General features: G+C 37.4%; 3 protein-coding genes and 1 long non-coding RNA gene across 6 annotated transcripts; 2 read left to right on the plus strand and 2 right to left on the minus strand.

The window, feature by feature from the left end:
• Positions 1-27,115: 27,115 nt before the first annotated feature.
• LOC111607118 (transmembrane 9 superfamily member 2-like) lies at positions 27,116-36,209 on the minus strand. Of its 2 annotated transcripts, XM_023329025.1 has the most exons (18): positions 35,903-36,209; positions 35,445-35,512; positions 35,265-35,358; positions 35,010-35,134; positions 34,740-34,869; positions 33,988-34,115; positions 33,251-33,365; positions 33,062-33,141; positions 32,849-32,954; positions 30,913-30,963; positions 30,456-30,588; positions 29,845-29,964; positions 29,565-29,622; positions 29,272-29,431; positions 29,022-29,173; positions 28,809-28,920; positions 28,549-28,720; positions 27,116-27,456 (listed from the first exon to the last, which is right to left on the minus strand). In XM_023329025.1, the coding sequence occupies exons 1-18, from the start codon at positions 36,026-36,028 to the stop codon at positions 27,245-27,247; spliced, it is 2,142 nt and encodes a 713-aa protein (XP_023184793.1). In that variant the 5' UTR covers positions 36,029-36,209; the 3' UTR covers positions 27,116-27,244. The 2 variants fall into 2 exon arrangements, with proteins under 2 accessions (XP_023184793.1, XP_023184794.1); XM_023329026.1 differs by lacking the exon at positions 30,913-30,963.
• Positions 36,210-40,530: 4,321 nt separating this feature from the next.
• Positions 40,531-41,754, plus strand: LOC111607045. Its single transcript, XR_002752291.1, has 2 exons — positions 40,531-40,927; positions 41,032-41,754. It is a non-coding gene; the product is annotated as an uncharacterized LOC111607045 (long non-coding RNA).
• Positions 41,755-42,285: 531 nt separating this feature from the next.
• LOC111607103 (transmembrane 9 superfamily member 2-like) lies at positions 42,286-52,399 on the minus strand. The gene is made up of 18 exons (XM_023328979.1): positions 52,104-52,399; positions 50,636-50,703; positions 50,455-50,548; positions 50,198-50,322; positions 49,928-50,057; positions 49,115-49,242; positions 48,378-48,492; positions 48,189-48,268; positions 47,976-48,081; positions 46,695-46,745; positions 46,237-46,369; positions 45,016-45,135; positions 44,736-44,793; positions 44,443-44,602; positions 44,193-44,344; positions 43,980-44,091; positions 43,720-43,891; positions 42,286-42,626 (listed from the first exon to the last, which is right to left on the minus strand). The coding sequence occupies exons 1-18, from the start codon at positions 52,227-52,229 to the stop codon at positions 42,415-42,417; spliced, it is 2,142 nt and encodes a 713-aa protein (XP_023184747.1). The 5' UTR covers positions 52,230-52,399; the 3' UTR covers positions 42,286-42,414.
• A 1,908-nt stretch (positions 52,400-54,307) lies between these two features.
• Positions 54,308-60,557, plus strand: rbmx (RNA binding motif protein, X-linked). Of its 2 annotated transcripts, none has more exons than XM_023328892.1 (10): positions 54,308-54,598; positions 54,703-54,812; positions 55,810-55,916; positions 56,002-56,155; positions 56,333-56,470; positions 56,580-56,691; positions 56,884-57,009; positions 57,734-57,825; positions 58,554-60,117; positions 60,425-60,557. In XM_023328892.1, exons 2-9 carry the CDS (start codon positions 54,704-54,706, stop codon positions 58,865-58,867), a joined length of 1,152 nt encoding a protein of 383 aa, XP_023184660.1. In that variant the 5' UTR covers positions 54,308-54,598; position 54,703; the 3' UTR covers positions 58,868-60,117; positions 60,425-60,557. The 2 variants fall into 2 exon arrangements, with proteins under 2 accessions (XP_023184660.1, XP_023184661.1); XM_023328893.1 differs by having other exon boundaries at positions 54,309-54,598; positions 60,025-60,117.
• Positions 60,558-60,948: the final 391 nt, after the last annotated feature.

Below are 60,948 nucleotides of genomic sequence, written 5' to 3' on the forward strand. Positions count from 1 at the left end.
TTACATCAGCTACTTGTGTTTTGAGCATTATATAACTATTTTAACCCAAGGACTATTACGCATGGGATTAGTTTGGCCCTTTGAAATGAAGTTTAACAAAACTTCCAAAATAAAAGCCTTGACAACATTTTAAATCGTACCGAACGGTGCACGTCCGCCTCGCTTAACGTTCTTGCGGTTCTCCGCGTGCCACTGATTACGTCGCGGCGTTCTTTGTCGTCGACGCCGATTTGTGGCGTGACGACGCCGGGCCCAAGCCCCACGGCCGCGCCTCGGCAGGCCCCGGCTAAATTTCTTCCGAAATTTTCTAGTATATTATTGGGGCCTGCCATGCAAAGCAATGGCAGGAACCTATTACTATTGTCGGAGAGAAGCGTCTCTTTAATATTATTATTATAGAACTTTATTTTTCTTCCGTAACCGTTAATGCGGCTCGTACCGCTGGGTGCACACCTACAAATGAGGTATCAAAACGTGCAGAAAATTCACGCCATTGGAGCTATTACTTCTGGTGGGATTTGGGCTTAACGTGGCGACATAATTCGCAAAAAACTACGAAAAAAACCCCATTATAACTCAATGGGAAAAATCCTAGAAATACCCTATTTTTGAGGATTTGCTGTGTCGTCACAAATTCACCTAGAAATGCCATTCAAATTTCATTTTGTAGATACGTCTGTGATCTCTTCGAAAGTGAAGACGGCTCGTCGATACCAGTTACGGTTTGTCCACAATTTGCCTCTAAGCGACCCAAAGTTTCTCATTTTTGCTCATATTAGAGTGACAGCCGACCTCGGTTCATATCTGGGCACAACATTTCTTTCTCTCATCACTGTAAATGCTCTGAGTGAGGTACAGATATGAATCTCGGGACTATCGCAGAAGACACATTGAACTGTCATACGCTTAAAACGCTTTTCGAATATGTATTACGGTTCCCGAACAAGAAGGATTTGTTTCCAATGCTTTTTTTCAGTAAAGTTGTGTTTGCTCAAACACACTTGTGTGTTTGAGAGCTCACAGCTCAGAGCTCACACCTGCTGAGACCATTATTTGCCATAGCAACGGAACTCAAGAGGCTATTGGCTGCTGGTTAGGACTACGAATACGCATCACTGTAGTTCTATCCATAGTGGAATACTCAGTTGAAACAGATCAGGACTGAGAACTGGCCTTTAGAACTACTGCTGCTATGGGCTGTATATAACTGATTTAACTCAGTAACTGTTACACATGGGATTAGTTTGGAACTTTAAAATGGAGCATATAATAATTTCAAAATAAAAGCCTTGAATATTTTTACATCAGGTAATTGCTGTTTTTGGCTTTATTTGACGTCTTCATCCAAAGCACTGTTACACATGGGATTACTTTGGAACTTTAAAATGGAGAATAATAATTTCAAAATAAAAGCCTTGAATATTTTCACATCAGGTAATTGCTTTTTTTGGCCGTATTGACTTTTTCATCCAAAGCAATGTTACACATGGGATTAGTTTGGAACTTTAAAATGGAGAATATATTTTCAAAATAAAAGCCTTGAATATTTTTACATCAGGTAATTGCTGTTTTTGGCTTTATTTGACGTTTTTCATCCAAAGCACTGTTACACATGGGATTACTTTGGAACTTTAAAATGGAGAATAATAATAATTTCAAAATAAAAGCCTTGAATATTTTTACAGGTAATTGCTTTTTTGGCGTATATGACTTTTTCATCCAAAGCACTGTTACACATGGTATTAGTTTGGCCCTTTAAAATGAAGCTTAACAAAATTTCAAAATAAAAGCCTTGAATATTTTTACATGACATAATTGCTCTTTTGGCTTTATTTGACTTTTTCATCCAAAGCACTGTTACACATGGATTAGTTTGGAACTTTAAAATGAAGCATACTGAAAATTTCAAAATAAAAGCCTTGAATATTTTTACATCATGTAATTGCTCTTTTGGCTTTATTTGACTTTTTCATCCAAAGCACTGTTACACATGGTATTAGTTTGGAACTTTAAAATGGAGCATAATAATAATTTCAAAATAAAAGCCTTGAATATTTTTACATGACGTAATTGCTCTTTTTGGCTTTATTTGACTTTTTCATCCAACGCACTGTTACACATGGTATTACTTTGGCCCTTTGAAATGAAGCATACTGAAAATTTCAAAATAAAAGCCTTGAATATTTTTACATCAGCTACTTGTGTTTTGAGCATTATATAACTATTTTAACCCAAGGACTATTACGCTTGGGATTAGTTTGGCCCTTTGAAATGAAGTTTAACAAAACTTCCAAAATAAAAGCCTCAACAACATTTTAAATCGTACCGAACGGTGCACGTCCGCCTCGCTTAACGTTCTTGCGGTTCTCCGCGTGCCACTGATCACGTCGCGGCGTTCTTTGGCGTCGACGCCGATTTGTGGCGCGACGACGCCGGGCCCATGCCCGACGGGCGTGCCTCGGCAGGCCCCGGCTAAATTTCTTCCGAAATTTTCTAGTTATTATTATTGGGGCCTGCCATGCAAAGCAATGGCAGGAACCTTACTATTGTCGGAGAGAAGCGTCTCTTTAATATTATTGGGGCCTGCCATGCAAAGCAATGGCAGGAACCTATTACTATTGTCGGAGAGAAGCGTCTCTTTATTATAATTTTTTTCTTCCGTAACCGTTAATGCGGCTCATACCGCTGGGTGCACACCTACAAATGAGGTATCAAAACGTGCAGAAAATTCACGCCATTGGAGCTATTATTTTTGGTGGGATTTGGGCTTAACGTGGCGACATAATTCGCAAAAAACTGCGAAAAAAACCCCATTATAACTCAATGGGAAAAATCCTACAAATACCCTATTTTTGAGGATTTGCTGTGTCGTCACAAATTCACCTAGAAATGCCATTCAAATTTCATTTTGTAGATACGTCTGTGATCTCTTCGAAAGTGAAGACGGCTCGTCGATACCAGTTACGGTTTGTCCACAATTTGCCTCTAAGCGACCCAAAGTTTCTCATTTTTCTTCAAATTAGAGTGACAGCCCATCTCGGTTCATATCTGGGCACAACATTTCTTTCTCTCATCACTGTAAATGCTCTGAGTGAGGTACAGATATGAATCTCGGGACTATCGCAGAAGACACATTGAACTGTCATACGCTCGAAACGCTTTTCGAATATGTATTACGGTTCCCGAACAAGGGGGATTTGTTTCCAATGCTTTTTTTCAGTAAAGTGTGTTTGCTCAAACACACTTGTGTGTTTGAGAGCTCACAGCTCAGAGCTCACACCTGCTGAGACCATTATTTGCCATAGCAACGGAACTCAAGAGGCTATTGGCTGCTGATTTGGACTACGAATACGCATCGCTGTAGTTCTATCTATCCTCAGTTGAAACAGATCAGGACTGAGAACTGGCCTTTAGAACTACTGCTGCTATGGGCTGTATATAACTGATTTAACTCAGTAACTGTTACACATGGGATTAGTTTGGAACTTTAAAATGGAGCATAATAATAATTTCAAATAAAAGCCTTGAATAGTTTTACATCAGGTAATTGCTGTTTTTGGCTTTATTTGACGTTTTCATCCAAAGCACTGTTACACATGGGATTACTTTGGAACTTTAAAATGGAGAATAATAATAATTTCAAAATAAAAGCCTTGAATATTTTTACATCAGGTAATTGCTTTTTTGGCCGTATATGACTTTTTCATCCAAAGCAATGTTACACATGGGATTAGTTTGGAACTTTAAAATGGAGAATAATAATTTCAAAATAAAAGCCTTGAATATTTTACATCAGGTAATTGCTTTTTGGCTTTATTTGACGTTTTCATCCAAAGCACTGTTACACATGGGATTACTTTGGAACTTTAAAATGGAGAATAATAATAATTTCAAAATAAAAGCCTTGAATATTTTTACATCAGGTAATTGCTTTTTTTGGCCGTATATGACTTTTTCATCCAAAGCAATGTTACACATGGGATTAGTTTGGAACTTTAAAATGGAGAATAATAATTTCAAAATAAAAGCCTTGAATATTTTTACATCAGGTAATTGCTGTTTTGGCTTTATTTGACTTTTCATCCAAAGCACTGTTACACATGGGATTACTTTGGAACTTTAAAATGGAGAATAATAATAATTTCAAAATAAAAGCCTTGAATATTTTACATCAGGTAATTGCTGTTTTTGGCTTTATTTGACTTTTTCATCCAAAGCACTGTTACACATGGGATTACTTTGGAACTTTAAAATGGAGAATAATAATAATTTCAAAATAAAAGCCTTGAATAGTTTTACATCAGGTAATTGCTGTTTTTGGCTTTATTTGACTTTTTCATCCAAAGCACTGTTACACATGGATTACTTTGGAACTTTAAAATGGAGAATAATAATAATTTCAAAATAAAAGCCTTGAATATTTTTACATCAGGTAATTGCTGTTTTTGGCTTTATGTGACTTTTTCATCCAAAGCACTGTTACACGTGGATTAGTTTGGCCCTTTAAAATGAAGCTTAACAAAAATTTCAAAATAAAAGCCTTGAATATTTTTACATGACGTAATTGCTCTTTTTGGCTTATTTGACTTTTTCATCCAGCACTCTTACACATGGGATTAGTTTGGAACTTTAAAATGAGCATACTGAAAATTTCAAAATAAAAGCCTTGAATATTTTTACATGAAGTAATTGCTCTTTTTGGCGATATGACTTTTTCATCCAAAGCACTGTTACACATGGGATTAGTTTGGAACTTTAAAATGGAGCATAATAATAATTTCAAAATAAAAGCCTTGAATTTTACATCAGGTAATTGCTCTTTTTGGCTTTATGTGACTTTTTCATCCAAAGCACTGTTACACGTGGTATTAGTTTGGAACTTTAAAATGAGCATAAAATTTCAAAATAAAAGCCTTGAATATTTTTACATGACTTGTTTTTTGGCTTTATGACTTTTTCATCCAAAGCACTGTTACACATGGATTAGTTCGAACTTTAAAATGAAGCATACTGAAAATTTCAAAATAAAAGCCTTGAATATTTTTACATCAGCTACTTGTGTTTTGAGCATTATATAACTATTTTAACCCAAGGACTATTACGCATGGGATTAGTTTGGCCCTTTGAAATGAAGTTTAACAAAACTTCCAAAATAAAAGCCTTGACAACATTTTAAATCGTACCGAATGGTGCATGTCCGCCTCGCTTACGTTCTTGCGGTTCTCCGCGGTGCCACTGGTCACGTCGCGGCGTTCTTTAGCGTCGACCGCCGACTTGTGGCGTGACGACGCCGGGCCCAAAAACCCCACGGGCGCGCCTTGGCAGGCCCCGGCTAAATTCTTCCGAAATTTCTAGTTATTCTTTATTTTTCATCCGTAACCGTTAATGCGGCTCATACCGCTGCGTGCACACCTACAAAAGAGGTATCAAAACGTGCAGAAAATTCACGCCATTCCAGCTATTACTTTGGTGGGATTCGGGATTAACATGGCGACATAATTCGCAAAAAACTACGAAAAAAACCCATTATAACTCAATGGGAAAAATCCTAGAAATACCCTATTTTTGAGGATTTGCTGTGTCGTCACAAATTCACCTAGAAATGCCATTCAAATTTCATTTTGTAGATACGTCTGTGATCTCTTCGAAAGTGAAGACGGCTCGTCGATACCAGTTATGGTTTGTCCACAATTTGCCTCTAAGCGACCCAAAGTTTCTCATTTTTGCTCATATTAGAGTGACAGCCGACCTCGGTTCATATCTGGGCACAACATTTCTTTCTCTCATCACTGTAAATGCTCTGAGTGAGGTACAGATATGAATCTCGGGACTATCGCAGAAGACACATTGAACTGTCATACGCTTAAAACGCTTTTCGAATATGTATTACGGTTCCCGAACAAGAAGGATTTGTTTCCAATGCTTTTTTTCAGTAAAGTGTGTTTGCTCAAACACACTTGTGTGTTTGAGAGCTCACAGCTCAGAGCTCACACCTGCTGAGACCATTATTTGCCATAGCAACGGAACTCAAGAGGCTATTGGCTGCTGGTTAGGACTACGAATACGCATCGTTGTAGTTCTATCTATCCTCAGTTGAAACAGATCAGGACTGAGAACTGGCCTTTACAACTACTTGCTGCTTTGGGCTGTATATAACTGATTTAACTCAGTAACTGTTACACATGGGATTAGTTTTACACTTTAAAATTAAGCATATTGAAAATTTCACAATAAAAGCCCTGAATATTTTTACATGACGTAATTGCTCTTTTTTGGCTTTATTTGACTTTTTCATCCAAAGCACTGTTACACATGGTATTAGTTTGGCCCTTTAAAATGAAGCTTAACAAAAATTTCAAAATAAAAGCCTTGAATATTTTTACATCAGCTACTTGTGTTTTGAGCATTATATAACTATTTTAACCGAAGGACTATTACGCATGGGATTAGTTTGGCCCTTTGAAATGAAGCATCCTGCAAATTTCAAAATAAAAGCCTTGAATATTTTTACATGACGTAATTGCTCTTTTTGGCTTTATTTGACTTTTTCATCCAAAGCACTGTTACACATGGTATTAGTTTGGCCCTTTGAAATGAATATTAACAAAAATTTCAAAATTAAAGCCTTGAATATTTTTACATCATGTAATTGCTCTTTTTGGCTTTATTTGACTTTTTCATCCAAAGCACTGTTACACGTGGTATTAGTTTGGCCCTTTGAAATGAAGCTTAACAAAAGTTTCAAAATAAAAGCCTTGAATATTTTTACATGACGTAATTGCTCTTTTTGGCTTTATTTGACTTTTTCATCCAAAGCACTCTTACACGTGGTATTAGTTCAGAACTTTAAAATGAAGCATACTGAAAATTTCAAAATAAAAGCCTTGAATATTTTACATGAAGTAATTGCTCTTTTTGGCCGTATATGACTTTTTCATCCAAAGCAATGTTACACATGGGATTAGTTCGGAACTTTAAAATGGAGCATAATAATAATTTCAAAATAAAAGCCTTGAATATTTTACATCAGGTAATTGCTGTTTTTGGCTTTATTTGACGTTTTCATCCAAAGCACTGTTACACATGGGATTACTTTGGAACTTTGAAATGAAGCATACTGAAAATTTCAAAATAAAAGCCTTGAATATTTTTACATCAGGTAATTGCTGTTTTTGGCTTTATATGACTTTTTCATCCAAAGCACTGTTACACATGGGATTAGTTTGGAACTTTAAAATGGAGCATAATAATAATTTCAAAATAAAAGCCTTGAATATTTTTACATCAGGTAATTGCTCTTTTTGGCTTTATTTGACTTTTTCATCCAAAGCACTGTTACACGTGGTATTAGTTTGGCCCTTTGAAATGAAGCATTCTGAAAATTTCAAAATAAAAGCCTTGAATAATTTTACATGACGTAATTGCTCTTTTTGGCTTTATTTGACTTTTTCATCCAAAGCACTGTTACACGTGGTATTAGTTTGGCCCTTTGAAATGAAGCATACTGAAAATTTCAAAATAAAAGCCTTGAATATTTTTACATCAGCTACTTGTGTTTTGAGCATTATATAACTATTTTAACCCAAGGACTATTACGCATGGGATTAGTTTGGCCCTTTGAAATGAAGGTTAACAAAACTTCCAAAATAAAAGCCTTGACAACATTTTAAATCGTACCGAACGGTGCACGTCCGCCTCGCTTAACGTTCTTGCGGTTCTCCGCGTGCCACTGATCACGTCGCGGCGTCCTTTGGCGTCGACGCCGATTTGTGGCGCGACGACGCCGGGCCCATGCCCGACGGGCGCGCCTTGGCAGGCCCCGGCTAAATTTCTTCCGAAATTTTTCTAGTTGGGGCCTGCCATGCAAAGCAATGGCAGGAACCTATTACTATTGTCGGAGAGAAGCGTCTCTTTAATATTATTGGGGCCTGCCCATAGCAATGCATAAGGAGAGCAGTACTGACTTGCGAAGCAAGTCAGTACTGCCTCCATGCATTGCATGGCAGGCACCTATTATTCTACACCCAATAGAATGTCTCTTTATATCTTTATTATTTTTCTTCCATCACCGTTAATGCGGCTCGTACCGCTGCGTGCACCCCCCACAAAAGTGGTATCAAAACGTGCGGCTCGATGCCGAGAAGGGAGCTATTATTTTATAAGGAATTGGACTTACGATGGCGACGTAAAAAGCGAAAAACGAGCCAATTTTCCAACTGCCAAAACGCAGAGCATAACTGACACCAACTGCCGCTTTTTTAGAGTGAGAAATGAAGAGAATTTTTGACCCCAAAATAATTTGAAATCGCCATCACGCCCACAAATATCGCACGATTGGTATCAAACTCGGTCCTGACATTGATACGCATGCCTGCTCCGGTAAAATGTTTTCGAAATTTCTCTAGGGCTTACGGTTTTCTGTCACGGTGCTTCAGAGCAAAGTCATGCGACAGGATTTTCTGTCGCTCTCTCAGGCTCTCTCCCATGTATTTTCATATATTTCTCAAAAATTTCAGATCTGGGCACACCATTTCTTTCTCTTATCGCTGTTAATACTGTGAGTGACGTAGAGATGAATCGCGGGACTATCGGAGACGACAAATAGCCCTCTCATACGCTTCAAACGCTTTTCGAATATGTATTACGGTTCCCGAACTGGAAGGTGTTGTTTCCAATGCTTTTTTTAGTTCAAACTGGCTCAAACAAGAATTGTCTCCCCCTGCATGTCTCACTCACAGCTGACAGTTGGCAGAGAGAATTATTTACCATAGCAACGGAACTCAGGAGGCTATTGGCTGCTGGTAGGACTACAAATACGCATCACTGTAGTTCTAACTATAGTGGAAGACTCAGTTGAAACAGAGGAGGACTGAAACTGGCCTTTACAACTACTTGCTGCTATGGGCTGTATTTAACTGATTTAACTCAGTCACCGTTACACATGGGATTAGTTTGGAACATTAAAGTGAAGCAAACTGAAAATTTCAAATAAAAGCCTTGAATATTTTTACATCATGTAATTGCTCTTTTTGGCTTTATGTGACTTTTTATCCAAAGCACTGATACACATGGGATTAGATTGGCCTTTTGAAATGAAGCATAAAGAAAATTTCAAAATAAAAGCCTTGAATATTTTTACATCAACTGCTTGTGTTTTGAGCATTATATAACTGATTTAACCCAATGACTATTACACATGGGATTAGTTTGGACCTTTGAAATTAAGCTTAACAAAAATTTCAAAATAAAAGCCTCAACATGCCCCTGAGGTTAGTGCACCGCCGCAGGCGGTGCGATAATATTATTCTGCATTATCTTTTTCTCTCAGGTTAGGGAACTGCCTTGCGCAGCAAGGCAGTTCATTAGCATTAGCATTTTAGCTTCAATAAGCTATTAGCTATTTATTTGACTTATTAGCCATGTTTAGTATACTGAATGGAGTAAGTCCATTATAGAGAACATCCTAGTGATGTCCCACATGCTAGTGACAGCAATGATGCTAACATTAGCATTTTTGCTAATTTTAGCTGCTAAACTTACTTTATCATACTGAACGGTGCAAGTACATGTTAGTCAACATTCTTGTCATTGTCCTCATATGATTGCGGCTTTTTTTAGCATTGATGCTAATTTCTAGCATCAGAACGCTGGGTCCAACCGACGGGCACACTTTGGCAGGCCCCGGTTAAATTCTTCAGGAATTTTCTAGTTGGGGCCTGCCATGCAAAGCAATGGCAGGAACCTATTGCTATTGTGGAGAAAGTGTTTCTTTATTCTTTATTTTTCTTCCGTAACCGTTAATGCGGCTCATACCGCTGGGTGCACACCTACAAATGAGGTATCAAAACCTGCAGAAAATTCACGCCATTCCAGCTATTACTTCTGGTGGGATTTGGGCTTAACGTCGCGACATAATTCGCAAAAAACTACGAAAAAAACCCCATTATAAGTCAATGGGAAAATCCTAGAAATACCCTATTTTTGAGGATTTTCTGTGTCGTCACAAATTCACCTAGAAATGCCATTCAAATTTCATTTTGTAGATACGTCTGTGATCTCTTCGAAAGTGAAGACGGCTCGTCGATACCAGTTACGGTTTGTCCACAATTTGCCTCTAAGCGACCCAAAGTTTCTCATTTTTCCTAAAGTTAGAGTGCGTCTCTGGCTGCTTAGAGTGAGAGATGAAGACAACTTTTTCAGCCCAAATCATTTTTGAAATCGCCATCACGCCCACAAATATCGCACGATTAGTATCACAATCGGTCCTGACATTGATACGCCTGTCTGCTCCGGTAAAATGTTTTCGAAATTTATCTAGACCGTACGGTTTTCTGTCACGGTGCTTCAGAGCAAAGTCATGCGACAGGATTTTCTGAGGCTGTCTGAGGCTCTCTCCCATGTATTTGAATAGAATTTCAGATCTGGGCACAACATTTCTTTCTCTCATCACTGTAAATGCTCTGAGGTACAGATATGAATCTCGGGACTATCGCAGAAGACATAGGCCTCTCATACGCTCGAAACGTTTTCGAATATGTATTACAGTTCCCGAACAAGAAGGATTTGTTTCCATGCTTTTTTTCAGTAAACCGTGTTGGCTCAACACACAATTGTGTGTTTGAGCATGTATGACTCACAGCTCACACCTGCTGAGACCATTATTTACCATGGCAACGGAACTCAAGAGGCTTGGCTGCTGATTTGGACTACAAATACGCATCGCTGTAGTTCTATCTATCCTCAGTTGAAACAGATCAGGACTGAGAACTGGCCTTTAGAACTACCCGCTGCTATGGGCTGTATATAACTGATTTAACTCAGTAACTGTTACACATGGGATTATTTTGGAACTTTAAAATTAAGCATACTGAAAATTTCAAAATAAAAGCCTTGACTATTTTACATGACGTAATTGCTCTTTTTGGCCGTATATGACTTTTTCATCCAAAGCAATGTTACACATGGGATTAGTTCGGAACTTTAAAATGGAGCATAATAATAATTTCAAAATAAAGCCTTGAATATTTTTACATCAGGTAATTGCTGTTTTGGCTTTATGTGACTTTTTCATCCAAAGCACTTTACACATGGGATTAGTTTGGAACTTTAAAATTAAGCATACTGAAAATTTCAAAATAAAAGCCTTGAATATTTTACATGACGTAATTGCTTTTTTTGGCCGTATATGACTTTTTCATCCAAAGCACTGTTACACATGGGATTAGTTCGGAACTTTAAAATGGAGCATACTGAAAATTTCAAAATAAAAGCCTTGAATATTTTTACATCAGCTACTTGTGTTTTGGCATTATATAACTATTTTAACCCAAGGACTATTACGCATGGGATTAGTTTGGCCCTTTGAAATGAAGTTTAACAAAACTTCCAAAATAAAAGCCTTGACAACATTTTAAATCGTACTGAATGGTGCACGTCCGCCTCGCTTAACGTTCTTGTGGTTCTCCGCGTGCCACTGATTACGTTGCGGCGTTCTTTAGCGTCGACGCCAATTTGTGGCGTGACGACGCCGGGCCCAAGCCCGACGGGCGCGCCTTGGCAGGCCCCGGCTAAATTTCTTCAGAAATTTTGTTTTTCTAGTATTATTATTTTATTATGAACTTTATTTTTCTTCCGTAACCGTTAATGCGGCTCATACCGCTGGGTGCACACCTACAAATGAGGTATCAAAACGTGCAGAAAATTCACGCCATTGGAGCTATTACTTCTGGTGGGATTTGGGCTTAACGTGGCGACATAATTCGCAAAAAACTACGAAAAAAACCCATTATAACTCAATGGGAAAAATCCTAGAAATACCCTATTTTGAGGATTTGCTGTGTCGTCACAAATTCACCTAGAAATGCCATTCAAATTTCATTTTGTAGATACGTCTATGATCTCTTCGAAAGTGAAGACGGCTCGTCGATACCAGTTATGGTTTGTCCACAATTTGCCTCTAAGCGACCCAAAGTTTCTCATTTTTGCTCAAATTAGAGTGACAGCCGACCTCGGATCGATATGGGCACAACATTTCTTTCTCTCATCACTGTAAATGCTCTGAGTGAGGTACAGATATGAATCTCGGGACTATCGCAGAAGACACATTGAACTGTCATACGCTTAAAACGCTTTTCGAATATGTATTACGGTTCCCGAACAAGAAGGATTTGTTTCCAATGCTTTTTTTCAGTAAAGTGTGTTTGCTCAAACACACTTGTGTGTTTGAGAGCTCAGAGCTCACAGCTCACACCTGCTGAGACCATTATTTGCCATAGCAACGGATCTCAAGAGGCTATTGGCTGCTGGTTAGGACTACGAATACGCATCGCTGTAGTTCTATCTATCCTCAGTTGAAACAGATCAGGACTGAGAACTGGCCTTTAGAACTACCTGCTGCTTTGGGCTGTAATAACTGATTTAACTCAGTAACTGTTACACATGGGATTAGTTTGGAACTTTAAAATAAGCATACTGAAAATTTCAAAATAAAAGCCTTGAATATTTTACATGACGTAATTGCTCTTTTTGGCCGTATATGACTTTTCATCCGAAGCAATGTTACACATGGGATTAGTTCGGAACTTTAAAATGGAGCTTAATAATAATTTCAAAATAAAAGCTTTGAATATTTTACATGACGTCATTGCTCTTTTTGGCCGTATATGACTTTTTCATCCAAAGCAATGTTACACATGGGATTAGTTCGGAACTTTAAAATGGAGCATAATAATATTTCAAAATAAAAGCCTTGAATATTTTTACATCAGGTAATTGCTGTTTTTGGCTTTATGTGACTTTTTCATCCAAGCACTGTTACACGTGGTATTAGTTTGGCCCTTTAAAATGAAGCTTAACAAAAATTTCAAAATAAAAGCCTTGAATATTTTTACATGACGTAATTGCTCTTTTTGGCTTTATTTGACTTTTTCATCCAAAGCACTCTTACACGTGGTATTAGTTCAGAACTTTAAAATGAAGCATACTGAAAATTTCAAAATAAAAGCCTTGAATATTTTTATGAAGTAATTGCTTTTTGGCCGTATATGACTTTTTCATCCAAAGCAATGTTACACATGGGATTAGTTCGGATCTTTAAAATGGAGCATAATAATAATTTCAAAATAAAAGCCTTGAATGTTGTTACATCAGGTAATTGCTGTTTTTGGCTTTATGTGACTTTTTCATCCAAAGCAATGTTATACGTGGTATTAGTTCGGAACTTTAAAAGGAGCATAATAATAATTTCAAAATAAAAGCCTTGAATATTTTTACATCATGCAATTGTGTTTTTGTCTTTGTATGACTTTTTCATCCAAAGCACTGTTACACATGTGATTAGTTCGGAACTTTAAAATTAAGCTATAATAATTTCAAAATAAAAGCCTTGAATATTTTTACATCAGGTCATTGCTCTTTTTGGCTTTGTATGACTTTTTCATCCAAAGCACTGTTACACATGGGATTCGTTCGGAACTTTAAAATGGAGCATAATAATAATTTCAAAATAAAAGCCTTGAATATTTTTACATCATGTAATTGCGGTTTTTGGCTTTATGTGACTTTTTATCCAAAGCACTGTTACACAATGGAATAGTTTGGCCCTCTGAAATGAAGCATACTGAAAATTTCAAAATAAAAGCCTTGAATATTTTTACATCATGTAATTGCTCTTTTTGGCCGTATATGACTTTTTCATCCAAAGCACTGTTACCATGGGATTAGTTTGGAACTTTGAAATGGAGCATAATAATAATTTCAAAATAAAAGCCTTGAATATTTTTACATCATGTAATTGTGTTTTCAGCATTATATAACTATTTTAACCCAAGGACTATTACGCATGGGATTAGTTTGGCCCTTTGAAATGAAGTTTAACAAAACTTCCAAAATAAAAGCCTTGAGAAAATTTTAAATCGTACCGCACTGTGCACGTCCGCCTCGCTTAACGTTCTTGCGGTTCTCCGCGTGCCACTGATCACGTCGCGGCGTTCTTTAGCGTCGACGCCGATTTGTGGCGTGACGACGCCGGGCCCAAAACCCCACGGGCGCGCCTTGGCAGGCCCCGGCTAAATTTCTTCCGAAATTTTCTAGTTGGGGCCTGCCATGCAAAGCAATGGCAGGAACCTATTACTCTACACCCAACAAGCGTCTCTTTAATATTATTATAATTCTTTATTTTTCTTCCGTAACCGTTAATGCGGCTCGTACCGCTGGGTGCACACCTACAAATGAGGTATCAAACGTGCAGAAAATTCACGCCATTGGAGCTATTATTTTTGGTGGGATTTGGGCTTAACGTGGCGACATAATTCGCAAAAAACTGCGAAAAAAACCCCATTATAACTCAATGGGAAAAATCCTAGAAATACCCTATTTTTGAGGATTTGCTGTGTCGTCACAAATTCACCTAGAAATGCCATTCAAATTTCATTTTGTAGATACGTCTGTGATCTCTTCGAAAGTGAAGACGGCTCGTCGATACCAGTTACGGTTTGTCCACAATTTGCCTCTAAGCGACCCAAAGTTTCTCATTTTTGCTCAAGTTAGAGTGCGTTTCTGGCTGCTTAGAGTGAGAGATGAAGACAACTTTTTCAACCCAAATCATTTTTGAAATCGCCATCACGCCCACAAATATCGCACGATTAGTATCAAAATCGGTCCTGACATTGATACGCCTGTCTGCTCCGGTAAAATGTTTTCGAAATTTATCTAGACCGTACGGTTTTCTGTCACGGTGCTTCAGAGCAAAGTCATGCGACAGGATTTTCTGAGGCTGTCTGAGGCTCTCTCCCATGTATTTGAATAGAATTTCAGATCTGGGCACAACATTTCTTTCTCTCATCGCTGTAAATGTTCTGAGTGAGGTACAGATATGAATTCTGGGACTATCGCAGAAGACACATTGAACTGTCATACGCTGCAAACGCTTTTCGAATATGTATTACGGTTCCCGAACAAGAAGGATTTGTTTCCAATGCTTTTTTGTCAGTAAAATGTGTTTGCTCAAACACACAATTGTGTGTTTGAGAGCTCAGCGCTCAGAGCTCACACCTGCTGAGACCATTATTTACCATAGCAACGGAACTCAAGAGGCTATTGGCTGCTGATTTGGACTACAGATACGCATCGCTGTAGTTCTATCTATCCTCAGTTGAAACAGATCAGGACTGAGAACTGGCCTTTAGAACTACCTGCTGCTATGGGCTGTATATAACTGATTGAACTCAGTAACTGTTACACATGGGATAGTTTGGAACTTTAAAATTAAGCATACTGAAAATTTCAAAATAAAAGCCTTGAATATTTAACATGACGTAATTGCTCTTTTGGCCGTATATGACTTTTTCATCCAAGCAATGTTACACATGGGATTAGTTTGGAACTTTAAAATGGAGCATAATAATAATTTCAAAATAAAAGCCTTGAATATTTTACATGACGTAATTGCTCTTATTGGCCGTATATGACTTTTTCATCCAAAGCAATGTTACACATGGGATTAGTTCGGAACGTTAAAATGGAGCATAATAATAATTTCAAAATAAAAGCCTTGAATATTTTTACATCAGGTAATTGCGCTTTTTGGCTTTATGTGACTTTTTTTAATCCAAAGCACTGTTACACAATGGAATAGTTTGGCCCTCTGAAATGAAGCATACTGAAAATTTCAAAATAAAAGCCTTGAATATTTTTATGTCATGTAATTGCTCTTTTTGGCCGTATATGACTTTTTCATCCAAAGCACTGTTACACATGGGATTTGTTCGGAACTTTAAAATGGAGCATAATAATAATTTCAAAATAAAAGCCTTGAATATTTTTACATCAGGTAATTGCGCTTTTTGGCTTTATGTGACTTTTTTATCCAAAGCACTGTTACACATGGATTAGTTCGGAACTTTAAATGGAGCATAATAATAATTTCAAAATAAAAGCCTTGCATATTTTTACATCAGGTAATTGCGCTTTTTGGCTTTATGTGACCTTTTTTATCCAAAGCACTGTTACACATGGGATTCGTTCAGAACTTTAAAATGGAGCATACTGAAAATTTCAAAATAAAAGCCTTGAATAGTTTTTACATCATGCAATTGCTGTTTTTGGCTTTGTATGACTTTTTCATCCAAAGCACTGTTACACATGGGATTAGTCGGAACTTTAAAATGAAGTTTTAACAAACTTCCAAAATAAAAGCCTTGACAAAATTTTAAAATCGTACTGAATGGTGCACGGTCCGCCTCGCTTAACGTTCTTGCGGTTCTCCGCGTGCCATTGATTACGTTGCGGCGTTCTTTAGCGTCGATGCCGATTTGTGGCGTGACGACGCCGGGCCCGAACCCCACCGGCGCGCCTTGGCAGGCCCCGGCTAAATTTCTTCCGAAATTTTCTAGTATTATTATTATTATTATTATTATAGAAACTTTATTTTTCTTCCGTAACCGTTAATGCGGCTCATACCGCTGGGTGCACACCTACAAATGAGGTATCAAAACGTGCAGAAAATTCACGCCATTGGAGCTATTACTTCTGGTGGGATTTGGGCTTAACGTGGCGACATAATTCGCAAAAACTACGAAAAAAACCCATTATAACTCAATGGGAAAAATCCTAGAAATACCCTATTTTTGAGGATTTGCTGTGTCGTCACAAATTCACCTAGAAATGCCATTTCAAATTTCATTTGTAGATACGTCTGTGATCTCTTCGAAAGTGAAGACGGCCTCATCGATACCAGTTACGGTTTGTCCACAATTTGCCTCTAAGCGACCCAAACTTTCTCATTTTTGCTGAAATTACAGTGACAGCCATCTCGGTTCATATCTGGGCACAACATTTCTTTCTCTCATCGCTGTAAATGCTCTGAGTGAGGTACAGATATGAATCTCGGGACTATCGGCTGGTGATTTGGACTACAAAAACGCATCACTGTAGTTCTATCTATCCTCAGTTTGAAACAGATCAGGACTGAGAACTGGCCTTTACAACTACTTGCTGCTTTGGGCTGTATATAATGATTTAACTCAGTAACTGTTACACATGGGATTAGTTTGGAACTTTAAAATTAAGCATATTGAAAATTTCACAATAAAAGCCCTGAATATTTTTACATGACGTAATTGCTCTTTTTTGGCTTTATTTTGACGTTTTCATCCAAAGCACTGTTTACACATGGGATTACTTTGGAACTTTAAAATGGAGAATAATAATAATTTCAAAATAAAAGCCTTGAATATTTTTACATCAGGTTAATTGCTTTTTTTGGCCGTATATGACTTTTTCATCCAAAGCAATGTTACACATGGGATAGTTTGGAACTTTAAAATGGAGAATAATAATTTCAAAATAAAAGCCTTGAATATTTTTACATCAGGTAATTGCTGTTTTGGCTTTATTTGACTTTTTCATCCAAAGCACTGTTACACATGGGATTAGTTCGGAACTTTAAAATGGAGCATAATAATAATTTCAAAATAAAAGCCTTGAATATTTTTACATCATGCAATTGCTGTTTTTGGCTTTATTTGACTTTTTCATCCAAAGCACTGTTACACATGGTATTAGTTTGGAACTTTAAATGAAGCATAATAATAATTTCAAAATAAAAGCCTTGAATATTTTACATCATGCAATTGCTGTTTTTGGCTTTGTATGACTTTTTCATCCAAAGCACTGTTACACATGGGATTAGTTTGGAACTTTAAAATGGAGCATAATAATAATTTCAAAATAAAAGCCTTGAATATTTTTACATCAGGTAATTGCTCTTTTTGGCTTTATTTGACTTTTTCATCCAAAGCACTGTTACACATGGGATTAGTTTGGAACTTTAAAATGAAGCATACTGAAAATTTCAAATAAAAGCCTTGAATATTTTTACATCATGTAATTGCTCTTTTTGGCTTTATTTGACTTTTTCATCCAAAGCACTGTTACACATGGTATTAGTTTGGAACTTTAAAATGAAGCATAATAATAATTTCAAAATAAAAGCCTTGATATTTTTACATCATGTAATTGCTGTTTTTGGCTTTGTATGACTTTTTCATCCAAAGCACTGTTACACATGGGATTAGTTCGGAACTTTAAAATGAAACATACTGAAAATTTCAAAATAAAAGCCTTGATATTTTTACATCATGTAATTGCTCTTTTTGGCTTTATTTGACTTTTTCATCCAAAGCACTGTTACACATGGGATTAGTTTGGCCCTTTGAAATGAAGCATACTCAAAATTTCAAAATAAAAGCCTTGAATATTTTTACATGACGTAATTGCTGTTTGTGGCTTTATGTGACTTTTTCATCCAAAGCACTGTTACACATGGGATTAGTTCAGAACTTTAAAATGAGCATACTGAAAATTTCAAAATAAAAGCCTTGAATATTTTACATGACGTAATTGCTTTTTTTTGGCCGTATATGACTTTTTCATCCAAAGCACTGTTACACATGGGATTAGTTCGGAACTTTAAAATGGAGCATACTGAAAATTTCAAAATAAAAGCCTTGAATATTTTTACATCAGCTACTTGTGTTTTGAGCATTATATAACTATTTTAACCCAAGGACTATTACGCATGGGATTAGTTTGGCCCTTTGAAATGAAGTTTAACAAAAACTTCCAAATAAAAGCCTTGACAACATTTAAATCGTACTGAATGGTGCACGTCCGCCTCGCTTAACGTTCTTGTGGTTCTCCGCGTGCCACTGATTACGTTGCGGCGTTCTTTAGCGTCGACGCCGATTTGTGGCGTGACGACGCCGGGCCCAAGCCCGACGGGCGCGCCTTGGCAGGCCCCGGCTAAATTTCTTCAGAAATTTTGTTTTTCTAGTTCTTCTTTATTTTTCTTCCGTAACCGTTAATGCAGCTCATACTGCTGGGTGCACACCTACAATGAGGTATCAAAACGTGCAGAAAATTCACGCCATTCCAGCTATTACTTTTGGTGGGATTTGGGCTTAACGTGGCGACATAATTCGCAAAAAAACTACGAAAAAAAACCCCATTATAAGTCAATGGGAAAAAATCCTAGAAATACCCTATTTTTGAGGATTTTCTGTGTCGTCACAAATTCACCTAGAAATGCCATTCAAATTTCATTTTGTAGATACGTCTGTGATCTCTTCGAAAGTGAAGACGGCTCGTCGATACCAGTTACGGTTTGTCCACAATTTGCCTCTAAGCGACCCAAAGTTTCTCATTTTTCTTCAAATTAGAGTGACAGCCCATCTCGGTCATATCTGGGCACAACATTTCTTTCTCTCATCACTGTAAATGCTCTGAGTGAGGTACAGATATGAATCTCGGGACTATCGCAGAAGACACATTGAACTGTCATACGCTTAAAACGCTTTTCGAATATGTATTACGGTTCCCGAACAAGAAGGATTTGTTTCCAATGCTTTTTTTCAGTAAAGTGTGTTTGCTCAAACACACTTGTGTGTTTGAGAGCTCACAGCTCAGAGCTCACACCTGCTGAGACCATTATTTGCCATAGCAACGGAACTCAAGAGGCTATTGGCTGCTGATTTGGACTACGAATACGCATCGCTGTAGTTCTATCTATCCTCAGTTGAAACAGATCAGGACTGAGAACTGGCCTTTACAACTACTTGCTGCTTTGGGCTGTATATAACTGATTTAACTCAGTAACTGTTACACATGGGATTAGTTTTACACTTTAAAATTAAGCATATTGAAAATTTCACAATAAAAGCCCTGAATATTTTTACATGACGTAATTGCTCTTTTTTGGCTTTATTTGACTTTTTCATCCAAAGCACTGTTACACATGGTATTAGTTTGGCCCTTTAAAATGAGGCTTAACAAAAATTTCAAAATAAAAGCCTTGAATATTTTTACATGACATAATTGCTCTTTTTGGCTTTATTTGACTTTTTCATCCAAAGCACTGTTACACATGGTATTAGTTTGGAACTTTAAAATGGAGCATAATAATAATTTCAAAATAAAAGCCTTGAATATTTTTACATCATGTAATTGCTGTTTTTGGCTTTGTATGACTTTTTCATCCAAAGCACTGTTACACATGGGATTAGTCGGAACTTTAAAATGAAACATACTGAAAATTTCAAAATAAAAGCCTTGAATATTTTTACATCATGTAATTGCTCTTTTTGGCTTTATTTGACTTTTTCATCCAAAGCACTGTTACACATGGGATTAGTTTGGCCCTTTGAAATGAAGCATACTGAAAATTTTAAAATAAAAGCCTTGAATATTTTTACATGACGTAATTGCTGTTTGTGGCTTTATGTGACTTTTTCATCCAAGCACTGTACACATGGGATTAGTTCGGAACTTTAAAATGGAGCATACTGAAATTTCAAAATAAAAGCCTTGAATATTTTTACATCAGCTACTTGTGTTTTGAGCATTATATAACTATTTAACCCAAGGACTATTACGCATGGGATTAGTTTGGCCCTTTGAAATGAAGTTTAACAAAACTTCCAAAATAAAAGCCTTGACAACATTTTAAATCGTACTGAATGGTGCACGTCCGCCTCGCTTAACGTTCTTGTGGTTCTCCGCGTGCCACTGGTTACGTTGCGGCGTTCTTTGGCGTCGACGCCGATTTGTGGCGTGACGACGCCGGGCCCAAGCCCGACGGGCGCGCCTTGGCAGGCCCCGGCTAAATTTCTTCAGAAATTTTGTTTTTCTAGTTCTTTATTTTTCATCCGTAACCGTTAATGCGGCTCATACCGCTGCGTGCACACCTACAAAAGAGGTATCAAAACCTGCAGAAAATTCACGCCATTCCAGCTATTACTTTTGGTGGGATTCGGGATGAACATGGCGACATAATTCGCAAAAAACTACGAAAAAAACCCCATTATAAGTCAATGGGGAAAATCCATTGAAAACCCTAATACCCTACTGGCTAAAACAGAGAATTGTCTCCCCCAGCTGGCTCAAATGAAGTATTGTAAGTCTGAAAAGCGAAAAGAGCAAGTATGAAAAAAAAAAGATTGTGCCTTGGATATACTGGATTAAACAAAACTTTAAATTTGATTGGTAAACATCCAACAGGTAGATGTGAGTGTGGTATGGATATGGAAACAGTAGAACATGTAATAATTAATTGTGGAAAATATAAAGCAAGTACAATAAATTAGGAAATATGATATAGAGACATTTAAACTTAATAAGATATTAATTAAACACAAAATAAATAAAGCGGTTATTACATTTTTGAAGGTAACAGGATTATATGTAAGACTTTAGATTGGGGAGCGGTTAACTGAAACGTGGGGCGTGCTAACCCCCTGCGCCACCACAGCACGCCCCATGAATATTTATGTTATTTCATAAAATTTCTTAAGAAAACTAAACTGATAGAAAGGATTTAGTGTTTTTTTTTTTTTAAGTTGCGCCCTGATCCACACTCCATACCAGTAGGTGGCGGTAATGCACACCATTAAGTTGCTTGCCAACCGCCATTAAAAACAAAAAGAAGAAGAAGAGCTTTCTGCTTCCGACTGCTTGGTTAAGGTAAGAAGTGTTTGTGTTATGTCCATAAAATATACTATTTAATTTCATTACTATATTATTAGAACTGCTTACAGTTGTTAAATGTAATGTGTTCTTTAAGAAATGTGATCGATTTTAAAAGTTTGACTGCTGTGGGATATTTTGTTGTGGCTCTGATAGCGTAGCTGCTAGCTTGATGGAACCACAATTTGTTCACATGTTAGCACTTTGCTAACTGGCTTTCGTGAAACCTGTTAGGCTACAAAATCTCTGTTAACATCAATCTGATCAGCTGAAATAAGGCAATTTTGTTTTACCTCAACCTAGAGCTATTGTGACTTGCAGAAATTGCCACAAATAACCGGAACTAGCATATTAAGCTACTTCACTGAATCAGTTGCTTCGGATACAGATACTCTCAGCTGCCGTCTTGTGCCGACAGTGAAAAACAGCAGAACTACATAATATTAGCTTGGTATGATGTAAATTATAATTTTTGTTTGAATTACATAAAATAACTTCATGATCTCAGTTTTTTTTCATTATGCTTGGCCTATCAATAATTTCAAATAATAAAACATAAAATATCTGGGTTTATTTTGTTCATCCGAACCAGAACCTCCAGGTTCTCCGTTGTAGAGTTTTACTGAAAATCAGCGGAGAAATATCTGTAGCGCAGCAGCTGCGGTACAGTCTGCCCACTAGAGTAGAACTGAACCGAACCAAACATGAACGTATTTCATCGCCTAACGAAAGACAAGGAAGCAAAGAGATTTCGCTAAAGAAATCTGAACTTGATTACATTGCAGCATCCTTTAGCGTCGATGCCAATTTGTAGCGTGACGACGCCGGGCACAAACCAGACGGGCGCGCCTTGGCAGGCCCCGGCTAAATTTCTTCAGAAATTTTGTTTTTCTAGTTTATAACTTTTAACACTGATTCATGAGTCCTTGAGGTTCATAGATTGCACAGATGTCACAAAGTGCTTCACAAAAAGGTAACCCACAAAATGCACAGAAAGCTACAGTGGAGAATACAGAACACAATGCAATCATAAAGGCCTAAATCTAATTAACAGCTTCCTTGAATTAAAGTGTATTTATTTATCTGTAGTAGTGCAGAATGACCCAGTCAAAGTCCAGATCCAAATCCAGGAAGTTGATGTCCACAATCGTTCTCCATTCAGTTTGACAGCTTCAGCTACTTAGCAATGATGTACAATTTTTTGTAACCTCACAAGTTGTGAAGTGATGGTTTCACTTAAGAGAGTGAAAAAATGGTATGAGTGGTTGCATGACTAAAATTTCAAGGGATTCTAAAACAAGCATTTCATAAGAACAAATAATGAAAACGATGATGAAACATTAAACCTACATAAGACAACGACTGGGATACAAGAGGTTGTAGTTGTGCAGCGCCTTGGAGTGCCACTAGGGGGCATGAGTATGTATTTCAGCCGGAAGAAGGTAAATAGAGGAAGAAGAGCAACCGTCGTTCACCATCATTGTATCCAGTGATGGGATTTTCGGCTCCTTTTCGAGATGCGGCTCTAATGGCTCTTCTTACTGTCGAGAACCGGCTCTTTCGGCTCCCAAACGGCTCCCCATATATATTTTTGACATTATTAATTAATTAATAGCTCAAACCTAATTTTATAATATTTTGTTTCATTATTGACATAGTTAAGCACTTATGATGAGTAAAAAGGCCGCATAACAATGCTTTATAAATAAACCTTTTATTATAACCAATTAAATTATCACAAAATAGCACCACTTCCACAAAAATAACTTAAAATAAATTAAACAGTTAAATATAAATACAAACACCCACCACAATACGAAAAAGTATCAAAGCAGCTTCATAACAGAGAAGGTGCCACAATACAAATATCAAATAATATTCAGTGTTATGTGTGATTGGTCAGATGTGTGGAGCACACGCTTGACATGAGGGCAGTGGACCGACCGAGGGGAAAAAAACTCTCCGCTCTAGCACTGGCAGAAGAGCAAAACATGCAAGGAGAGGGAGAAGGGGGGGAGAAGGGGGGGGGGGGGAGAGAGAGAGAGACAGCGAGGCACCGCTGGACAAAAAAAAAAACAATGTGGGGAAAAACTATCGGCTCTGGCACTTGCAGAGCACAAGCACAACGACAGGGAGGCGGAGAGACAGCGATATACTGTAGAAAAAAACCCGGCTCCCAAATAGGATCCTAAAACGGCTCCCATTGTGGAGCCGGTTCCAATCGTTCACTTCAAAGAGCCGGCTCTTAGAGCCGGATCGTTAGCGACCGACACATCACTAATTGTATCCTCCTAAAGCAGTGGTTCTTAACCTGGGTTCGATCAGTCGGTCTCAGGGGTTCGGCGGAGCCTCTGCCGGGGAGGTAAAGACACACTTGTGTAAAGTCGTGATGACAGGCCCCGCTTGGCCATCACTTGCTGCAGAGGATTATGTTACTAGTGATGGGAATATTCGGCTCCTTTTCGAGATGCGGCTCTAATGGCTCTTCTTACTGTGGAGAGCCGGCTCTTTCGGCTCCCCATATATATTTTTGACATTATTAATTAATTAATAGCTTAAACCTAATTTTATAATATTTTGTTTCATTATTGACATTGTTAAGCACTTATGATGAGTAAAAATGCTGCATAACAATGTTATAGCAATACCGATGCGTGTGATGTCCACATGTGCCTGTGCAGGTTGTTTGTCGAGCCTGCACGATAGGAAATGCTGACTTTGCACAGTCTGCACTCTGCCCTGGAGCTTGATGTAGCATTAAAATGAGTCCAAATCTTGCTCCGTTTTCTGTCACTCATTTATTTTCACCTATTCAGTTCTCACACTGACTCCCCTTCTTTCTGTGCTTCTTGACCGCTGAGTGAGTGTCTGTACATAAACACCTGCCGACGAACGCTATACAGCTTGGCCAATTGCCTGCCGTTTCCACAAAAAAAGTGGAGATAAACTTTTTTTTCAGTGTTTTCCCGCCACATTATTAGTTGAAACTATGTGTGATTGGTCAGATGTGTGGAGCACACGCTTGACATGAGGGCAGTGGACCGACCGAGGGAAAAAAAACTCTCCGCTGTAGCACTGGCAGAAGAGCAAAACGCGCAAGGAGAGGGAGAAGGGGGGGAGAGACAGCGAGGCACCGCAGGACAAAAAAAACGATGTGGGGAAAAACTATCGGCTCTGGCACTTGCAGAGCACAAGCACAACGACAGGAAGGCGGAGAGACAGCGATATACTGTAGAAAAAAACCCGGCTCCCAAATAGGATCCTAAAACGGCTCCCATTGTGGAGCCGGTTCCAATCGTTCACTTCAAAGAGCCGGCTCTTAGAGCCGGATCGTTCGCGACCGACACATCACTACATGTTACATTGCTCGGCCAATCAGGGCTGCGGGGAATTTAGTGCGCGCAGTATTCAACGGTTGTCGTAGTTGTACGTCGAGCAAAAAGAGAAGAAAATCAACAGACTTTGCTCTGAAGACGCACTTGCCAAGGTGAAGCCACGCCTCTCTGAACTGGTCTCCCAAAAACATCAGCAGAAGTCACACTGATTTGCAGGTATGTCATTTGTGCAATACTTTATTCTGGCCCCAAAAAAGTATTTTGCGGATTCAAAATGACAAAAAAAACAAATTTAATTTAAAATAAAAAAAATTAAGTTATTTAAAAAAATTTAATTCTTTGAAAAAATCCAAATTTATTTTTAATTAGTAAAATAGTAAAAAAATATTTTGGGAGCTGAAATTCTTTCATGGGGCCGAAATATTTTGGGGGGCCAGAATGAAGTCATACTGTAACTTGCTGTGAGTTCATGGTTTTGTTCTTTGAGCAAAGTGACGTTCATACACGGCTCATTTTGTGCACCAGCAAAAAACATATACCTATGTCTTGAATTTGGGGAAAAAAATATTTTATTCATCACTAAAGGAGGGTTCGGTGACTGCGCATATGAAACTGATGGGTTCGGTACCTCAAAAAGGTTAAGAACCACTGGCATAAAGCCTGATAAATTTGGTAGTTCCTCGTCATAGCACGTTGGTAGCCTGCATGCTTTGAGCAGACTGAGTCCGTGTTGTTTTAAATATTACACACTTTGTGCTCTTAAACCGCCGTATTGAAGTGTTGTTGTTTTTTTTTTTTTGTAGCTCGTGGGGAAAGTCGTCTAACGTGAATAACTGTTTCGCTGATATTGGTGGCGCGTTTATCGCCATTTTGCGCGTTGAGCGACTCAAAACCAGCAAAAGGTATTTATCTAGCAAATGATCCGTTTTTAGGAGCAGTTTTATTGTTCCTGTGCAATATTTTCCGTGTGATAGTTGACCCGAACGGCATTTTCTTTGTTTTTCAGAATGGCCGAAGCAGACCGACCGGGGAAGCTCTTCATCGGTGGACTCAACACGGAGACCACCGACAAGGCCTTGGAGCAGTACTTCAGCAAATATGGCAGGATCGTCGAAGGTGGGAATGGCCCCTCCACAAGTAGAACTCGATTTAATTTTCTACTGATTTAACACCGCGTGCAAAGCTTATGTGTTGCTGTATTTAATACACACTTAAAGTTTTATATTTTTAATTGTAATATTACAGTTTAATTTGCATCTTTTCCTTTTGTTTAGCAGTTTTACCAATACTTAAAATAAATACTTTAGACTTTGTATGAATTCGGAATGTTTCATTTTCACTTTCGATAGATATGAGTGTTTTATTGTTTGTTTTCAAAATACTTTGAGGGGCCTTTTGAAAGCTACATAAAAGTAGTTACCTACATAAAAGTAGTTTATGGATGTATAATTAAATGCTGAAATATTAAGCTATTTCATTTTATTTGCAAAATTACATTAAGGATGCAATGTTGAATGCCCGCTTATCCCCAATAGTTGCTTAAAATAGGAACACAGCATCTAGTTTTCTCAGTGAATTGTTCAAATAAATGACTAATGATAAACGACTTGCACCTTTATCCAGGCAAATGGTCACATTTGTTACTACATAATCTTTTCAGAATTGGCCATGGGTTAAATATTCTGTCTTGGTATAATAGACATAGGATGTTTTTATTTTAATTTTTTTTTTAAATAAGCGTTTAATCTTGAGAATAAGTCACAATTTGTCAGTTTTTCTCCCCAACAGACTTTGTACATTGCACATAAGATAAGATAAATCTTTATTGTCATTGTCACAAGGACAAACGAAATTCAAAGGGTGCCATCAGTCGGTGCACATGCCCAAAAACAAAAAATAACTGTCTCACAATTCACACACAACGCAAGAATCAACAAACTGGCAAAAAAAAAAAGTAAGAACAGCCACATTCTCACATACATCATTTATGATGATTAATGGTTGTTTTTGATTGCATTTAGTTTTGTTATTGCTATCGGGTAAAAAACTGTCTCTGAGACGGTTGGTTCTTGTTCTGATTGCTCTGTATCTTCTGCCTGAAGGCAGCAGTGTGAACAGAGAATGTCCTGGGTGAGAAGTGTCCTTTGTGATGTGTTGTGCTTTTCTTAGACAGCGGTCGCTGTGCATGTCCTCCAGTCAGGGGAGAGGGCAGCCAATGATTTTTTGGGCTGTATTCACAACCCTTTGGAGAGCTTTCCTTTGAGCCGTAGTGCTGCTGTTATACCATACGCAGATACAGTAAGTCAGTATGCTCTCTATGGAGCACTTGTAGAAGGACAAGTGCTCCTTCTACATGTTCAATAGAGGCTGAGTGATCAATTTTCTTTTTTTTATATATTTGTTTTTATGAGTACAAATTCTGGAAAATGGCTGACTTTAAAAGAAACAGATTCCAATTCTGCCAAACAAATCCTGGTTTTATCAGAACTAAACATTGATATGTCTTGTGATATGTCCTGGCTTTGTGAACAGAATACTTGGCATTTGGCAACACTGTAGATCTTATTTACAAACCAGAAGCAAGCGAAGAAGCCAATTGTACCTAAAGGTGGGAGACAAGAAAAACACATCTGTTAAAAAAATAAATAAATCATCAGATTAACAAGGCAAGATCAGCATAAACTAGCACCCCTGGCAAAAAGGGTTAAAACCTTCAATTATACTACTATTTCAGTTGTATGAGGCACACAAATGTAATTAATTAAAAATATAAACAAGAAATAATAATTTTTAACAAAATCACCAATTTCACTTACTGGTATCTAATAACTCCAATAGAGAAATGTATATTATCCTATGAACATAAAGTTTTTAGAGACTTTATAATTTATGACATCATATGATTAACATTTTATTCAACACAAGGTAGCAAAAGGCACACAAAGTACACTAAAATAGTTTGTACTTGTTACAATATTACTTCTGAATGCTTTCACATGTAATATCAAACTTTAAGCTTTTTCCATATTATCTGTAAAAGTAAATTAATTAATGTAAAACTTTAACATTGTAGCTTATTTTCTTCCTTTTTTGTGGAGAAAGTACTCTATATAACTGGAGATAATTTGCCCCCAAATTGTAAGTTATTATCTAGACCAAAGACCTGCAATCATTACAACCGTCAGTCCAGCTAAAGAAAACTCCTCTATAGCCGTGAATGCCACAAGAGAATATATAGATACATAAATATTACTGACACTAGTAATATTAGTATCAGTAATATTAGATGTAAGCCATTGTCATCTGAATGAACAGAATCAAACACTTTTGAGTGTCACAACTATTGGTTTCATTTTAGCAACTTAAATACTGAAATACATTCCTTTTTCATTGTATTACTTTGTAGATACTTTTCCTTATATGTCCAAATACAAAAGGCCACTAAAATGAGAGCAAATAAATGTTGAGGAATTTCCTTATTTATATTGTTAGAACAGGATCTTGAATGTTCCTTCTACTGGTAATCTGACTATCCACTGGTATCACATTACCTTTGAAAAGACAGCACAACCCACACTTTTTACTGATCTTAAACTTTCATTGAATTTAATGAGACACAGAACAAAGTCATGTCTGCAATACACAGAAACAAGGACAAAACAAAACAATTATCATTAAAAAGTAAAATTCTTACCTGTAAAGAGGAAGAAGATGAGAACCATAATCATAGTGTATCCAAAGTACAGTATAGTGCTTGCCGCGCCAATTATTTGCAGCTTTGAGAAGAAGTAGTACACAGCATAGATAAAGAGATAGACTGCTGTGAAGCCGCTGGTCAAGAATGAACGCCACCACCAATGGTAGTCCTGGATGAATCAGATAAAAGATGGTGAGTTAGGGTCCGCCAAAACAATAAAAAAAAATGAAAGAAATCTAGCCTAAACATTCAGGTACCTCAGCACACAGGTGGAAGTAGCACAGCAGAATTGTGGCCTCAGAGCAGGTGATCAGGAGAATAATGAAAACCAGGAACAGGAACCCAAACATGTAGTACATCTGATGAGACCTAAATCAAAAATCTTAATTCATTCACCCGGTAAACATGTTTAAGTATCTAATATTGGAGTTGCAGATTTCTCAGAAATGGAGATTATTTCACATTTGTACCAAATGCTGTTGAGGATGAAGAACAGCTGGATGAAGATGCAACCAAAAGGAAGGATGCCACCCATGACGATCCCAGGGATGGGCTTAGTGAAGAAGGACTGCTCAGGAATTTGACGGGGGATTTGATTTGTCTGCACTGGTTGCTTAATTGCCTGCGCCAAACAGAAAAACAAAAAAGCTGAAAGCTGACAAGAAGAAAAGATAAAAACGCATTTGTCTATGTTTTGTCAACTCGGAAGATCTAACTCACAGGTTTCTTGAATCCAAAGTAGGCACCAATGAAGGTGAGAGGAACAGAGATTCCAAACCACATGGCCAAAATGGCCACCAAAGTACCAAAGGGGATTGCAGCTGAGGATCCCTCCACCCAAAGGATGAGGTTCATCATGAAAAAGTCTGCAAATACAATCCTAAAGAAAAAAATAAAACAACGACTCAGTACAAAGGTCAATTATACGTTGGATAACATCAGTATGCAAGCCTCCAGACCTGCTAACACAGAAGTGCATGAAATGTGAGCATTTGCTAAGCTAAATATTGTACCCTGGGCACAGGAGAGCTGTCAGCAACACGTTGGTCTTCCACTTTTCACCTCCAAAAGCTGATAAGAAGAAGAGACAAGAATTAACTATTGTGACAGGAACAATGACAATGAAGTTTGCATGAAAGTTTATGAGTGAAGTATTATCCAAGTTGGTTTAGCTCTGAGATATCCTACTACATTATCTAAACTGAGGGTGACAATTACAAAACAACTTTTTATTCATTTATTTTTAAAATCTACTTTGTAAAACTGTAACTTTCATACAAAGTGGAGAATTACTTTTGTAAAGACGTGCAGACACGTAGCCAGCAGGTGTTCCCAGCAGGACCCAGAGAACCACAGCGCACGTCATCAGAGCCCCTCTGTTGGCAGGAGACAGGAATCCAAGACAGGCCAGGACTAAAGTGGACAGAAAGTCATGAATGCATCATTTCAAACATAATGTATGTAGAATGTGAAAGGCGAAACACTTTAATAGAATGCCTGGCTAACTTAAGAATGTAAAATGTGTATGGTATATGTTACCATATACTGTAATTTAAGTTGAAAGCTCTATGCTTAGTACAGATTTAGAATATCTGTTTCCATTTAACTACCAAAACAATATTTATGATAAAAGTCAAGTGATCAGAATTAGGTGATAAATAAAGAAGCTTTCTTATTTTATTTTGAACATGGGGAAAGCAGAGAATCATGCTCCAATGTTACTTGAAACCTTAAACACCCTGTATGGGTTGAATTTATTCACAACCATACAGAATCATTTGTTTTTATGCTGTCAAGATAGGGTTGAACGATATGGTAGAAAAACGTATGATATAAGTATTTAACATCAGTCAATAATTATTTATTTTTTTGTTTTACATATCTGAAACACTGCCAATCCTTACAGAGTGTGATGAAGGTCATGATGAAGATCTGGGTGCCCTGTCCAAGGAACACAGACAGCAGCATCCCCTTCCTGGGAGGACGGAAAACATCCCCATGCACTTGCTTCCATCCTGACTCCTCCTGTGCGTCTTCCTGGGGGACAAATGTCAACACAACGGTCAAGGGAGAGACTCAAATTTATACAAGTTTAAAGTTAAAAAGGTTGCCAACCACCAGACACTCATTCCTGCTAGACAAACACATATATGTGAAGACAGATTTTAAAAAGGTGTAAAATTTGGTGTGAACAAACTAATTTCAAGGAAAAATACATTTTTCCCTTTTTCTGACAGATTTAACTCCTAGTTTAAAGATCCACACCACATTTTACATTCCATGTGTTCTCTGTTTGCCAGAATCATACACACCCAAGCACCTGATTAGTTCAATCCTTAGAAAGAATTTCATTAAGCTTACATAGGGTAGAGAAGATTTTTCCTTGGCCGGTGTAAGCTTTATCAAGTCTCCCTGTGAAATGTAACAGAGTATTTGTAATTTTGGATGCAATGTACTCGTGCTGGGTGGTATTTTACACTGCAGATTTAAAGCATAAGCCACACAAATAAGCACAAGCAGACCAATGAATGGTGTTACTAAAAATAAACTCCAGTCTACAATGTGTTAGAATAATTTCTTCAGTTAAACCTCTAAATTCCTCATGAAAATCCTTATCTAGAGTGATATGGATCTACCCAGCTGTCCTGCCTTATTTCACACATACAAGAGTTTTCGATCTGATTAGTCTCAGCAATAAAAGCATTCAGGAATAGACCCACATTCAATAAATGAGAATACCATTGAAAACTTTATTTCATTAATTCAAAAAGTGACACTCGTACCGATATTTTCCAATTGGTCCATATTGAAATCTGCACTGCAAAAATACAAAATCTTACCAGGTATTCTGGTCTACATTCTAGTTCAAGTATGTTAGTACACGTGAAACAAGAAAAACTAACTTACAAATAACTTTTAAGCAAGATTTGCTTTGTGAACTTAAGTCACTAATACCTTGATATCAACAAAAAACTACTAGTTTCATTGGCAGATTATTTCACTTGTAACATGGGAAAATGTGTTATAAGTAAAATAATCTGCCGATGGAATTAGTACTTTTTCACCAATTTTAAGGAATTATTGACTTAAAAGTTACTTGTAGGGGCATGCCGTGGTGGCGTAGGGGTTAGCGCGACCCACATTTGGAGGCCTTGAGTCCTCGATGCGGCCGTCGTGGGTTCGATTCCCGGACCCGACGACATTTGCCGCATGTCTTCCCCCCTCTCCTTCCCCATTTCCCGATAGCCTACTATCATATAAGGCAGTGGTTCTCAAATGGGGGTACGCGTACCCCTGGGGGTACGTGGAGGTACTGCAGGGGGGACGTGAAGCTTTTCAAAATATCTTTAAAAAATCAGTAGGCTCCTCATAATAAGTCTTGGGAAAAATTATTTTGTAAAAAGTTCAATAAAATATAAATGTGTGTTTATGCACTGAATTTTATATTCAGTATTTACAGGGTATTTACAGCACTGTACCTCTTTTTTATTCCAAAAATGTTTTGCCAGTGTCAGGGGGTACTTGACTAAAAATATATTTTTAAGGGGGTACATCACTGAAAAAAGTTTGAGAACCACTGATATAAGGGACACTAGAGCCCACAAAAAGACCCCTGGAGGGGTAAAAAAAAAAAGTTACTTGTAAGTTAGTTTTGTCTTATTTCAAGTGCACAAAGATATTTACACAAAAACTAAAAAAAATTACATAGTAAGATTTTGTATTTTTGTACTGTATATAATATCAGTTTCCTTTTCAGTTAAATTACTCAAATAAATTCACAAAACTTTTGGATGCTATTCTAAATCATTTAGATACATCTAGATAGCTCAAGACACATGGCCCACTGTTCTAAGCATGTAAACATCAGACTACCAACTAGTTAGTAAGAAAACCATCCTTGATCAATGGTTTTCAACAAGGATGAAAACCATTCATCCTTGTTGAAAGGATGAATGGTTTCATCCTTTCATCAGTAAATTTTATCAAAATTGTCTGATAAAATTTTATCAGACATTATGTATTTAATGTCTGATAAAATTAAACTGTCTGATTAATTTTATCAGACAGTAGTAACAGTCTGTTTGTAATAATTTCCAAAAATGAAAATGCTGAAACATTTTTTGGTACAGGTGGAATCTGAAAATAAATGGAGATTACTTCTAATATCCTGGTTTCATAACACCAACAGGAGGTGGAAGGGCTTGTCTTGTGTGAGTAAGTGATGATGTCCTGCAATTTATTTGTAGCAGGAAAGTTTTGTACACATCAGAACAGGAAAGTCAAACAGCGCCTTTACCTGATCCACCTGATTGTATCTGGCGATGTCCTTATGAAGGGTTCTCAGCATGATCATGGCAACCATGCCAGACAGGAAAAGCACAATTACCAGGGAATTCATGATACTGTTGGACACACAAGACACACCTTAATGCAAATACCAAAAATAATGAGCTTGTGAATAGTAGCGACAGTTTTTTAAAGCGAAAAAGCATTAAAAGCGCATTCGGACCTAAACCACTGGATGTTGGTATGAGGCATCGAGACCAGGATGTAGTCCCACCTAGAGGCCCATTTGATGGTATTATTTTCCTGCAAAATTAATTTTAAAAAATGCAATAATCAGGTAACAGTTTTCTCCTTACAGACCATGAACAGGTAACACATTACTAAAAAGTATAGTCACACATAAAAGGCTTACCTCAAATGTTACAGAATAGGTGTAAACGATGGTTATATCCCCTTTAACCTCCCCTGGCACTTCCATTGGGTTTCCTGATTCACAGTTTGGTTTGTTTTCATCTGCTTGTTTGATGCTGTTTGCAGAAAATACAAAAAGTCAACTTATGTTAAAATGTAATTGTTAAGAACAAAAGCCAACTGTCATTAAGATCATAACCTTAACTACGTGCTGTAAGAGCATCTCAGTGCATGATAACCACTTTATGTTTGAACATGTTTTGTGTACTTTAGGACAGAAAAACAACTCATATTTCAACTGCAGCAAAAATGATAGAACATATGGACATTTACAGTTAATAATGTCAACTATTGCCACTTATTGTTAATTTCATTTTGATATACTAACAGTTTCCAAATTGTCAGTACGTCAACCAAGTTCATTATTCCTCACTACAAATACTTCCAGTCAAATATGTCTATATTGTAAGCAAAGGAAAACCATATTAGCCTTTCAACCAGCTGACTGGCAGTGACCAGCAACAGGGAAAGACAGTGGAGCACTTTGTTACTCTCTGGTAGCTCTTTAGTCAGTAATAAGGGTATGAATAAAAACTTTTGGGGTTTTTAAATGTGAAACTATTGAAAACCTCTCTATACAGTCATGCTGAAAGGTGATGCATGCCTAAATGAGTTGCATTAAAAAATTAAATAAATAAATAGTAGCTGATTGTCCATCCATGTCCACTTGACTCTCACCTCCTTGGTTCAAGAGTGGCAGCAACCAAGCGAGAGCCTCGCCAACCTTCATTTTCTCCGCTGTGGTAAGTAATCTTTATGTCCACATGGTTGAAGACATAAAATGTGTTTTTCTTGTTGAACTCAGACTGAAAAAAGATACAAATGTGTCTCATTAGTCAACGTCCATTTCAGCTTTAACTTCATTTGAACATATTGAACTCATGCTATTCTGTGTGACAGGTGAAAGTCATGATATTAATATCTTTCCTTGGTCCTCCAAAATAAGATAAAAAACATGAAAGCACAGGCAAAAATTATAAGTTCAACCACCAAAAAAACCTAAAGTATTTTTAAGCAAATTAATCAGATCTGAAGGTTCATTCCTTTATTAAAAAAAATATTTGTATATAATAGTTACCAACTAAAACATAAAATAAATGAGAGTGCATTTAAAGACGGTTAGATAAAAATGCATTGTTTGCTGCTGACGTACACTGTCACACTGCTCCAACAGGTATCACTGGTTGGTAAAGCCAAACTGGTTACATTGATTGCTAGCACAGCTTAATGCAATCCGTTTTACAGTCACTAATGCTGTTCAAGCCAATTTCCTTTAAATACACAATGTCAACTTTGTTGAAATTCCTTCTTGGGTAAAAAATTACTTTAAAGAAAATACCTATTAGCTGCTGTTAATTTATTTTAATTTCACACATTCTTATAATAAAACCATAATGCAGAAATTAAAAAAGCAAGAAACCACAACTCACATTAATTACACAGGCATCTTTTGCTCGACCATCTGATGTGACAAAGCAGCCAATAGGGAAGCCAGGGTTGCAATACTTTTGACCGTCTTCAACGTCATAGCACCATGTCACTGGCATGTTGTCGATAATCCTTAAAATACATTTAAAATGATAAAGGTTTGCTTAAATACGTTCCTTTGTTCATTTATTCATTTTCTCTAAATTAGCATTAATTCTTAAGGAGAAATGGAATCAGTATGAATCTTCTAATGACGTGTATCTGCCACTAACCAGTGATGCTGGTAATTCAGCTGCATTCCCATCTTGAGAAAATCCAATTTTGATGTATCATCTTTGTTCCCTGCCTTGTAAGTCTTGGTACAAACTTTCTGGCATGCATTTTCTTTAAACTTGATCTGCAAAAAAAGACCAAAAAAGACTGTTTTTTAGCAGCAACATGGATTAAGATTTGGTGGCATTAACGGTGCATCTTTGCAAACAGAATGAACGAAACAAAAACGTATTTGCCATCATTCAGGCTCTCACCTTGTAAGGGGAAGACTCAATTCGCTCACCAAATAGCACCTGTCCCAGGTTCTCCGATGGCCTCTTCTCCTGATCATCTTTGCAGAAGTCAAACCTTTATCAAATATTTAAATGATCATCCACAGAAAAATTATGATACTGATCAAGACTTTTTTTAATCTAAAATATCAAATGACTTACATATCATATTCGTAAGGCAGAACAGACTCCACTGAATCCAAGCGATTAACAAACACCTCAATCTGCGTCTGTAAAGAAGATACTTTAAAATATAACTTTTATAGAACATTTTTAAAAAACATAAACTAATGAGCCTGAAATTATCGCGTCCCAAATGGAAAAATAATTATCACTCACAGAAACTTTTTTTAAATGGCATTAGAGGCAAAATCACGAGACAATGGCTTTTAAGCAATCACTAGTGAGACGAAACAATACAAAGTTCCTAAACATCATCACGATGTGCCAGTATCCTGTTCCAGGCATTAGCCGGGGCCTAGAGGACAAGCGGCTAGCTACTGCTATTTCTGCCAGTTGAAAAAAAGATGTCAAAAACACAAGGAAAAATATTGAAATTTCTACTGATTAACATGTACATAACTTATTAAGAACTGCTACTCCACTGAAAGAAATCATACCTGGCATTCTTCTGTCTCTTTGTCACAAAAACTCACGGGAGCCAAACCCGGAAGATAAAACGCCGAGCATGAACTGAAATATACGACTAGAAAATAGACCAATCCAACTGGCTGTCGCATCTTCATTTTAACGCGGGCTAAGCTCTCCAACGCTGCGATATCTTGCTGTTAAAGGCAGTGTATCCCCTAATTTATATGGGCCTACTGTTCACCGGGTATCTACGGCTGGCTAAAAGCCGTTTCACTAACTCGGGATACGGACACCGATCCAGACTGACAACGTCCCACCTCTGTCAAGCTACGCGGATGTCACGGGGTTTCCCCTTCAAAGTAAAGGTACGAAGGATTCGGTCTGCTCCAAACGTTGGATTTCTGTGTTTTAAGATTATGCAAAACTGCGTATAATACAATTTGTATTAAAACGTTTTTAATATGTTTTACTTATATTATAATGGAACTATATGGACGCTTAAAATGAACAGGTATATTTACTATTTGATTTATTTTGACAGGCATCACATTTTGACACCGTGGAACTGGATGTTGCTTGTCAGCCACCATCACCACCCTTGTTTTCCTCGTTTTTATAGCTGAACTAAGTTAGAGAAGGAAACGATAAAGTACAATTATGAAAATGTGTGAGAGAAATCTGAATTTTTGTATAAGAGAACAGACGGCATTTTAAATAAATGAAGAGGAAAAATCACTCGTAAATTTGGGAAATAATGTAAATAAAAGATGCCTAGAAAACCGGAATGATACGTAGCGCTTGTAGAAGGAAACGGAAGTTCACAACTTTGCATAGACTGTGGTGATGGTTTTTTCTAAAATAACTCTAATTTATTTGCTTAAATAATCAGCCTATAACTTCAAATGATATACATTTTTTCACATTATTTAGTTGAGCTTTAGTTCTGTACCATCAACTGTAACTCAGAATTTATGTAAACAAAATGTACTCACAATCTGATCCTGGGATATTGCAAATATTGATCTTGAGAACTTTGTCATTTAGCCTAATTTCTAAGGAGTCATTCATAACACAGACCGACAGACAGATAGATCGATGCTTTTGTAGGTGTTCAGCACGAGGCAGTTTTCCATCCTCCAATTACTGAAGGCCCTTGATCGCCAAGTCCTTGTACTCCATTCCATTTCATTCCTGATATATGCTGCAATATAAGTATTAGCAGAGTACTTCTGAATGTGACATAACTCAGACCTGTCTTTGGTGTCCAGCATAAACAGGAACGAAACCAGAACTGTTCTGTGAAACCCCAATGTTGCTCTCCACCTTCACGGAAACACAGTTCCAACTATGAAATAACAGCAACATTTCAAAAACTGGACATATAATTAAGTCTTTCTTATTTGTTGAAAACTAATAATGAAAGTGGGTAAAATGTAGAAAGTTCCTAATTTAGAAATACTTGTTTTTATCCCCGAACCTTCAGATTTTTGCTCAAAAAGCAGATTATGAAGACACATCCCAACTATAGAAACAATTTCAGTGTAATAGTACATTTAAATCAACAAAAGAAAGGCTTTACCTGAAATTAAATTAAGTTTTGAGCTTCCCAGCCAGAGTCCAACTAAATTTACCCATCACCTATTTTCAATGCAATGTTCAGTCCCTTTCAGGGGAAAGTTTTATTTATAACTTTTAACACTGATTCATGAGTCCTTGAGGTTCATAGATTGCACAGATGTCACAAAGTGCTTCACAAAAAGGTAACCCACAAAATGCACAGAAAGCTACAGTGGAGAATACAGAACACAATGCAATCATAAAGGCCTAAATCTAATTAACAGCTTCCTTGAATTAAAGTGTATTTATTTATCTGTAGTAGTGCAGAATGACCCAGTCAAAGTCCAGATCCAAATCCAGGAAGTTGATGTCCACAATCGTTCTCCATTCAGTTTGACAGCTTCAGCTACTTAGCAATGATGTACAATTTTTGTAACCTCACAAGTTGTGAAGTGATGGTTTCACTTAAGAGAGTGAAAAAAATGGTATGAGTGGTTGCATGACTAAAATTTCAAGGGATTCTAAAACAAGCATTTCATAAGAACAAATAATGAAAACGATGATGAAACATTAAACCTACATAAGACAACGACTGGGATACAAGAGGTTGTAGTTGTGCAGCGCCTTGGAGTGCCACTAGGGGGCATGAGTATGTATTTCAGCCGGAAGAAGGTAAATAGAGGAAGAAGAGCAACCGTCGTTCACCATCATTGTATCCAGTGATGGGATTTTCGGCTCCTTTTCGAGATGCGGCTCTAATGGCTCTTCTTACTGTCGAGAACCGGCTCTTTCGGCTCCCAAACGGCTCCCCATATATATTTTTGACATTATTAATTAATTAATAGCTTAAACCTAATTTTATAATATTTTGTTTCATTATTGACATTGTTAAGCACTTATGATGAGTAAAAAGGCCGCATAACAATGCTTTATAAATAAACCTTTTATTATAACCAATTAAATTATCACAAAATAGCACCACTTCCACAAAAATAACTTAAAATAAATTAAACAGTTAAATATAAATACAAACACCCACCACAATACGAAAAAGTATCAAAGCAGCTTCATAACAGAGAAGGTGCCACAATACAAATATCAAATAATATTCAGTGTTATGTGTGATTGGTCAGATGTGTGGAGCACACGCTTGACATGAGGGCAGTGGACCGACCGAGGGGAAAAAAACTCTCCGCTCTAGCACTGGCAGGAGAGCAAAACATGCAAGGAGAGGGAGAAGGGGGAGGAGAAGGGGGGGGGGGGAGACAGCGAGGCACCGCTGGACAAAAAAAAAAACAATGTGGGGAAAAACTATCGGCTCTGGCACTTGCAGAGCACAAGCACAACGACAGGGAGGCGGAGAGACAGCGATATACTGTAGAAAAAAACCCGGCTCCCAAATAGGATCCTAAAACGGCTCCCATTGTGGAGCCGGTTCCAATCGTTCACTTCAAAGAGCCGGCTCTTAGAGCCGGATCGTTAGCGACCGACACATCACTAATTGTATCCTCCTAAAGCAGTGGTTCTTAACCTGGGTTCGATCAGTCGGTCTCAGGGGTTCGGCGGAGCCTCTGCCGGGGAGGTAAAGACACACTTGTGTAAAGTCGTGATGACAGGCCCCGCTTGGCCATCACTTGCTGCAGAGGATTATGTTACTAGTGATGGGAATATTCGGCTCCTTTTCGAGATGCGGCTCTAATGGCTCTTCTTACTGTGGAGAGCCGGCTCTTTCGGCTCCCCATATATATTTTTGACATTATTAATTAATTAATAGCTTAAACCTAATTTTATAATATTTTGTTTCATTATTGACATTGTTAAGCACTTATGATGAGTAAAAATGCTGCATAACAATGTTATAGCAATACCGATGCGTGTGATGTCCACATGTGCCTGTGCAGGTTGTTTGTCGAGCCTGCACGATAGGAAATGCTGACTTTGCACAGTCTGCACTCTGCCCTGGAGCTTGATGTAGCATTAAAATGAGTCCAAATCTTGCTCCGTTTTCTGTCACTCATTTATTTTCACCTATTCAGTTCTCACACTGACTCCCCTTCTTTCTGTGCTTCTTGATCGCTGAGTGAGTGTCTGTACATAAACACCTGCCGACGAACGCTATACAGCTTGGCCAATTGCCTGCCGTTTCCACAAAAAAAGTGGAGATAAACTTTTTTTTCAGTGTTTTCCCGCCACATTATTAGTTGAAACTATGTGTGATTGGTCAGATGTGTGGAGCACACGCTTGACATGAGGGCAGTGGACCGACCGAGGGAAAAAAAACTCTCCGCTGTAGCACTGGCAGAAGAGCAAAACGCGCAAGGAGAGGGAGAAGGGGGGGAGAGACAGCGATGCACCGCAGGACAAAAAAAAACGATGTGGGGAAACTATCGGCTCTGGCACTTGCAGAGCACAAGCACAACGACAGGAAGGCGGAGAGACAGCGATATACTGTAGAAAAAAACCCGGCTCCCAAATAGGATCCTAAAACGGCTCCCATTGTGGAGCCGGTTCCAATCGTTCACTTCAAAGAGCCGGCTCTTAGAGCCGGATCGTTCGCGACCGACACATCACTACATGTTACATTGCTCGGCCAATCAGGGCTGCGGGGAATTTAGTGCGCGCAGTATTCAACGGTTGTCGTAGTTGTACGTCGCGTGGTTTCTTTCTTAATATTTTAATTCATACTAAATATGTCGAGCAAAAAGAGAAGAAAATCAACAGACTTTGCTCTGAAGACGCACTTGCCAAGGTGAAGCCACGCCTCTCTGAACTGGTCTCCCAAAAACATCAGCAGAAGTCACACTGATTTGCAGGTATGTCATTTGTGCAATACTTTATTCTGGCCCCAAAAAAGTATTTTGCGGATTCAAAATGACAAAAAAACAAATTTAATTTAAAATAAAAAAAATTAAGTTATTTAAAAAAATTTAATTCTTTGAAAAAAATCCAAATTTATTTTTAATTAGTAAAATAGTAAAAAAATATTTTGGGAGCTGAAATTCTTTCATGGGGCCGAAATATTTTTGGGGGGCCAGAATGAAGTCATACTGTAACTTGCTGTGAGTTCATGGTTTTGTTCTTTGAGCAAAGTGACGTTCATACACGGCTCATTTTGTGCACCAGCAAAAAACATATACCTATGTCTTGAATTTGGGGAAAAAAAATATTTTATTCATCACTAAAGGAGGGTTCGGTGACTGCGCATATGAAACTGATGGGTTCGGTACCTCAAAAAAGGTTAAGAACCACTGGCATAAAGCCTGATAAATTTGGTAGTTCCTCGTCATAGCACGTTGGTAGCCTGCATGCTTTGAGCAGACTGAGTCCGTGTTGTTTTAAATATTACACACTTTGTGCTCTTAAACCGCCGTATTGAAGTGTTGTTTTTTTTTTGTAGCTCGTGGGGAAAGTCGTCTAACGTGAATAACTGTTTCGCTGATATTGGTGGCGCGTTTATCGCCATTTTGCGCGTTGAGCGACTCAAAACCAGCAAAAAGGTATTTATCTAGCAAATGATCCGTTTTTAGGAGCAGTTTTATTGTTCCTGTGCAATATTTTCCGTGTGATAGTTGACCCGAACGGCATTTTCTTTGTTTTTCAGAATGGCCGAAGCAGACCGACCGGGGAAGCTCTTCATCGGTGGACTCAACACGGAGACCACCGACAAGGCCTTGGAGCAGTACTTCAGCAAATATGGCAGGATCGTCGAAGGTGGGAATGGCCCCTCCACAAGTAGAACTCGATTTTAATTTTCTACTGATTTAACACCGCGTGCAAAGCTTATGTGTTGCTGTATTTAATACACACTTAAAGTTTTATATTTTTAATTGTAATATTACAGTTTAATTTGCATCTTTTCCTTTTGTTTAGCAGTTTTACCAATACTTAAAATAAATACTTTAGACTTTGTATGAATTCGGAATGTTTCATTTTCACTTTCGATAGATATGAGTGTTTTATTGTTTGTTTTCAAAATACTTTGAGGGGCCTTTTGAAAAGCTACATAAAAGTAGTTACCTACATAAAAGTAGTTTATGGATGTATAATTAAATGCTGAAATATTAAGCTATTTCATTTTATTTGCAAAATTACATTAAGGATGCAATGTTGAATGCCCGCTTATCCCCAATAGTTGCTTAAAATAGGAACACAGCATCTAGTTTTCTCAGTGAATTGTTCAAATAAATGACTAATGATAAACGACTTGCACCTTTATCCAGGCAAATGGTCACATTTGTTACTACATAATCTTTTCAGAATTGGCCATGGGTTAAATATTCTGTCTTGGTATAATAGACATAGGATGTTTTTATTTTAATTTTTTTTTAAATAAGCGTTTAATCTTGAGAATAAGTCACAATTTGTCAGTTTTTCTCCCCAACAGACTTTGTACATTGCACATAAGATAAGATAAATCTTTATTGTCATTGTCACAAGGACAACGAAATTCAAAGGGTGCCATCAGTCGGTGCACATGCCCAAAAACAAAAAATAACTGTCTCACAATTCACACACAACGCAAGAATCAACAAACTGGCAAAAAAAAAAAGTAAGAACAGCCACATTCTCACATACATCATTTATGATGATTAATGGTTGTTTTTGATTGCATTTAGTTTTGTTATTGCTATCGGGTAAAAACTGTCTCTGAGACGGTTGGTTCTTGTTCTGATTGCTCTGTATCTTCTGCCTGAAGGCAGCAGTGTGAACAGAGAATGTCCTGGGTGAGAAGTGTCCTTTGTGATGTGTTGTGCTTTTCTTAGACAGCGGTCGCTGTGCATGTCCTCCAGTCAGGGGAGAGGGCAGCCAATGATTTTTTGGGCTGTATTCACAACCCTTTGGAGAGCTTTCCTTTGAGCCGTAGTGCTGCTGTTATACCATACGCAGATACAGGAAGTCAGTATGCTCTCTATGGAGCACTTGTAGAAGGACAAGTGCTCCTTCTACATGTTCAATAGAGGCTGAGTGATCAATTTTCTTTTTTTTATATATTTGTTTTTATGAGTACAAATTCTGGAAAATGGCTGACTTTAAAAGAAACAGATTCCAATTCTGCCAAACAAATCCTGGTTTTATCAGAACTAAACATTGATATGTCTTGTGATATGTCCTGGCTTTGTGAACAGAATACTTGGCATTTGGCAACACTGTAGATCTTATTTACAAACCAGAAGCAAGCGAAGAAGCCAATTGTACCTAAAGGTGGGAGACAAGAAAAACACATCTGTTAAAAAAATAAATAAATCATCAGATTAACAAGGCAAGATCAGCATAAACTAGCACCCCTGGCAAAAAGGGTTAAAACCTTCAATTATACTACTATTTCAGTTGTATGAGGCACACAAATGTAATTAATTAAAAATATAAACAAGAAATAATAATTTTTAACAAAATCACCAATTTCACTTACTGGTATCTAATAACTCCAATAGAGAAATGTATATTATCCTATGAACATAAAGTTTTTAGAGACTTTATAATTTATGACATCATATGATTAACATTTTATTCAACACAAGGTAGCAAAAGGCACACAAAGTACACTAAAATAGTTTGTACTTGTTACAATATTACTTCTGAATGCTTTCACATGTAATATCAAACTTTAAGCTTTTTCCATATTATCTGTAAAAGTAAATTAATTAATGTAAAACTTTAACATTGTAGCTTATTTTCTTCCTTTTTTTGTGGAGAAAGTACTCTATATAACTGGAGATAATTTGCCCCCAAATTGTAAGTTATTATCTAGACCAAAGACCTGCAATCATTACAACCGTCAGTCCAGCTAAAGAAAACTCCTCTATAGCCGTGAATGCCACAAGAGAATATATAGATACATAAATATTACTGACACTAGTAATATTAGTATCAGTAATATTAGATGTAAGCCATTGTCATCTGAATGAACAGAATCAAACACTTTTGAGTGTCACAACTATTGGTTTCATTTTAGCAACTTAAATACTGAAATACATTCCTTTTTCATTGTATTACTTTGTAGATACTTTTCCTTATATGTCCAAATACAAAAGGCCACTAAAATGAGAGCAAATAAATGTTGAGGAATTTCCTGATGTCTATTCTTAGAACAGGATCTTGAATGTTCCTTCTACTGGTAATCTGACTATCCACTGGTATCACATTACCTTTGAAAAGACAGCACAACCCACACTTTTTACTGATCTTAAACTTTCATTGAATTTAATGAGACACAGAACAAAGTCATGTCTGCAATACACAGAAACAAGGACAAAACAAAACAATTATCATTAAAAAGTAAAATTCTTACCTGTAAAGAGGAAGAAGATGAGAACCATAATCATAGTGTATCCAAAGTACAGTATAGTGCTTGCCGCGCCAATTATTTGCAGCTTTGAGAAGAAGTAGTACACAGCATAGATAAAGAGATAGACTGCTGTGAAGCCGCTGGTCAAGAATGAACGCCACCACCAATGGTAGTCCTGGATGAATCAGATAAAAGATGGTGAGTTAGGGTCCGCCAAAACAATAAAAAAAAATGAAAGAAATCTAGCCTAAACATTCAGGTACCTCAGCACACAGGTGGAAGTAGCACAGCAGAATTGTGGCCTCAGAGCAGGTGATCAGGAGAATAATGAAAACCAGGAACAGGAACCCAAACATGTAGTACATCTGATGAGACCTAAATCAAAAATCTTAATTCATTCACCCGGTAAACATGTTTAAGTATCTAATATTGGAGTTGCAGATTTCTCAGAAATGGAGATTATTTCACATTTGTACCAAATGCTGTTGAGGATGAAGAACAGCTGGATGAAGATGCAACCAAAAGGAAGGATGCCACCCATGACGATCCCAGGGATGGGCTTAGTGAAGAAGGACTGCTCAGGAATTTGACGGGGGATTTGATTTGTCTGCACTGGTTGCTTAATTGCCTGCGCCAAACAGAAAAACAAAAAAGCTGAAAGCTGACAAGAAGAAAAGATAAAAACGCATTTGTCTATGTTTTGTCAACTCGGAAGATCTAACTCACAGGTTTCTTGAATCCAAAGTAGGCACCAATGAAGGTGAGAGGAACAGAGATTCCAAACCACATGGCCAAAATGGCCACCAAAGTACCAAAGGGGATTGCAGCTGAGGATCCCTCCACCCAAAGGATGAGGTTCATCATGAAAAAGTCTGCAAATACAATCCTAAAGAAAAAAATAAAACAACGACTCAGTACAAAGGTCAATTATACGTTGGATAACATCAGTATGCAAGCCTCCAGACCTGCTAACACAGAAGTGCATGAAATGTGAGCATTTGCTAAGCTAAATATTGTACCCTGGGCACAGGAGAGCTGTCAGCAACACGTTGGTCTTCCACTTTTCACCTCCAAAAGCTGATAAGAAGAAGAGACAAGAATTAACTATTGTGACAGGAACAATGACAATGAAGTTTGCATGAAAGTTTATGAGTGAAGTATTATCCAAGTTGGTTTAGCTCTGAGATATCCTACTACATTATCTAAACTGAGGGTGACAATTACAAAACAACTTTTTATTCATTTATTTTTAAAATCTACTTTGTAAAACTGTAACTTTCATACAAAGTGGAGAATTACTTTTGTAAAGACGTGCAGACACGTAGCCAGCAGGTGTTCCCAGCAGGACCCAGAGAACCACAGCGCACGTCATCAGAGCCCCTCTGTTGGCAGGAGACAGGAATCCAAGACAGGCCAGGACTAAAGTGGACAGAAAGTCATGAATGCATCATTTCAAACATAATGTATGTAGAATGTGAAAGGCGAAACACTTTAATAGAATGCCTGGCTAACTTAAGAATGTAAAATGTGTATGGTATATGTTACCATATACTGTAATTTAAGTTGAAAGCTCTATGCTTAGTACAGATTTAGAATATCTGTTTCCATTTAGCTACCAAAACAATAGTTATGATAAAAGTCATGTGATCAGAATTAGGTGATAAATTAAAGAAGCTTTCTTATTTTATTTTGAACATGGGGAAAGCAGAGAATCATGCTCCAATGTTACTTGAAACCTTAAACACCCTGTATGGGTTGAATTTATTCACAACCATACAGAATGATTTGTTTTTATGCTGTCAAGATAGGGTTGAACGATATGGTTGAAAAATGTATGATACAAGTTTTACATATCAGTCGATAGATTGATATTTTTCTTTGTTTTAAATATTTGAAATACTGCCAATCTGGTTGCATGACCTTTCCTCTTTTATTCAGTTTTCACTCCACTGTTTATTTTTAAGCAGTTATGAGAGACCTGAAAAAGTGTGCAATTATTCCAACATGTTATTGCTAGGTAACCAAAGAATGAGTGAGTAGCTAGGTAACCAAAGAGTAAGTTAGTTGATGCCACACACCTTGCTCGGTGTGTGGCATCAACTAAACGCTCATCCGAACCTCATCAACGCTCATCCGAACCTCTCTTTGAGAGGTTCGGATGAGCGTTCAATGAATATTCTATGTATTGAATAATTTATCAGATGTATTATCTACTGACATTGATCACATGTCAATCATGACATTTATTATCCAGCCCTATGGTAAGCAGATGCTAAATTAGAGTTTCTTTATTTGAATGCAGTACATAACACAGATGTAAATGTAGGCGTTAAGTATTCAAATAAACTAATTAAGCATGACTGTGGACATGTCTAGCCCCAAGGCAGCAGCAAAGGGATTTTTAAACCATCCTTTACATGTGGATTGCGCCTAGACCAGGTGGAGCTGGAGGTAAGTTTGTGAAAACAACCTGTAGGACATTAACAGCAAAACATCTGGATGAAAGTGAGAAATCCTTACAGAGTGTGATGAAGGTCATGATGAAGATCTGGGTGCCCTGTCCAAGGAACACAGACAGCAGCATCCCCTTCCTGGGAGGACGGAAAACATCCCCATGCACTTGCTTCCATCCTGGCTCCTCCTGTGCGTCTTCCTGGGGGACAAATGTCAACACAACGGTCAAGGGAGAGACTCAAATTTATACAAGTTTAAAGTTAAAAAGGTTGCCAACCACCAGACACTCATTCCTGCTAGACAAACACATATATGTGAAGACAGATTTTAAAAAGGTGTAAAATTTGGTGTGAACAAACTAATTTCAAGGAAAAATACATTTTTCCCTTTTTCTGACAGATTAAACTCCTAGTTTAAAGATCCACACCACATTTTACATTCCATGTGTTCTCTGTTTGCCAGAATCATACACAACCAAGCACCTGATTTAGTTCAATCCTTAGAAAGAATTTCATTAAGCTTACATAGGGTAGAGAAGATTTTTCCTTGGCCGGTGTAAGCTTCATCAAGTCTCCCTGTGAAATGTAACAGAGTATTTGTAATTTTGGATGCAATGTACTCGTGCTGGGTGGTATTTTACACTGCAGATTTAAAGCATAAGCCACACAAATAAGCACAAGCAGACCAATGAATGGTGTTACTAAAAATAAACTCCAGTCTACAATGTGTTAGAATAATTTCTTCAGTTAAACCTCTAAATTCCTCATGAAAATCCTTATCTAGAGTGATATGGATCTACCCAGCTGTCCTGCCTTATTTCACACATACAAGAGTTTTCGATCTGATTAGTCTCAGCAATAAAAGCATTCAGGAATAGAAACACATTCAATAAATGAGAATACCATTGAAAACTTTATTTCATTAATTCAAAAAGTGACACTCGTACCGATATTTTCCAATTGGTCCATATTGAAATCTGCACTGCAAAAATACAAAATCTTACCAGGTATTCTGGTCTACATTCTAGTTCAAGTATGTTAGTACACGTGAAACAAGAAAAACTAACAAATAACTTTTAAGCAAGATTTGCTTTGTGAACTTGTTTTAAGTCACTAATACCTTGATATCAACAAAAAACTACTAGTTTCATTGGCAGATTATTTCACTTGTAACATGGGAAAATGTGTTATAAGTGAAATAATCTGCCGATGGAATTAGTACTTTTTCACCAATTTTAAGGCATTATTGACTTAAAACAAGCTCTTATATCTTGATTAAAAGTTACTTGTAAGTTAGTTTTGTCTTCTTTCAAGTGCACAAAGATATTTACACTAAAAACTAAAAAAAATTACATGGTAAGATTTTGTATTTTTGTACTGTATATAATATCAGTTTCCTTTTCAGTTAAATTACTCAAATAAATTCACATAACTTTTGGATGCTATTCTAAATCATTTAGATACATCTAGATAGCTCAAGACACATGGCCCACTGTTTTAAGCATGTAAACATCAGACTACCAACTAGTTAGTAAGAAAACCATCCTTGTTGAACTAATCATTAATTCTATCAGACAGTAGTAACAGTCTGTTTGTAATAATGTCCAAAAATGAAAATGCTGAAACATTTTTGGTACAAGCGGAATCTGAAAATAAATGGAGATTACTTCTAATATCCTGGTTTCATAACACCAAGAGGAAGTGGAAGGGCTTGTCTTGTGTGAGTAAGTGATGATGTCCTGCAATTTATCTGTAGCAGGAATGTTTTGTATACATCAGAACAGGAAAGTCAAACAGCACCATTACCTGATCCACATGATTGTATCTGGCGATGTCCTTATGAAGGGTTCTCAGCATGATCATGGCAACCATGCCAGACAGGAAAAGCACAATTACCAGAGAATTCACGATGCTGTTGGACACACAAGACACACCTTAATGCAAATACCAAAAATAATGAGCTTGTGAATAGTAGCGACCGTTTTTTAAAGCGAAAAAGCATTAAAAGCGTATTTGGACCTAAACCACTGGATGTTGGTACGAGGCATCGAGACCAGCATGTAGTCCCACCTAGAGGCCCATTTGATGGTATTATTTTCCTGCAAAATTAATTTAAAAAAATGCAATAATCAGGTAACAGTTTTCTCCTTACAGACCATGAACAGGTAACACATTACTAAAAAGTATAGTCACACATAAAAGGCTTACCTCAAATATTACAGAATAGGTGTAAACGATGGTTATATCCTCTTTAACCTCCCCTGGCACTTCCATTGGGTTTCCTGATTCACAGTTTGGTTTGTTTTCATCTGCTTGTTTGATGCTGTTTGCAGAAAATACAAAAAGTCAACTTATGTTAAAATGTAATTGTTAAGAACAAAAGCCAACTGTCATTAAGATCATAACCTTAACTACGTGCTGTAAGAGCATCTCAGTGCATGATAACCACTTTATGTTTGAACATGTTTTGTGTACTTTAGGACAGAAAAACAAGTCATATTTCAACTGCAGCAAAAATGATAGAACATATGGACATTTACAGTTAATAATGTCAACTATTGCCACTTATTGTTAATTTCATTTTGATATACTAACAGTTTCCAAATTGTCAGTACGTCAACCAAGTTCATTATTCCTCACTACAAATACTTCCAGTCAAATATGTCTATATTGTAAGCAAAGGAAAACCATATTAGCCTTTCAACCAGCTGACTGGCAGTGACCAGCAACAGGGAAAGACAGTGGAGCACTTTGTTACTCTCTGGTAGCTCTTTAGTCAGTAATAAGGGTATGCATAAAAACTTTTGGGGTTTTTAAATGTGAAACTATTGAAAACCTCTCTATACAGTCATGCTGAAAGGTGATGCATGCCTAAATGAGTTGCATTAAAAAATTAAATAAATAAATAGTAGCTGATTGTCCATCCATGTCCACTTGACTCTCACCTCCTTGGTTCAAGAGTGGCAGCAACCAAGCGAGAGCCTCGCCAACCTTCATTTTCTCCGCTGTGGTAAGTAATCTTTATGTCCACATGGTTGAAGACATAAAATGTGTTTTTCTTGTTGAACTCGGACTGAAAAAAGATACAAATGTGTCTCATTAGTCAACGTCCATTTCAGCTTTAACTTCATTTGAACATATTGAACTCATGCTATTCTGTGTGACAGGTGAAAGTCATCAGATTTATTTAGTTTTCACATCATATTAATATCTTTCCTTGGTCCTCCAAAATAAGATAAAAAACATGAAAGCACAGGCAAAATTATAAGTTCAACCACCAAAAAAACCTAAAGTATTTTTAGGCAAATTAATCAGATCTGAAGGTTCATTCCTTTATTAAAAAAAATATTTGTATATAATAGTTACCAACTAAAACATAAAATAAATGAGAGTATATAATAGTTACCAACTAAAACATAAAATAAATGAGAGTGCATTTAAAGACAGTTAGATAAAAATGCATTATTTGCTGCTGACGTACACCGTCACACTGCTCCAACAGGTATCACTGGTTGGTAAAGCCAAACTGGTTACATTGATTGCTAGCACAGCTTAATGCAATCCGTTTTACAGTCACTAATGCTGTTCAAGCCAATTTCCTTTAAATACACAATGTCAACTTTGTTGAAATTCCTTCTTGGGTAAAAAAATACTTTAAAGAAAATACCTATTAGCTGCTGTTAATTTATTTTAATTTCACACATTCTTATAATAAAACCATAATGCAGAAATTAAAAAAGCAAGAAACCACAACTCACATTAATTACACAGGCATCTTTTGCTCGACCATCTGATGTGACAAAGCAGCCAATAGGGAAGCCAGGGTTGCAATACTTTTGACCGTCTTCAACGTCATAGCACCATGTCACTGGCATGTTGTCGATAATCCTTAAAATACATTTAAAATGATAAAGGTTTGCTTAAATTCGTTCCTTTGTTCATTTATTCATTTTCTCTAAATTAGCATTAATTCTTAAGGAGAAATGGAATCAGTATGAATCTTCTAATGACGTGTATCTGCCACTAACCAGTGATGCTGGTAATTCAGCTGCATTCCCATCTTGAGAAAATCCAATTTTGATGTATCATCTTTGTTCCCTGCCTTGTAAGTCTTGGTACAAACTTTCTGGCATGCATTTTCTTTAAACTTGATCTGCAAAAAAAGACCAAAAAAGACTGTTTTTTAGCAGCAACATGGATTAAGATTTGGTGGCATTAATGGTGCATCTTTGCAAACATAGAATGAACGAAACAAAAACGTATTTGCCATCATTCAGGCTCTCACCTTGTAAGGGGAAGACTCAATTCGCTCACCAAATAGCACCTGTCCCAGGTTCTCCGATGGCCTCTTCTCCTGATCATCTTTGCAGAAGTCAAACCTTTATCAAATATTTAAATGATCATCCACAGAAAAATTATGATACTGATCAAGACTTTTTTTAAATCTAAAATATCAAATGACTTACATATCATATTTGTAAGGCAGAACAGACTTCACTGAATCCAAGCGATTAACAAACACCTCAATCTGCGTCTGTAAAGAAGATACTTTAAAATATAACTTTTATAGAACATTTTTAAAAAACAAACTAATGAGCCTGAAATTATCGAGTCCCATATGGAAAAATAATTATCACTCACAGAAACTTTCTTTAATGGCATTAGAGGCAAAACCACTTGATAATGGACCTTACCAATCTCCGCCCTCAACCGACCCACAAGTCTCACAAGCAAAGCCTCGCAGCACATTGTTTCTATGTAAACATGACAGGATTAGCGCATCATTTCAACCAGATTTTCACAATATATCAGCTACTACAATGGACAGAGGAACTAACAGGTTCATGTCATCATCTGGGAGGAGGTTACTGGTTTCTCGGTCACAAGCTGGTTGCAAACCTGAGGCCAGCAGGTGTCAGTCAGTTATGGTAGATCTGAAATTTGGTTTGATGACCTCAATATGAGAAGCTACAGACTGATAGGAGGAACCAAAGAGCTCTGTAAAGGTAAAGGGAAATCTTCTGAAGCTGGGATATAATTAATTTAATTTCACATAATTATCGCGGTAGAAGCCATTTGTTTGTTAGAACAAATATATTTCATAAAATTTTATTTGATGTTTGTTGTGAATCACGTAAACTCACAAACGAACGAGGTAATTAGTCCAACGTTTAGAAACTACAGCGGCTGTAATGCGCCTCAGCAAAGGTAAACAAAGGTAAAATAACTCGAACAGGTGATCAACTCAAAACCACTCGTACCTTTTTACTCTCTCTCTTTGTAGTTTGTACTTTGTTTTCTCTCGTTAAAAACAACATTCAGTCCATTACGATATCAAGTTTCCAGGCTTGATATTTATTTCTCGATTATTAATCAGCGCTTCCCTGAACACAGCGATGGTTGACTGACTAGCTGTACTTGGTGCTAACGTGGCTAACACGAGTAACAGTTTAGTCCAAAGCCTTTTCTGCTTAAATAAAATCTTTAGTGTATGTCAGATACAGACACATTGCATACTGATCTGCTTAGCTAACGTAAGACTGTGTAGCAGACAGGCTTCAAGGTGTAGCAGTAGTATCACTGCTGCCATTATGCTGTACTTAGCTAACGGGAAGCGTGTGTTAGTGAGACTGCCACGCACGTGACCACGTAGAATGGACATCAGCCAATGAAAAGCGGCCCCTCCGGTAAGGTCCATGGTTTTTAAGCAATCACTAGTGAGACGAAACAATACAAAGTTCCTAAACATCATTACGATGTGCCAGTATCCTGTTCCAGACATTAGCCGGGGCCTAGAGGACAAGCGGCTAGCTACTGCTATTTCTGCCAGTTCAAAAAAAGATGTCAAAAACACAAGGAAAAATATAGAAACTTTTACTGATGAACATGTACATAACTTATTAAGAATTGCTACTCCACTGAAAGAAATCATACCTGGCATTCTTCTGTCTCTTCTTCACAAAAACTCACGGGAGCCAAACCCGGAAGATAAAACGCGGAACATGAACTGAAATATACGACTAGAAAATAGACCAATCCAACTGGCTGTCGCATCTTCATTTTAACGCGGGCTAAGCTCTCCAACGCTGCGATATCTTGCTGTTAAAGGCAGTGTATCCCCTAATTTATAAGGGCCTACTGTTCACCGGGTGTCTACGGCTGGCTAAAAGCCGTTTCACTAACTCGGGATACGGACACCGATCCAGACTGACAACGTCCCACCTCTGTCAAGCTACGCGGATGTCACGGGGTTTCCCCTTCAAAGTAAAGGTACGAAGGATTCGGTCTGCTCCAAACGTTGGATTTCTGTGTTTTAAGATTATGCAAAACTGCGTATAATACAATTTGTATTAAAACGTTTTTAATATGTTTTACTTATATTATAATGGAACTATATGGACGCTTAAAATGAACAGGTATATTTACTATTTGAATTATTTTGACAGGCATCACATTTTGACACCGTGGAACTGGATGTTGCTTGTCAGCCACCATCACCACCCTTGTTTTCCTCGTTTTTATAGCTGAACTAAGTTAGAGAAGGAAACGATAAAGTACAATTATGAAAATGTGTGAGAGAAATCTGAATTTTTGTATAAGAGAACAGACGGCATTTTAAATAAATGAAGAGGAAAAATCACTCGTAAATTTGGGAAATAATGTAAATAAAAGATGCCTAGAAAACCGGAATGATACGTAGCGCTTGTAGAAGGAAACGGAAGTTCACAACTTTGCATAGACTGTGGTGATGGTTTTTTCTAAAATAACTCTAATTTATTTGCTTAAATAATCAGCCTATAACTTCAAATGATATACATTTTTTCACATTATTTAGTTGAGCTTTAGTTCTGTACCATCAACTGTAACTCAGAATTTATGTAAACAAAATGTACTCACAATCTGATCCTGGGATATTGCAAATATTGATCTTGAGAACTTTGTCATTTAGCCTAATTTCTAAGGAGTCATTCATAACACAGACCGACAGACAGATAGATCGATGCTTTTGTAGGTGTTGAACAGGAGTCAGTTTTCCATCCTCCAATTACTGAAGGCCCTTGATCGCCAAGTCCTTGTACTCCATTCCATTTCATTCCTGATATATGCTGCAATATAAGTATTAGCAGAGTACTTCTGAATGTGACATAACTCAGACCTGTCTTTGGTGTCCAGCATAAACAGGAACGAAACCAGAACTGTTCTGTGAAACCCCAATGTTGCTCTCCACCTTCACGGAAACACAGTTCCAACTATGAAATAACAGCAACATTTCAAAAACTGGACATATAATTAAGTCTTTCTTATTTATTGAAAACTAATAATGAAAGTGGGTAAAATGTGGAAAGTTCCTAAATTAGAAATACTTGTTTTTATCCCCGAACCTTCAGATTTTTGCTCAAAAAGCAGATTATGAAGACACATCCCAACTATAGAAACAATTTCAGTGTAATAGTACATTTAAATCAACAAAAGAAAGGCTTTACCTGAAATTAAATTAAGTTTTGAGCTTCCCAGCCAGAGTCCAACTAAATTTACCCATCACCTATTTTCAATGCAATGTTCAGTCCCTTTCAGGGGAAAGTTTTATTTATAACTTTTAACACTGATTCATGAGTCCTCGAGGTTCATAAATTGTACCGATGTCACAAAGTGCTTCACAAAAAGGTAACCCACAAAATGCACAGAAAGCTACAGTGGAGAATACAGAACACAATGCAATCATAAAGGCCTAAATCTAATTAACAGCTTCCTTGAATTAAAGTGTATTTATTTATCTGTAGTAGTGCAGAATGACCCAGTCAAAGTCCAGATCCAAATCCAGGAAGTTGATGTCCACAATCGTTCTCCATTCAGTTTGACAGCTTGAGCTACTTAGCAAAGATGTACAATTTTTGTAACCTCACAAGTTGTGAAGTGATGTTCATTCAGTCACTTAAGAGAGTGAAAAAAAATGGTATGAGTGGTTGCATGACTAAAATTTCAAGGGATTTTAAAACAAGCATTTCATAAGAACAAATAATGAAAACGATGTTGAAACATTAAACCCAAATAGAAAATGACTGGGATACAAGAGCGGTTGTAGTTGTGCAGCGCCTTGGAGTGCCACTAGGGGGCAGGCGTATGTATTTCAGCCGGAAGAAGGTAAATAGAGGAAGAAGAGCAACCGTTGTTCACCATCATTGTATCCTCCTAAAGCCTGATAAATTTGGTAGTTCCTCGTCATAGCACGTTGGTAGCCTGCATGCTTTGAGCAGACTGAGTCCGCGTTGTTTTAAATATTACACACTTTGTGCTCTTAAACCGCCGTATTGAAGTGTTTTTTTTGTAGCTCGTGGGGAAAGTCGTCTAACGTGAATAACTGTTTCGCTGATATTGGTGGCGCGTTTATCGCCATTTTGCGCGTTGAGCGACTCAAAACCAGCAAAAAGGTATTTATCTAGCAAATGATCCGTTTTTAGGAGCAGTTTTATTGTTCCTGTGCAATATTTTCCGTGTGATAGTTGACCCAAACGGCATTTTCTTTGTTTTTCAGAATGGCCGAAGCAGACCGACCGGGGAAGCTCTTCATCGGTGGACTCAACACGGAGACCACCGACAAGGCCTTGGAGCAGTACTTCAGCAAATATGGCAGGATCGTCGAAGGTGGGAATGGCCCCTCCACAAGTAGAACTCGATTTTAGTTTTCTACTGATTTAACACCGCGTGCAAAGCTTATGTGTTGCTGTATTTAATACACACTTAAAGTTTTATATTTTTAGTTGTAATATTACTGTTTAAATTGCATCTCTTCCCTTTGTTTAGCAGTTTTACCAATACTTAAAATAAATACTGAAGACTTTGTATGAACTCGGAATGTTTCATTTTCACTTTCGATAGATATGATGAGTGTGTTTTTTTTTGTGTATTTTCAAAATACTTTGAGGGGCCTTTTGAAAAGCTAAATAGTTTATGGATGTATAATTAAATGCTTAAATATTAAGCTATTTTATTTCCTTTGCCCAATTACATTAAGGATGTAGTGTTGAATGCCCGCTAATCCCCAAAAGTTGCTTAAAATAGGAACACAGCATCTAGTTTTCTCAGTGAATTGTTCATATAAATGACTAATGATAAACGACTTGCACCTTTATCCAGTCAAAGGGTCACATTTGTTACTACATAATCTTTTCAGAATTGGCCATGGGTTAAATATTCTGTCTTGGTATAATAGACATAGGATGTTTTTATTTTAATTTTTTCAATAAAAAAAAGAAAAAGATCCCAATTCAGCCAAAGAAATCAGGGTTTTATCACATCTAAACATTGATATGCCCTGGCTATGTGAACAGAATACTTGGCATTTGGCAACATAGAGATTTTGAATGTTATGTTATCAATGGGAATCAAAACGGTTTTAGTAAGTCATTTCAGCACAAACTACATCTGCAGACTTTCAGATGGTGATACATCAACTCTCAAATCAGTAGGTTATACTAAACTTTCAGAGTGTTTTATTGTTTTTTAGTTATTATTGCAGTTCAGGGGATGTAATAAAATATAAAGTAAAAACAAACTGTTATGTCTTAAATCTGAAAATGTATTGAAATTTTTGTCTTGGAAAAAAAAATTCTGGTCTCACCTTTTTGTTTTTATGGTTCAGTACTTCTGATGAAGGACCGTGAAACAAACAAATCGAGGGGCTTTGCTTTTGTAACCTTTGAAAGTCCGGCTGATGCAAAAGATGCTGCCCGGGAAATGAATGGAAAGGTGGGTCTTTGTTTTTCTTTAAGATATTATTTTTTATAAAAAAAATTTAAGTTCTGATTGTAATTGTAACTTTTTTTTTAACCAGTCTTTGGATGGGAAGCCTATTAAAGTGGAGCAAGCTACAAAGCCTCAGTTTGAGAGTTCTGGCAGACGTGGGCCGCCTATGCATTCTCGAAGCCGGGGTCCTCCCAGAGGGCCCCGCGGGTCAAGGGGAGGAATTAGGGGCCCGCCATCCAGAGGTAAGATTTTCATCAGAATCAGGTTTTTTGGCAGAGTTTGCATATAAACTAGGAATTGGACTTTGGTTTCCTCTCGATAACACAGGCATTTTTAAATATAGACACCTATTGGTAAATTTAAAAAGGTGGGTGTTTAATGAACTTGGATGAATGCTGAAAATATGTCCTTCTTTTAAGACTACTATGATTCAGAAGATGGAGATGGCTACTATAGTCGGATGTCATCCAGAGGTCCCCCAATGAAACGAGGTCCACCAGTTCGCAACGGGGGTCCTCCACCCAAGAGGTCGGCCCTATCTGGTCCCATGAGCAGGCGTGAGTATTTAAAACGGTCTCATAATATTCATTTCTTTTCTTTCTTTTTAAAAAAAAATTGTTTCTCAACGGTTTGGGGAATACAACTGTTAACTTGTTGTCATTTCAGCTCCCATGTCCAGAGACAGGGATCCCTATGGTCCTCCACCCCGCAGAGACTCCATGTCCAGGAGAGATGATTATCCATCCCCAAGAGATGACCATTACAACCCTAAAGACGGGTAGGAAATATCAGAACAAGGGTCTATTGTGAATTATTTCTGAGCATAAACAGGAACATTTACACAAGATAAAAAAAAAAGATTTACTGAAAGATAATATGGGAAAGTTGTAGAATAAATACTCAAACACTTTTATTGTACCTTGTTGTTGTGATGAACCTAAATAGATCGGTCCTGTTTAATGATTTTTAGATACTCCAGCCGGGATTACAGCTCAAGAGACCGGGACTATGGACCCCCTCCCAGAGATTACTCCTACAGAGAATATTCTAGTTCTGGCTCCAGAGATGACTATGGCTCAATGTCAAGAGGATACAGGTATGCCTGTCCCTGTAGCATATTTTGCTTAATGATAATTACTCAGAAATGATTGTGATGAATAATATCGATACAACTTTAAAGTAATGTAATGATAAAGAAGTACATCAAAGCTCACAACTGTAATTACTAAGCAACGGTTAACACTGGAACTGAAAAAGGTTTTAAACATCCAAAAGAACATAAACAAAACAACCAAAAACACTAAATGAAATTAAAATAAAAACCTACACACATTAAAAACCATAAATAAAATAGATTATGAAGTTTTTGTATGTAAAATTGCCCTTCAAAAATAATAATCTTTGGTTTCATACCAGGAAAACTGTCAGGTGTGACTTTTATAAGCAAAAATGCAAACTAACAACAAAAACACTCCATTTGAATATCTTTACTTGCATTTTCTAGCTTGTGTCTACAATACTGTGCGCCTGGCAAGTAACTGACACCAGAGTTCACTCCTCTTTCAGCTAAGGCAACAAGAAGGGAGGGGTCAGTCGGGTCAGTGCACTGGAGTGAAGCCTTTTGTTATCCAGTTTGGTAGAAAGAGAAACGGGAAGAAAGCAAACAACCAAATGCAAATTATTGAGTTTATTTTAATAATTGTTGTGCTTACTATGACAGGCTTAGATACAGGTTTGTTTTAGTTCTTAAGGTTTTAAGACATTCTTAAAATCGCACCTGCTCGTCTAATTATAACGGGGTTGTTGTGTATTTTACCAAGCGACCGTGATGGTTATGGAGGTGGCAGAGAGCCGAGAGGCTACATGGATCGTCCCAGTGGTGGCTCCTACCGAGATTCCTATGATGGTTACGGTAAGATGCAGCTCCATGAGCTCAACAAATTATTACTGTCACACAGGGAAAAGCTGCAAAAATAAGTCATGGCACAGGCTGCAACAGAAAGCTCAAGTTCACTACCTCCCAAGAGAAGAACTTTCACCTTGAACAAACCTCCAACTCGCACATTTATATTTAATTCAAATATTGGCTTCTAGGCTAAAAGCAGAAATTTGACTAAAAGTTCAGTCCATTCAGTGCAATTCCTATATTTATCAAAAAAGTGTGGCAATTTCAGGCAAAGACACGATTTGATTTGACTTGACGCAGAGTATGCAACTGTAAGGAACCATCAAAAACCTTGGAAATGTCCATTAAGTGTTGCCTAGCAAAGCACTCCCTCAAGGAGTAAACTTCACAAACCTTCAAGACAAGTCAGAAAACCTCGTCTCTTTTCTTCACCTGGACCTGTTAAAGGAAAAATGGCTTCCTGAGTAAATGGCATGCAGAAATGGAGTAACACTACCCACTTATTCAATGTAGAAGATATAAATTTTATATCAACTGCAACTGCTCATCAACTAAAACATCCACATTAAATGTAGAACTCAAACAAATGGAAGATGAAAAAAAAAAGAAACACACAACCCATGAAATTTGTCACTCGATGAATTCTATTGGCAGAAAGTGCGCACTTAACGGTGCAAGTAATTTATTGAAGTTGAACCTTACCTGAACCATTACCTGAACCATTGACCCTGCAGGTAACTCTCGCAGCGCCCCACCCTCACGGGGCCCCCCACCATCCTATGGTGGAAGCGGTGGAAGCAGTCGTTACGATGACTATGGCAGCAGCTCCAGGGACGGCTATGGCAGTCGTGACAGTTACCCCAGCAGCCGGAGTGACCCGTACCCTCCGAGCCGTGGAGAGAGAATGGGTAGGCAGGAAAGGGGCCCGGCCCCCCCTGGCGAGAGAGGCTACCCTCCTCGTGACTCGTATGGCTCAAGTCGTGGAGGGCCTCGCGGTGGCCGTGGTGGCGGTCGGCCTGATAGAGGAATGGCTCGCAGCAGATACTAAAATGGACTTGGAAGTCTCATTAATGCAAACTTTGATCTTCGTACATACTTGACACATGTTTTGGAAGAAATCTGATGAATACAAACAGACAAAATGTGTCTTAACTCTGTGACTTAGGAAGCTTAGCTTTGTATCTTTTACTTTCCCCGTTTTATGTGTAATTTTTTTTTCCCATTTTTTATATATAGTATTTCTTTACCTATGTCACAGTGTAGTTACTAAGTGTTTTTGTCAGTTCAGTGTGAATTGAATCTGCAATGCCCTAAATATGGCTTTCATACGCTAATAAAGCTTTTAGTTGAAACTCTACATCTCCTCATCGATTTTTCACCTCGAGATTTCTGACAAAAAAGTGACGGGGAAAAAGTGATGACACGTCTCCTTTGCAAAGTTCTGTAATCATAGGTGAGTCTGTTCGCACATATGATGGAGTGGAATGAAATATTAAACAAATGTGCTTCCAACTGGACACTACTGTTTGCCAGATGGGGAAATGTTACTGTCAAAATGTTCCAATGTAGTTCCCCTTGGAAATGGATCCATCACCCTAGAGCAATTTGATGACATGCAACAAGCAAACACAACTCGACTGATAGTCATCAGCTGGTAAGCAAAGCAAACCTTTGTTTCTCACCTGTAAATGAGTTTCTCATTGTCCTGTATTACAATCTTCACTCCAGACAACTTTTGCCTCAGGAGACACTGCAATAAGGAAGTCAACTGAAATAAGCGCTTTTAATTGTTTTATATGGTAATTTTTATAAGAGCAACAAACCATGAGGATTCCTTCCTTTTGATCAAGATTGACAATCTGAGCCCTCGAAACAACTTTTTGCTCAACGAGTTGTGCAGTTTCAAAGAATTGGCATCAGTATTTTTTTTGACATTAAGTGACATCTAGTAAAAAAACGTTTTGTCTTGGTAAAAGCCAAGCAGGCATAAATTATGTTCAGTAACCAAACCTCTTCTACAAGCATGCTCAAAAAAACTGGAGACCTGTGGAGAAACGCCATCAACCCAGCAGCCAAACTGGAGGAAAAAAAAAAAAATCATACGGAGAAACTTGAAGTTGGATTGAGAACTACAATATCTTTATATTTTATTTTTCAATACACGCTTAAGACAAGGACAATGTTAATTTTTTTTCTGTGTTGCAGGATGAACATCAAAGCAATGGCTGCTGAAATATACCAGAGTTCTATCCTCCAGTTGTTGGACTGATTTAACCAGATCGTCTTTAACCAACCTAGGTATGTCCAGCACATGACAACAGCTTCTTGATCAAATATTACATTAGCATGTAAAATTCAAGCATGTAACATGTGGAATATGTTGGCCAACATTTTTTTTGCACCCCAGTCATATGCAATATCAATGTTGCACACTAATATTATAACAATATGTTGTGCTGCCTTACTCCCTCTGGTTTATACTGTTAACTCCTTTACCCTAAACTCATTTATACATTTTAAATTGTTGCTGATTTGTAAGATTATCTGAAACTTGCTATCATTCTATAAATCTAACTTTCAGCTTGATTTAATCTTTTGTCAATAGCTTTACAGGTGCTGTTGCAGGGGTTGGCTGAAACTGTTCGACTGGAAAAACCTGTTGGAAGTGGGAAGAGTCCAGACTGAGGAATTGGTTAAATTTGATATGTGTTGTGTTTTAAATAAAGTCTTTAAAATCAGTTTTTTCTTTTTGTCTCAATAAAACAGTGAAACTGGGAAAGATGGTCAGTAAAGCAGTTGATGTGTAATATTTCTGAACGTAGGAAATCAGAATTTTGTTTCCAGACCTTTTGAAGTGATAACCTTTGATATAGAAATACTTGATAAGATGGATTTAAAAATTAGGGTGTGCTCTAAAAGTTTAACCCGGTTACACCAGTGATACCTTGAAAATGTATTAATACTCAAATTTTTCCTTTTTTTTCCCTGTCACAAACGTTAAAGTACTTTGAGGCTTTGTGCGTTAGTGTTTCCCAGCTCTGGTTCTCAAGGCACACTTCCCTGCATGTTTTAGGTATTTCCTTGCTTCAGTCCAGCTGATTTCAATTGATGACTGATTAACAGGAGTTT

This window comes from Xiphophorus maculatus, chromosome 23, assembly GCF_002775205.1.
Source record: "Xiphophorus maculatus strain JP 163 A chromosome 23, X_maculatus-5.0-male, whole genome shotgun sequence".
Classification (NCBI taxonomy): Eukaryota; Metazoa; Chordata; class Actinopteri; order Cyprinodontiformes; family Poeciliidae; genus Xiphophorus; species Xiphophorus maculatus.

Excerpts from the sequence above, each read along its gene's own strand:
- LOC111607118 (XM_023329025.1), bottom strand. The coding sequence starts at position 36,028 with ATGAAGATGCGACAGCCAGTTGGATTGGTCTATTTTCTAGTCGTATAT. Across the intron at positions 33,366-33,987 it reads GCCACTCTTGAACCAAGGAG|CATCAAACAAGCAGATGAAA; the intron begins GTGAGAGTCAAG and ends TTCTGCAAACAG. Across the intron at positions 30,589-30,912 it reads AAAAATCTTCTCTACCCTAT|GAAGACGCACAGGAGGAGTC; the intron begins GTAAGCTTAATG and ends TTTGTCCCCCAG.
- rbmx (XM_023328892.1), top strand. The coding sequence starts at position 54,704 with ATGGCCGAAGCAGACCGACCGGGGAAGCTCTTCATCGGTGGACTCAAC. Across the intron at positions 55,917-56,001 it reads CCCGGGAAATGAATGGAAAG|TCTTTGGATGGGAAGCCTAT; the intron begins GTGGGTCTTTGT and ends TTTTTTAACCAG. Across the intron at positions 57,010-57,733 it reads TCAATGTCAAGAGGATACAG|CGACCGTGATGGTTATGGAG; the intron begins GTATGCCTGTCC and ends TATTTTACCAAG.
- LOC111607103 (XM_023328979.1), bottom strand. The coding sequence starts at position 52,229 with ATGAAGATGCGACAGCCAGTTGGATTGGTCTATTTTCTAGTCGTATAT. Across the intron at positions 43,892-43,979 it reads ACTTCCACCTGTGTGCTGAG|GACTACCATTGGTGGTGGCG; the intron begins GTACCTGAATGT and ends TGATTCATCCAG. Across the intron at positions 42,627-43,719 it reads CATCTTCTTCCTCTTTACAG|GTACAATTGGCTTCTTCGCT; the intron begins GTAAGAATTTTA and ends TCCCACCTTTAG.